The sequence below is a fragment of the Schistocerca cancellata genome, chromosome 10 (genome assembly GCF_023864275.1).
Source record: "Schistocerca cancellata isolate TAMUIC-IGC-003103 chromosome 10, iqSchCanc2.1, whole genome shotgun sequence".
NCBI lineage: Eukaryota > Metazoa > Arthropoda > Insecta > Orthoptera > Acrididae > Schistocerca > Schistocerca cancellata.
The window spans coordinates 42,796,858-42,868,946 of NC_064635.1; positions in this window are offsets into that span (position 1 = coordinate 42,796,858).

A 72,089-nucleotide genomic window follows, 5' to 3' on the forward strand; every position below is an offset into this window, starting at 1 on the left:
TATAGGCATTCGTATTGAAAACAAAGGTATGGCATATAGACAGGCAGAATACGGCGCAATGGTCGAGAACCCAATATAAGATATCAAGCGTCTGGCGCAGTAGTTAGATCGGTTACTACTGCTACAATGGCAGATCATCAAGTGATTTTGTACGTGGTGTAATACTCGGCGCACAAGCAATGGGACGCAGTAGCGATGACTAGGAATATACCAGTACGACTATTTCGCGAGTTCACACTGAATATCAGGAAGCCGGTGAAACATCAAATCTCCGATGTCGCTGCGACAGTAAAAATATACTTCAACGACAGGACCAAGGACGGCTAAAGAGAAAGTATCAGCGTGACAGAAGGGCAATACTTCCGCATATTACTGCAGATTACAATGAAGGGCCATCAACAAGTGACAGCGTGCGAACCATTCAACGAAAAGTCATCGATATGGGTTTTCGGAGCCAAAGGCTCACTCTTGTACTCTTGATGACCGCTTGAGACAGAGCTTTATCCCTCACCTGGGCGCGTCGACACTGTTGATGACGGGAAACATGTTGTCCGGTCGGACGAGTCTCGTTTCCAATTGTATCGAGCGGATGGACGTGAACGGGAATGGAAAGAACCTCGTGAATCCATGGACCCTACATGTCACCAGGCGACTTTTCAAGCTGGTGGATGCTCTGTAATGGTGGGGTGAACGGGCAGTTGGAGTGATATGGGACCCTGATACGTCTATATACGACTCTGATGACCATCTGCTTCCATTAATGTCCATTGTGCGTTCCGACTGACTTGGGCAATTCCAGCAGGACAGTGCGACTCCCCACACGTTCATAATTGGTACAGAGTGGCTCCGAGAACACTCATCTGAATTTAAAAACTTCCATTGGACACCAAACTCCCCAGAAATGAACATTACTGAACATATCTGGGGTGCCTTTCCACGTGTTGTTCAGAGGAGATATCCACAACCATCTACTCTTGCGGATTTATGTTCAGCCCAGCAGGACTCATGGTGTCAGTTCCCTCCAGCACCACTCCAGACATTAGTCGAGTCCATGCCACGTCGTGTTGTGGCACTCTTTGTGCTCGCGGGGGCCTTAAAGAATATTGAACGGGTGTACCAGTTTCTTTTTCTCTTCAGTGTGTATCACTGGTTGTGAGTAACGTCTTCCGCATTATTATGTATCAAGATTTGACTTGGGCTTTGCAAGCCTGTATCTGCCCTTGAAAACTGAATTACAGATAGTTAATAGTCAAATAATATATAAAATTTACGACAACTTCATTAAAAATTAAAGTTGTGTTTTTTTCTTTTTCACTATATTACCTCTCAAATGTCAAATTAATGAAGTAATTACAGTGATGAAAAAAATGTAGACTAGGTTATGGTGGCGTTCCAGCCATCGTCTCGTCCACGAGCCTCTTGCCGTGCACGAAAGCTAACCACATAACCACAACGAATACTTATGGCCCCACCATTCGCACAGGCATATGATTTACATAACAAGCGCGTGAAGCCTCTCGTACGATTTTCTCTGAATTGTCAGAGCAGTGCACCTTACTGCTTGTATATTCTGTTGTTGTAATGGCCTGCTATAGGTGTACAGACTTTGAAGTAAATCCTGATCCCAACCTCGTCGCCTCCCCTTGCAAGTTTCGCCAGATCTTTCTTTAGGAATCTACGTTGATATTTCTAGCAGAGATTTTCGTTCTCCAAAAACTTTTATACTTAGGAGGCTTACGTCCATTTCTGGGATTCCTACCAAAAGAAATTGTTATACAATCACTCATAGAAAACAATATAACAACCATCATAACAATTATAGCTGTCATGTCCATTATCCGGGCTGTTAGGCCGTGGTCGGTTGGTGAATTCTTTGGGATTTGACAAAGAATTCACCAACCGACCATGGCATAACATCCCGGATAATTATAATGTACATGACATTTCCGGCCGTGAAAGTCTACATTTTAGTAATTATAGCTGAATTAACACAAACAAGTTCCGTAATTTTAAAACAGACTGATGTCAACGACATAGTCCTGTAATTACCAGCATCAGTCCTACGACCCTTTTTGAAAACGGGCCAGGCTGCTTGCTAGGTATCCTTCGTGGCTCCGACTATTTATAATACACTGCTGCTACACGGGCAGCAAATTCGCTCGCACAGTATTTTTAGTACCTTATCGTTGTCTAATCTAACCCTGATGCCTTTCCAGTACTTATAAACTAATACGAAATTAACGACGTCAATTTACTATTTCGAGGTGATTATTACAATCTTACGGTAGACCCTCGACAGTGGCAACGAGAACGATGGCCCTGAAGCGTGACAAAGTTTCTCATTGCCTCCAGATAGCCTCAACAATGAGTATACCCACTCTTGCGAAAAGACATCGATTCGAAAATACATATATTTCACGAAAGACAACAAGCCATGCCGTATCCGTGGCACTCAAGTGTTTTCATTCTAAACACGTTCTTCAACGCCCGGCGTCTCTTTCATCCTCCTCATGTATTTATGCTCAAGTCCCGCTACTGAACAGTTCCCTCGGGACCACTTTAGATACTATGAAAACACAGCACTCGTCTCTTTGGTGCCCTCTTGCCGAAGTTCGGCGCACCCAGCCTTGCGGAACTTTGTCTTGTCCCGATGGTTAAGCAATTACGGAACACGAACGAGAGCACGAATGAAGAGAAGAATTGAAATTGTGAGTGTGAGCTCGTAGTTTTCTTGGGGGAGGAGGGGAAAGGAGGGGTGCATTCAAGGATCTTTGGATCGAACGAGAAATACGTTATCCACATGTATTGCGAACTACTGTTCAACGTGGATGGCGAACCAGGGTGGAGCCTCATGTGTGTCACAATAACAACTGAATTTCAAAAGTGAAAGAGCTGTAAGTAGAAAGAAATCTTCGAATTGACTGGGATTTTTACTCTGGACGGTTGCGTTTGCAGTTCGTGGTTTACCAACTGCTCCAGTTTTATTTCGTACACTGAAATCAAACTACGTTCGTACGAAACCAAATTTTAAAATGTTTAGTAAAGTAATAAATAAAGCACTTCACCGAAAAACTTAGGAAACCTTGTTGACAAGTTAAACTCCTCTTGGAAACCTGAGATGATCTTGTAGAAACCACGAACACTAACAGCCGTACTTTCTAAAAAGTATATTAATTACGGGAGCAGTTTTGACACCACATTAAGGTATCTTCCCGCCGCTATACAAATTGTATGTGATATCCGATCCCTGGGGCATGTCTACCCACTGGTGTCACTGAATTCTACGAGGTGCATTCAAGTTCTAAGGCCTCCGCTTTTATTTCTCCGGGCTGGAAAGAGATAGAAACATGCGCATTGTTTTAAAATGAGGCCGCGTTCATTGTCAATACGTCCCAGAGATGGCAGCATCGTACGGCAGATGGAATTTTACCGCCAGCGGCGAGAATGAGAACTGTTTTAAATACTTAAAATGGCGACGTTTTCCTTACTTGAACAGCGTGCAATCATTCGTTTTCTGAATTTGCGTGGTGTGAAACCAATTGAAATTCATCGACAGTTGAAGGAGATTTATGGTGATGGAGTTATGGATGTGTCGAAAGTGCGTTCGTGGGTGCGACAGTTTAATAAAGGCAGAACATTGTGTGATAACAAACGAAAACAACCTCGGGCTCGCACAAGCTGGTCTGACGGCATGATCGAGAAAGTGGACAGAATTGTTTTGGGGGATCGCCAAATGACTGTTGAACAGATCGCCTCCAGAGTTGGCATTTCTGTGGGTTCTGTGTACACAATCCTGCATGACGACCTGAAAATGCGAAAAGTGTCATCCAGGTGGGTGCCTCGAATGCTGACTGACGACCACACGGCTGCCCGTGTGGCATGTTGCCAAGCAATGTTGACGCGCAACGACAGCATGGTTCAAATGGTTCAAATGGCTCTGAGCACTATGGGACTTAACATCTGAGGTCATCATTCCCCTAGAACTTAGAACTACTTAAACCTAACTAACCTAAGGACATCACACACATCCATGCCCGAGGCAGGATTCGAACCTGCGACCATAGCAGTCCCGCGGTTCCGGACTGAGCGCCTAGAACCCCTAGACCCCCGCGGCCGGCAACGACAGCATGAATGGGACTTTCTTTTCGTCGATTGTGACAATGGATGAGACGTGGATGCCATTTTTCAATCCATAAACAAAGCGCCAGTCAGTTCAATGGAAGCACACAGATTCACCGCCACCAAAAAAATTTCGGGTAACCGCCAGTACTGAAATAATGATGGTGTCCATGTTCTGGGACAGCTAGGGCGTAATCCTTACCCATTGCGTTCCAAAGGGCACTACGATAACAGGTGAATCCTACGAAAATGTTTTGAAGAATAAATTCCTTCCTGCACTACAACAAAAACGTCCGGGAAGGGCTGCGCGTGTGCTGTTTCGCCGAGACAACGCACCCGCACATCGAGCTAATGTTACGCAACAGTTTCTTCGTGATAACTTTGAAGTGATTCCTCATGCTCCCTACTGACCTGACCTGGCTGACTTTTGGCTTTTATCAACAATGAAAGACACTCTCCGCGGCCGCACATTCACCAGCCGTGCTGCTATTGCCTCAGCGTTTTTGCAGTGGTCAAAATAGACTCCTAAAGAATTCTTCACCGCTGTCATGGAATCATGGCGTCAGCGTTGTGAAAAATGTGTACGTCTGCAGGGCGATTACGTCGAGAAGTAACGCCAGTTTCATCGATTTCGGGTGAGTAGTTAATTAGAAAAAAAATCGGAGGCGTTAGAACTTGGATGCACCTCGTATTTCCACGATGTGTACTCTCGTAACATCTAACAACTGAATATTATTGTTCATGTCCTAATGCATCAAGTGTAGGATTTTATCATCCAGTTGCCGCAGGGGCCTGAAGTTAACACTAATGTAGTGTCGAAACTGACTGCTTAGTTAACACGTATAAAGAAATGTCTGTAGGTATTGCTTGACTCTACAAGCCTATGACCACGTTCACTTCAACGATGGATGATCTAAATCTTGAAATATTTTGGTTATCAGATTCTGGTAATCTGCACTGACGGGAAACATTCTCAACACCATAAATCAATTAACAGAGAGTGATTAAATTTCGGGCTACGGCCTTGCCGCAGTGGATTCACCGGTTCCCGTAAGATCACCGAAGAGCTGTCGGACGTGGCCGTCATTTGGATGGGTGACCATCCAGGCTGCCATGCACTGTGGCCGTTTTTCGGGGTGCACTCAGCCTCGTGATGCCAATTGAGGAGCTACTGGACCTGAATAGTAGCGGCTCCGGTCAAAGATAAACATCGTAACGATGGGAGAGAGCGGTTTGCTGACCACAAGCCCCCCTCCTACCCGCATCCTCCATGAGGTTGACACGGCGGTCGGATGGTCCCGATGAGCCACTTGTGGCCCCAGACGGAGTGCAATGAAATTTCGAGAGTACATTTGTTTAGGTACCATATTTAGGTGATCGTCAATGCAAGATGTCAGGTTAATTTAAGCCCGAGAGAAGCCATTATCAGTATGAAATGTTGGTTCATTATAACCGATATAACCGCCAGAATGTTCTATGCAATTACGCAAACGCTTATGCATTGTGTCTGCAGGTGCCAGATGTCAGTTTGTGGGATGAAGTTCCATGCCTGAACGGCAGTACAACATGTCGAATCACATCACTGACGTAAAAATTTGCAGGCACGGTGCGTGGGATTACCACGATATTCTGTCATGCAAAATGGCACACGAGGCCATAACCCCAGGTGTAGGTCAAGTTTGTCAGGCTGCAGAGAGGTTCATTGCAGGAGCTTCCCTGGCCTCCACGTAATAAGCACACGGCCATCACTGGCACAGAAGTAGAACCCGCTTTCATCAGAAAACGCAACAGACCTCTATAATCCCCTCCAATGAGCTCTCGATTTATAGCATGTAATTCGCCAATTGGGGGGGGGGGGGGGGCGGGTGTTGGAGTCAGTGAAATGCACTCTACAGGTCGTCTGTCTCGGAGGCGACCTTAAAGAAAACGGTTTTTAACTGTGCGTTCTGTCATTGTGGTGCCACGTGCTGCTTAAACTTGCCGCTGCAGATTCAGTACGATAAACCAGAGCCATTTGCTAAACACGGTGATCTTCCCTCTCGGTAGTGCCACATGGCCGTCTAGGGGCCAAGTCTGTATGCGACTGTACATTCTAGTGACCACCGCTGCCAGCAATCATGTTGTTGTTGGGTTGTTCTTTGGGGAAGGAGACGAGACAGCGAGGTCATCGGTCTCATCGGATTAGGGAAGGACGGGGAAGGAGGTGGGTCGTGCCCTTTGAAAGGAACCATCCCGGCATTTGCCTGGAGCGATTTTGGGGAAAATCACGTAAAACCTAAATCAGGATGGCCGGACACAGGATTGAACCGTCGTCCTCCCAAATGCGACCAGCAATTATGTACAGTGGCTACATTCCAACAATTAAGATTTTTCTTCTGTGGATATCCGTAACCTCTAAGTGTTCTGTAAAAGAAACATCGTCCGTTGTAAGCTATATTGTGCTTCGTTAAAAACGTGCTGTGGGCTAATTTCGGCAGCGAGCCATCATAAAGCACACTTGCTTTGTCATGTGTTGTAGCAGAAAGGAAAACCAGCTTCAGGTACCTCGTATTAACACGACTTCGTTCAAACTCAGTGAGATGTTGTCAATGGTATCTTTGTCATCTTAAAGGCATTCTTACCTGACACCCATTTATCTCGTCCAGTCTCAAACATAACTAGCACTCACGACCATTGCAGCGTGTATTTAAAGCAAACCTGTTTTGCATTCTCATAGTGGTGCTTCTTGCACCACTGACTTTCCACTGGCACAAACTAAGTTTCAGATGTATCAACACACCCATCAACTTACGTTTAAGCCACACAATTCCTTCTTGGAATTGCAACTTTTTTCTTTTAGTGCATTTCTTCTGAGGATCTTTACTGCTTGAACGACGCCAGATAACAGTTGTTAATATATATATCTATTTATTTGTAGTATGTTAAGTGGAGAGTTGTTATTTAAAAAGATGTTGCTTCTTTTCTTTCATGTCGAGCGTGGCAGCAAGATGATCCAGTGGAGACTCCAGACGCGGTGGACGACGAGAGATAACCACTACTGCATCGTAGTAGACGGCCGGCGGCTGGAAGAACCGTTGAAACATCATGCTGACCATCATTAAAATATGTTTTATGCTTTTTAATGAAAAGTAGTTCAATGTTGAGTGTGGAATGATATAGTTTGTAATTGGATGTCAATTGGTTATCAACCGTTAAATAAACGGCCGGCCGGAGTGGCCGTGCGGTTCTAGACACTACAGTCTGGAGCCGAGCGATCGCTACGGTCGCAGGTTCGAATCCTGCCTCGGGCATGGATGTGTGTGCTGTTCTTAGGTTAGTTAGGTTTTAAGTAGTTCTAAGTTCTAGGCGACTGATGACCTCAGAAGTTGAGTCGCATAGTGCTCAGAGCCATTCTGTTACATAAACTTCGAGTTGAAAGTTAAAACAGTCAGTTGACTCTGTTACGACATACATCGTAAATATTACTTACGTGTCAGATTTGCAAGTTTTATTGAAATTCTGACTTCTTGAAGAGATTCTGGCAGAATTTTATCAGGAGTGTGGACTATCTTCAATAATTAAATAGTTTAAAGGTTTTTTTTAAATGTTGAAATGTGTGTGAAATCTTATTGGACTTAGCTGCTAAGGTCATCAGTCCCTAAGCTTTAACACTACTTAACCTAAATCATCCTAAAGACGAACACACACACCCATGCCCCAGGCTGGACTCGATCCTCCGCCGGGACCAGCCGCAGAGTCCATGACTGCAGTGCCCCAGACCGCTCGGCTAATCCCGCGCGGCAAAGTTTTATTAACGAGAAGTGACATTTTGAAAATAATCGACCCTGTGAACTGTATTAAAATTCAGTTTTAAAACTTTATCGGCGCATGTGGTCAAGAAGATCGGTTTTAAAGTGGAATATTTCGTTAAATGAGAACAAGATTGATCCTTTAGTGACATCAATTAATTATTTAAGGTAAAATTAGGATAATTTCAATTTATTATGGCAAAGATATCAACGAGTGTCAGACCGCACAATCAACATATAGAAACTCTGTGACTTTGAGGAACGGTCAAAAATTTTTTTACGATAAAACATTTTACTACAACAGGGGCTGGTGAATTTTGCTGCGTCTCTCCTTATCTTCTAGGTTGAATCTGCTACAGCTTAATGTTTTTCTTTATGGATTTTTCAAGTAGCTGGAAAAGAACTTATAATTTGATCTGCAGCGGACCGTCGATATTGCGTACACGGTTAAGCTGTTGTGTAGCCTGTTGGTTTGCAGATTGCCTTTCTTTCCCCTGCTGCAGACATCGTTGCTGAGTTGCTGAGACAGGATCGGCGGTTCAGCGCGCACGCTCCCACTATCATTAGCTTCTGGCTGGCGTCTCAGCATGTGACGTGTGTTATTCCCTTGCCTGGCTATTGCTGCCCCGGCTAGGCTTCAAAAGTGGCGTCGGGAGACGAGTTCCAACAGCGCAGTACTTAATGATTACGTGTAGTCCCCATGCAGTGTGGAGCTGGGGCCAGCGGCTGTGGTTGAGCAACGGACATGCGGTGCGGTTCGGCACGACGTTTGAGATTTTCGTTCACTCTTCTTTGCCACGACTGCGTGGAATGCCAAAGGTATGATTCGCCCACGCTGTGCGTGTCTTGTTGTTGACCTCTGTCTACAGATTTCCCGCTTCGCAAGCTGTTTAAGCAGACGTTCGTGTTTATATTCATGGAGTCCTTATGCACACCTTTCTCATTTGACTGTATGTGGTCCCTGAACAAATTTCTTGCCGGGTCTGCTCTGTTTTCTGAAGTGACTTGTTTTAATCTGCTGGGCTAAAGATTTGCATGGTTAATGTTGTTATGGCGGTTTGTGTTACTATGAAATACGCCCAGCTTTTACGCATAGCCGGCCGCGGTGGCCGTGCGGTTCTAGGCACGTCAGTCCGGAACCGCGTGACTGCTACGGTCGCAGGTTCGAATCCTGTCTCGGGCATGGATGTGTGTGATGTCCCTAGGTTAGTTAGGTTTAATTAGTTCTAAGTTCTAGGGGACTGATGACCTCAGATGTTGAGTCCCATAGTGCTCAGAGCCATTTAAACCATTTTTTTTACGCATAATTATATCAGGGCCCCATGAATTATCTAGTACGTTTTAAAATTTTTGGTTCGTTTTTAAGTTGTTTTATGTTAGAGAACAAACCGTTTCTGAATGTTAACATAATGAAGCGCCTAAGAAAATGATATAGACATGTGTATACAAAAACATATGTATGTAAAAAGGCAGAATGAAGTGTTGCGATCGGCTTCGACTATATAAGATAGCAAGTGTCTGGCGCAATTGTTAGATCGGTTATTGTTGCTGCAATGGAAAGTTGTCGAGATTTAAACGAGATTCAACGTGATATTATAGTCAGCGCACGACCAATTGGACACCGCATCTCCACGGTAGGGATGAAATGGGGATTTTCCTGTACAACCATTTCACGAGCGTACCCTGAATATCAGGAACCCGGTAAAACATACCTTCGACATCGCTGCGACCGGAAAAAGATCCCGTAAGAACTGTACCAACGACAATTGAAGTGCATCGTTCAGCAAGACAGAAATGCAACCCTTCCACATATTGCTGCACATTTCAATGCTCTGCCGTCAACAAGTGTCGGCGTCCTAACCACTCAACGACACTTCATCTATATGGGCTGTCGGAGCCGAAGGCTCATTCGTCTACCCATGATGACTGCATGACACGAAGCTTTACTCCTCGCCTGGGTCCGTCAACACCGACTTCCGATTGTTAATGACTGGAAGCATATTGTCTGGTCGGACGATTCTCGTTTCAGATTGTATCGAGTGGATGGACATGTATGGGTATGGAGACAACCTCATGAAGCCATGGACCCTGCATGTCATCAAGGGGCTCTTCAAGCTGGTGGAGGCACTGTAATGGTGTGTGACGTGTGCAGAAAGAGTGATATATACCCATGATACATGAAGATACGACACTGACAGATGACACATTCATCAGCATCCTGTCTGATCACGTACATCCATTCATGTCCACTGTGCATTCCGACGGACTTGAGCAATTCCAGCAGGACAATGCCACATCTCACACGTCCAGAATTGGTACACATACGTGGGATACCTTGCAACTTAGTGTTCAGAATAAATCTCCTCCCCATCGTTCTTTTACGGAATTATGGACAGCCCAGCATGATTCATGGTGTCAGTCCCCTCCAGCACTACTTCAGACATTAGTCGAGTCTACGCAATGTCGTGTTGCAGCAGTTCTGCGTGTTCGCGGGGGCCCTACACGATATTAGGCAGGTGTACCAGTTTCTTTGTGTCATCAAAGTATTATCCGGCCCTTTAAGTTGTGTGTGCTATGACTTCCAGCTAGTGGTATGACCTTAACGAGATATTTGTACTCCTTCCTGGAAGACTTTACAGCTTTTATACGTGACGTTTTTAGGGAAGCATATTTTCTTGGGCGTCAGACCTCATTGATAAGGTTCTGTAAGTGCAATTACGGTAAAAGAATGACTTTCAGTTTTGCTGCAACTCAGTAAGTTGTTTTCTGTGTCTGTTAACAGCCCCAACTAAGTTGCGGGGAAAGCATTCTATGTGGTCGGCTTCTTCCCTCATGGGCGTACGTTGCTTGCTGCCGTGTGGACGTACCTCGGGCATCTCCTGGCGGGGCTTGCTTTTTGTTTGCAGTCGTCGTTCTGACTGTAAATTGTAAATTTGTGGTACGATCTTACGGGAACAAACTTCTGAGGTCATCGGTCCCTAAGCTTACACACTACTTTTTTTTCTTAAAAAAATCTTTATTATCAAAACCATTATAATTATACAAATTAACCCACTACCTTACTTCATTAGTGGGTCCTAACTTTTATATATTTGTATCAAAATGTTGCAGCTGGTTTAGTTTTAGTTGGTGAGCTACTGTTAATATTAGTAACAATGGGCCTCTAATATCTACATATACTATTTATACCTAATTCCTATGACTAATTTAATTTGTATATGTATTCTGCAGCGTCACATGTGTGCCAGTAAAGATATAAACCTACTTGAATTTGCCCTGCTCTTCGAGCTAACCCCGAAGAGCATGCCCCTGGCACTGGGCAGGCCTCGATGTTAATTCGCTGCAGTCCCTATCTTAATTTCCTATAACTAAGTCCTACAAAGTAACTTATCCTACGTCACGATCGGTGGTTGTTCCCTACTCCCCCTAGTCCTGCACGTGGCGGATTCCAACTTAGATGTAGTCGGCCAGTCCACGCACAGGCGGCATGGGAATAGGGCTCCTGGACGCAATGGGTGGTAATTGTATCTCTCCTAAATAGTCAATTAGAACTTTTCGAGATACTTCGTTAGCCAAGGTGTTTAAGGTCTGAAATGTTTCCTCTTGTCTGAGTAGTTGGTATGTGTCGCGGTTGGGTAGTCTGTCTCGTAGTGTGTTGGCGACATCATTGAAGAGGGGACATTCGTAAACTACATGCTCGGGTGTATCCTCCGGATCACCACAGTCACATGCTGGTGTTGCCCTCTTCCCAAATCGACATAAATAAGTCGGGTAGGGTCCATGGCCAGTGAGAAAGTGGATCAGCCCTCGCGTAGGCTCGAAGTACTTCAGTCCAAGTCGTTCCCTGACATCAGGTAGGAACTGGAAGGTTCTTCGTCCCGTCTCTTATACCTCCCAAGTCTCCTGCCAGAGCTCCTCCCCTCTTTTCCTTATCTCTCTCTTATCCCCCACTCTAATACCCATAATATCAGCAATCTTTTCATAATTTCCCTTCTTGGCCCAATACCACGCCGCCTGCTCTCTTATCTTTATGTCCAGGGGGCAGAGCCCCATTATGACTAATAGCCCCCCCCCCCGGAGATGTTCTATAGGCACCTACTGCTCTTAATACCATGCTTCTCTGGACCCTTCTTACGGCCATAGCGGGCACAACCCTCGTGAGCCTGTGCGCCCAGACTCCCGAGCCATAGCCCACAACTGAGGTTAAGACACTATTGTGATAGAGTCTGATTAAGTGTGGAGGAAGATGGAATCTTTTGTGGCCTATTGAAATGAGATTATTTAATATCTGAAGGGCTCTCTGGGTGACAGTACCAATGTGTTTTCCGAAGTTCCACCTCTCATCAATGATAACTCCCAGGTAGCGTGTCTCTCGTCGTCGGAGAACTGGTGTGCCGTCTATTCTTACTGTCGGGTTTCTGATGAGATGTCCTTTTAGTAGTAGGTAGGTGGATTTACTGGGTGAAATCGTCATTTTAGTCGTGTGGCACCACTTAATCTAACTTAAATTAACTTACGCTATGGAGAACACACACACACTCATTCCCGAGAGAGGACTCGAACCTCCGACGGGGGAGCCTCGCGGACCGTGACCAGACACCCAAGACCTCGCGGCAACCCCGCGGGGTTGTTCTGACTGTCTGCGCTCGAACTGAGAGCCTTATTTTCCAGTGAACACGTAGTGCGTAGTGAGGCGATCACTGTTTGGTAAATAATTCAAAAGCCAAGATCGCTTAAATACTGTTTACTGGATAACCAGTTTCAACACACTAAAGGTGCCATCATCGGAGCCTTATGTTACCTGACTTGGGCTGCAAATGAAATTTAGCTCACAGTATGAGGCCTTATCTCATTAATTGGCTTCGTACCAGGAATTTTCGCTTGACTTTTATTGTTATTTATAATACAAATTGTAACCTTGTTCTATTTGTTTTAATGATTTGTTGTAAACCTTCTCGGTAATCCAAAACGGCGAACTATTTTGTCCTATCAGCTAGTTTTGAAGTAGGTTACTGAAATTTATCTAGAGCTCAGTATTCATTGTTTGCTAGTTTATTTAGATTTTTTAGTTTTTCATTTCTTTGGAATCCGATATGGTTAGTCTTATCTCCTTGCATCTTGTTTAAGGCCACTAAAAGGTTAAGAGTAATATTCTCATTCTAACGCTTTTCAAGTGTGTAAATTTAACATCGCAAGTTAAATTGGAATTTTCCTGCATTTTTTTCTTAAAGGATAACTGCTGTTAACTTGGAAAGCAAATGTTTGTTGCCAGAAAGGGACCTAGTCCTTCCCACTCATATCCCTTAGCCTGATATTTTTGTGATGATGAAGGTAGCTATAATCAATCATCCTCCTCTAACATTACCTTTTTTATATAGAGATGACCGATACCATGTATACTGTCGATTCTTGCATAGGGCAAACTTTCTCAGATGCCTCATTAAGAGAATTCGTACGAGTTTTTAAGCGATGTATTATATTTCAGACTAAAAAAGAAATTAATATATTACAATCGATATATACTAACAATTAGAATTACTCTTCTTTGAAAAATATTTGGAATTACCAAATTTTTGGTATACTTCAAATTCATATTATTAATTGTACAATCTAACACTAATTATAATATTTATTCCTGGATTTATTTATAAAATAGAGATATATTTTACAGAAGATGCTTCTTTGGTTAAAAAAGTGTGTAAACTCTTTTCCTTTGTAATAATCTGAGTACCGCAGGAACTAAGAGGTGGTGGGCATGGAAGTAGACATTTTCTAAGTTTGTCAAAAACAATGTCATTATTGACTTTTTTTAATTTGGAAAATGTAAGAACGATGTGATGTTGAAAGATGTGACAAAGAATAAAATTCAAGAATAATACAGGAAAATCGTCATTAGTTATTTAGTCATCAAGAACCTACAAAATCGAAATTTTAGCTGCAAAAATGTACCCTAGACAAGACTTTGAGACATAGGCAGCGACAACGAGATAATGAAGACACGTAAAATGTTATTTTTTTGTATATCTTACGCCTCCCGAATCTTGCAAAATTTGTGCGAAGAATGAGAATTTTAACAGTGATGTGTCGGACGGTAAGAATACATAGCTGAGCATCGGTTTATTTTTCTGTAGGTCTTAATTTTCTTGGACATTACTGGATACAATTCCCTTCAGCGGGCCTGTTGAGATCGATTTGACAGTTTCGCCCTTATTTCGACGTTGAAGCTAGTTGTGGGTAATTCTGGAATTTAATGAAGCTCGATATAATCAAGAATGTGGAAAAGCTATCTTAGTTTTCAATCTAAATTTTTAATGCCTAGATCGAGAGTATATAAAATAATATGACCGGGATCTGTTGTTCTAGAAGTCACTTTCAGATCATATAATATCATTACATTGAGCCGAGTCAGTATACGATTGTATAACGCGTAATGAGTTACGTACGCTCTGTAACGATGTTTTATCATCTCAAGACGACTGATAGCACAATCGGTACTGCTCGTGTCGTTTTATAACATCGCGAGATAGACAAATAAACTTAATAATGAATCCTGGAATTTCTGTTCTGTAATTGTGTCCCATTTGTAGGTACAGTATCCTACGCTACAGAAGAAGACGTTAATGAAATGAAAGTACACTGATTCAGAATGTGTGCGAAATAATTTCACTGATCACAATACTCAGTCACAGCATGGCACTATGACCCCACTACCAGTACGATACCGTATCCACGCCGGCCAGAGTGGATACACTGGTTGGCAGGGTGCCGTAAGGATGTTTTACTCTCTCCTGAGGCACGTTGGCCCACAGCTGTCGTAACTGATCCTTTATATCCTAGATAATGGGACTGGGGCTGAGTTGACGTCAGAACTGGTTCCATGTATCGAGAGCAGGTTTGGGGATCTTATTGCCTGTAGGAGAACCTCGCCATAAAGCAGACAGTTTAGTTCACGAGATATGTGTACCTGTCCTATTCAAAAATGGCGCCATAGTACTGCGCAGAAGAGGTAACACATGAGGACGGACCACCTAAGGTAACCGTTCGCGATAATGCGCTGACTTCGGGAGCAAGTAGGTGTAACGGCCCCGGATGGAGTCCGACCGTCGGGTTTACGAAGAGGGTTCGGTGTGGCGTCCTGCCTCGTTGTGATCCTCAGCCGATTTCCCATGTCATAGTAAGTGAATATCGGGCTGGTTCCTAGAGTCTGCTTCAAACACACTATGCATACGAGGGCAGTTCAATAAGTAATGCAACACATTTTTTTTCTCGGTCAATTTTGGTTGGAAAAACCGGAAGTTTCTTGTGGAATATTTTCAAACATTCCCGCTTCGTCTCGTATAGTTTCATTGACTTCCGACAGGTGGCAGCGCTGTACGGAGCTGTTAAAATGGCGTCTGTAACGGAAGTGCGTTGCAAACAACGGGCAGTGATCGAGTTTCTTTTGGCGGAAAACCAGGGCATCTCAGATATTCATAGGCGCTTGCAGAATGTCTACGGTGATCTGGCAGTGGACAAAAGCACGGTAAGTCGTTGGGCAAAGCGTGTGTCATCATCGGCGCAAGGTCAAGCAAGACTGTCTGATCTCCCGCGTGCGGGCCGGCCGTGCACAACTGTGACTCCTGCAATGGCGGAGCGTGCGAACACACTCGTTCGAGATGATCGACGGATCACCATCAAACAACTCAGTGCTCAACTTGACATCTCTGTTGGCAGTGCTGTCACAATTGTTCACCAGTTGGGATATTCAAAGGTTTGTTCCCGCTGGGTCCCTCGTTGTCTAACCGAACACCATAAAGAGCAAAGGAGAACCATCTGTGCGGAATTGCTTGCTCGTCACGTGGCTGAGGGTGACAATTTCTTGTCAAAGATTGTTACAGGCGATGAAACATGGGTTCATCACTTCGAACCAGAAACAAAACGGCAATCAATGGAGTGGCGCCACACCCACTCCCCTACCAAGAAAAAGTTTAAAGCCATAACTTCAGCCGGTAAAGTCATGGTTACAGTCTTCTGGGACGCTGAAGGGGTTATTCTGTTCGATGTCCTTTTCCATGGTCAAACGATCAACTCTGAAGTGTATTGTGCTACTCTTCAGAAATTGAAGAAACGACTTCAGCGTGTTCGTAGGCACAAAAATCTGAACGAACTTCTCCTTCTTCATGACAACGCAAGACCTCACACAAGTCTTCGCATCTGAGAGGAGCTCACAAAACATCAGTGGACTGTTCTTCCTCATGCACCCTACAGCCCCGATCTCGCACCGTCGGATTTCCATATCTTTGGCCCAATGAAGGACGCAATCCGTGGGAGGCACTACGCGGATGATGAACAAGTTATTGATGCAGTACGACGTTGGCTCCGACATCGACCAGTGGAATGGTACCGTGCAGGCATACAGGCCCTCATTTCAAGGTGGCGTAAGGCCGTAGCATTGAATGGAGATTACGTTGAAAAATAGTGTTGTGTAGCTAAAAGATTGGGGAATAACCTGGTGTATTTCAATGCTGAATAAAACAACCTCTGTTTCAGAAAAAAATGTGTTGCATTACTTATTGAACTGCCCTCGTACATTAGAACACATTCTCACACTTGCACACGGAATTCAATCTGTACGGGCCGGCCGGAGTGGCCGAGCGGTTCCAGGCGCTACAGTCTGGAGCCGCGCGACCGCTACGGTCGCAGGTTCGAATCCTGCCTCAGGCATGGATATGTGTGATGTTCTTAGGTTAGGTTTAAGTAGTTGTAAGTGCTAGGGGACTGATGACCTCAGCAGTTAAGTCCCATAGTGCTCAGAGCCATTTGGACCAACCACTCTGTACGCCGACAGATGGGGTACACTGCTTCTGTCCTGGCGGGTGAAAGGGCTGTTCGACCTCCTTTAACACTTACTTCGCATTATCGAGAGGGCGAAGGATGTCCTTGACCTACCTTTCTGCCGTCAGAGTTCCCTCACTCAACTATCAGCCTTAATATGGAGTCATACCCGATAGCTCCCCCACGCCATGACGCCTGAAATAACACCGATGCGCCTCTCCAAAATTTGGAAGAAAGGGATCCACCATGAGGGCGCTGCCATTCTCGCCGAGGATAGTCATCCGGCATAGTGCAAAACACATTGCTGCGCCATTCATTCCCACTCAAGGCAACAACGCAAACTCAAGTGGCATATGACTCTGAACTGTCAGCGTAATGTTCAGTTATTCCCGTTGCAACAGGACACCCTCCTCTAGCATTACTTTTCCTGAACAATACTAATCGGTACCCGTAATATTTTTCGAATTTTGGACAGGTCTATACTATCTCAGCTGAAAAATTTCATACACTTTTATACACAATATGTTATACTTCATGCTATAAGTTATGAATAGGAATTATTATTTTGGATGTTATAATCGATAAATACCAGTTCTGGATGTACAGCTAAAATTGTTTTTTAGAAATATTTGAAATTACGGATTACTTGGTACACTAAAAATTTACATTATTAATTACGCCATCTAGTACTGCTTATTATGTTTATTTCTGAATTCATTTATGAAATAATAGTCGAAACTTATAGAAGTTCATTTGTCAAAAAATGTAAATGTAATTTCGGCTTTGTTGATGTGAAAATTCAAAAGACTCCACAATATGCTAAAATGTGGCATAACAAATTCAGGTAAAAGCAAAAATTCTTCAACGACAATCTTCAAAATTATTTAGATCAATTCAACCACGAGGAGGTAAAATGTGAGAATTTCAGCTTCAAGGATCAGACCCCTAGGCAGGAAGAACTCCAACCAAACTTACAAGGAAAGATAAGTAAACAAAAAAGATTATTGTAAACTTTCTCCTCTCCAATCTTGAGAAAAGACGTTGCTCATCGTGGAAACTAGCTGCAACTAGGAAGGAGGGGGTAGATTACATCGTGACCAGCACGATTTCCAGATCTGCCCCAAGCTGAAGACGTGTGGAACCAACTCCGATGTCAAATGCGTCCCAATGCCAGCAGTGAGGATATTAAGGACAAGTTAGAATGGGTGTGGACCAGCGTTGTCTCAGGATAGGATGCAAAGGACACATGACAACCGTCCCAATCGAATCAGTGTGTGCATTCCGCCAAGTGCGGGTGCACCATACTAAGTGGATTCTCTGTAAATCTGATTGGATTTCGCAGTGACTGAAACAACATCACATACACTTTCGACCGGAGGAGTTTCATTTCGTTTCCCCCCCTCTCCTTCCGTGTGGTTCACTTTTGTTGTCGGACAGTGTTGTATAGTTTGCTGCTGCCGAAGCAGGTGAGCTACACAAGCCACCGACCAAACCACAAGCGGCCACACTGGTAGCGCTCTGGGGATCTTCAGACAATATCGCTGTTATCTGCAAACGAAACCGTATTGTCACTTCACTGTACAAGGACACCCATTGATGGTGTTACAAACTTGGAAGGATGATGGAGAAATGTAAATCTATCAGATCGAGATAAGGAATCGTGGTCCGAAATTAACAGCTTGTAAGCTTTAAGTGAAAATCGTTTTGGAAGATCCTACCGTTGAAATACAAGAAATGGTATTATTGTTGCTAAGATTGTAGTGTAGCCAACTTTCAGAAGTGGTAATATGGACCAAAACAAGAAAATAGTTCCTAGTGCTTAACTCGCGAGATGACTTTTCCGTAAAGTATACCACGAGGCTGGCTCTCTGGAACCCCTATGTTTAAACCAAGATTTAAGACAAAAATCGTATTAAATTCTTAATTTATGCTATATTAACATTTATTTTCACAATTATTTAAGTATTTTAAATATTTTAAACATAGCTGCACAACAGCAACGGTTCCACGTAATAAAATTATAAACAGCCGACCAGTTGCAATGGATAAAGAATTCTTTACCTAGGTTTCAACTAATTTAAATTTGTCTTCTTCAGAAGGTGGCAATTTTACATTAGTAAAGACTAATGTACCATCGCCGTTTTTACATAGATCCATTTGTCAAAATTAAAATATAGCCCTAGAAATAGGGTTTGTCACGTAAATATAAATTAGTACATGGATCTTGCAGAGCTCACAAGCGACGTTTAAGTGTCGTTTCAATGCTGCTAGTTTATTTTATTGCACTACACAAAGTCTGCTACATTTTACTGTTTATCACACAAGAACACACAATTTTGTGTGGTTCTTTTAAATATTACACATAGGCAAACTGTTAGATTACTGAATTTTACATTCCGAAAAATTATACAATCTCTGCAGCAAATAAATTTCCAAATAAAACTTAATTCCAGGGTTCAAATTTTCACATGATAACTTCCACCCGATACATACAAAAAGAAAGTCTGTGAAATTGACATTCATTGCTGGGAACTACCATTCAGAACACGCGCAATTTTACCAGAGACATTCAGTATTTCATTGAAGAAAGAGAGAGATCTCCATCACATCGTTGCTGAAGTTCTTCCTCTGAATGATATAGTCTTGTTCGATAGCAGAACTGTGATCACTGGCTAATGTAAAATCGTCGTCTTCCTCGTTTTTCTTTATCTGTATCACTGACACCTTCCTCCATAGACCGACTAACGATTTCATCAAACTCGCGAAAGTTAAAAATGACACATTCGTGCCAACACATTTTGAGCTATACGGTACCGTACTGAAGAAAACATGTACGTAGTACACCCGACACTCTGTAGGAGACTGCAACACCTATGTATTGTATAACACGTGTCAACAATAAACGCTGAAGGTCATAACGCAACCGACAGCAAAACATCGTAGGCATGGCAATTATAGAAGGGGTAGGGGGGAGGGGGTGGGAGGATAGAAACGTTCCACCACAACAGGCCTTGGAGAGCGAGTTCGAAAGTTCTCGAGCGTTCTGCGAGACCACACTCGTGATATAAGGGCTCGTAAACATAAGCTCAAAAATCATACAATTATGCTATGAGCACTTTCTCATCTTCGTCACTGTGAAACAGTTCTCTTGAACAAACTGCCCACAGCTCTTAAGGTATACATTTCAGAGACCATATTTAATGACCTTTTTTGGTTCGCACTAACTCCCCTAAAAATATGGAGATCAAAGAGTTCACAGTAGGTGTCGTAGCTCTTAAGATATGTTTCTCAGACCCCATGTTTACTTCATTGTTTTCTTCTTTTTTGTTGTACTCCACACTACCAACTCTTGAAGTTGCCTCCCCTACAATCTTAACATCAACAGAACTATTTTCGCTAATAACTTTCGACTCTGTCATTTCCGTACCAGGGTCCTTAACCTCAGATTGATACATTTACCCTTCTCCATAATCGCTGAATATTTGTATCATCGCGGTATCACGTTCTATTACGGCACTGCCACGTCTCCCTGGCTTTCTTAAAAAGGAATCAAAGGCTCACAGGATGACTTGTTGCTGAATACGCTGAGAAAATGAAGGCACTAGAATGTCTAATTTTGTTTACCTGTCGGGTCCATACGGCTTCTTGATTCGACAGACAAAAGTTTGGAGAACATCTGTTTGATTTAAGTCTTCAAAAGATGAGAAGATATCACTAACTTTCAACGAATATCCCAGCAGTGAAACGTGTCATCAGTAAAACACCGGGCGTACTCGATAGAAAGATTTAATCTTAAAGGTTAAGTACGTCGCTCTGCTAATATACTGCAAATATGAATTTGAAGAGAATTTCATGTTATTTAATTTACAAAGATGCTTTATCATACAATGTAAGCTTTCACGGCCGGTATTGTCTTCACTTAAAACTTCCGGGCTGATAGGCCGTGGTCGAAGTATAAAACACTCTCCTGACGTTTCGTCTCCCGCAGTCGGAGACGAAACGTCAGGAGAGTGTTTTATACTTCGACCACGACCTATCACCCCGGAAGTTTTAAGTGAAGAAAGATGCTTTAATTGGATGTTGGATGCAGATACAATATTTTTACATGAAATTTGAAGTAGTTGTGTTCCTGTGTCTTATGAGCGAATTGAAAGTATTGTAATTACTTTCAGAAGAAATCTAGCTTTTTGTACATGGACTCGTCATCCTACGCATATATGTCATATGTTTCACAAGCATATACATTTCACATAAGTTTTATAGTGTTAGCAGAAGCCAACACCGTGTTACAAGTGGAGGCCGAAATGCACGCGTTTCAGCTCACGCAGGCTGGGGTGAGGAGGGAAGAACTTGACTGACGTAAGGTCTGGAACATGACAAGGAATGGGAATTCAGAAAGCGGACGTAATTAGTTTGATACTTAACTGTAATCCATTAACGATGAACGTCGCTCTGGACGATACATGATTCACAATATTATCTGTTCAGAATACATTATTGAAAATAGTACAGTACCTGAATATGGCGCCTTGCTAGGTCGTAGCAAATGACGTAGCTGAAGGCTATGCTAAACTGTCGTCTCTGCAAATGAGAGCGTATGTAGACAGTGAACCATCGCTAGCAAAGTCGGCTGTACACCTGGGCCGAGTGCTAGGGAGTCTCTAGACTAGACCTGCCGTGTGCCGGCGCTCGCTCTGAAATCACTGATAGTGGCGACACGCGGGTCCGACGTATACTAACGGACCGCGGCCGATTTAAAGGCTGCCACCTATCAAACAGTGGTGTCTGGCGGTGACACCATACGTTTAACATATTTTACTATATTTCATCTCTACTTGCAGCGGATTTCGCCTTCTGGTTTCAGCTGAATTTTGATAATTTCTTATTCTGCCTCGGTAAGAAGGAAGCATAAAGTGGTAGGGAACCGTCCAAATTTTCATGAGTGAAAATAGAAAAATTGTGTATACATTTGTAATAAGGCACGTGTGAAGTTTCTTCACATTCATCCACATTCCTTCTTTCTTTTTTAATATTATTTACCTCAAGAAAATGGGATTAAATCAAAAGTCGAGGACACTTGAAAGCCACATTTACTTCAACTTGCTGACAATACTCCAGAAACACATCATCTCGTGGTGTTGGTTAAACACTCTTTGAAGATTCGGTAGTACATCGGGCATAGCGTGTTCTCGGAACGGCCGTACGAATATTTTATACACAATCTCCATTATATCCCGGTTGCATTTCCGTATTGTTCTGCCTATGAACGGTAACTACAGCTTCTTTACCCACGACCGAGCCTATATGTTGTTTCCATTTCATATCTATGCAATTTGTGAGACATGTGTTTTAACGTTAATAGACTGAGCTTAATTTTCACAAAACTCAGTAACTGCAGATCTCTACTTCGCAATAAACTGGGAACATTTAAGAATAACCTACTGGAATAGATAACAAGACGTTGTTTGTGACTAGCCCTAGATGATTAACCGACACCATGTAGTTAATAAGGTTGCTTAATTCAGCTACATTAGCTGACTGCTTGTTTACAGCAATAAGGGATTTGAAAACAAAGAAAATAGTTTATGGGCAGTCCTTTGTCCCCTCTGGTAGCAAACCTTTTTATGGAGGACTTTGAGGAGAAGGCACTCGAGTCGGCTGAATTTAAACCGAAAGTCTTCTGGCGTTACGTGGATGACACATTTGTAGTTTGGCCCCATGGAGAAGAAAAACTGGCAGGATTCTTAAAACATCTGAATTCCATTCACAAGAATATTTGGTTTACCATGGAGGTCGAAAAAGATAGATGTCTGCCGTTTCTGGATGTCCTTGTCAATCGTAGAATCGATGGATCTTTGGGGCACTCCGTCTACCGGAAGCCCACACGCACAGATCTGTATCTGCAGGCGACAAGCTGCCACCACCCTGCACAAACCATGGGTTTGCTGCGTACTCTGGTGCAACGGACACACGTGGTATCTGATAAGGACAGCCTTCCTAAAGAATTAGAACATTTGCAATCCGTCTTCAGGGAGAATGGATATTCTACACGCCAAATCCGCACAGCTGTAACAAAGAAGAAATGTAAAGAGAAACAAGAAGAAGAAGACAAAGAGGTGGTCAGGTCCAGGGCGTTCCTTCCGTATGTGGGTAACCTCTCCTCTAAAATAGGAAGGATTTTAAAGAAGCATTGTGTTAAAGTGATCTTCCGACCACCTACGAAAATATCGGCTTTGTTTGGCACTGTGAAGGACGATCTGGGTCTGAGGAAGGCGGGTATTTATAAGATCCCTCGCCAATATGGCAAATCCTACATTGGCCAAACTACTCGCACAGTACGGGAAAGATGCGTGGAGCATGAGCGCCACGCACGTCTACTACAGCCCTACAAATCAGCCACAGCAGAACACTGTATTTCGACGGGACACTCCATGGATTATTGTGGAACAAAAATTTAAGCGAAAACTAGATCTTTTTGGGAATCCATTATCAAGGAGTCCGTGGAGATACGATAGGCAGAAGATCTTATCAATCGAGACGGTGGCTTTCAGATGGACAAAGCATGGGATCCTGTAATTTCTTTAATCGCTTCACAGAGACATTGGTCTGCATGTAGTACGACGGCTAACGAAAGTTGATTTTATACTTTAGACTACCGCGCCTCAGCTGCGCGAAGGAGCTTTACGACAGATAGCGCAAATGTAGGTACACCACTACGCATCCGCGGCCCGCTTCTGCTGCAGAGCGCGCCAAATTAGATAGGGGGCGCGGTATTGGCCTTCTCCACTGCGCAGGCGCCGCCGCGCCAATTGTCGGAATATATAGAACGACGCGCACCAGTAATCTGTTTAGCTTAATTCCCGTCGCTCCGCAATCTTCCTCTCCCTGGACCTCGAACGTGCTTATGGCCGCGTATGGCATTCCGGTCTCCTCTTCAAGCTCCAAACCTTCGCCCTTCCCATTAACTACGTCCGTCTGATCGCCTCCTTTCTCTCCCGCCGTCCTTCCTATGTCACCATCCATAACACAGATTCCTACACCTTTTTCCCCTCCGCCGGTGTGCCCCAAGGCTCCGTCCTCTCCCCCCTTCTGTACCTTTTGTACACGGCGGACATGCCGCCGCCGTCAGCCCCCGTCCACCTTCTCCAGTTTGCCGATGACACCGCCTTCCTTGCCCTTGCCCCCACCCTACAGCGCTCCCAAAACCTTCTCCAATCCCATCTTGACCGGTTCACCGCTTGGTGCAACCAGTGGCTGCTCAAGGTCAATCCCTGCAAAACCCAGGCGATCATTGTAGGCAAAACCACCACTTCCTTCCGCCTCCTTGATTTCTATATCACCATCTATGGCCGTCCTATCGCCCTCACTCCCACCCTTAAGTACCTTGGCGTCACCCTCGACCGTCGCCTCTCCTGGACTCCCCACCTCTGGACAATCCAAGCCGAGGCACGCTCCCGACTGTCTCCTCAAGCTCCTCTCCGGCCGTACGTGGGGTCTGGACCCCTCCACCATTCTCCACACCTATAAATCCCTCATCCGCCCTTTCCTTTGTTATGCTCATCCGGCTTGGATCTCCGCCCCCCTCCCCTACTTTTTACAAATCAAATCCTTGAACACCATGCTCTCTGCCTCGCCTATCGCATCCGTCTCCCCTCCCCTTCGCGGCTCCTGTACGATCTCATCCCCTTCCCCCACCTCCTCCTTTTCCTTGAAAGGATACGGATCCTGTACACCTCCCGTAAACTCGATCCTCCTCACCCGCTCGTCTCCCCGCTCCTCTCCCACCCCCGCCCGCTGCCGCGCCTGTATTCCCACGTCCCGCCCGGTCTCCATCTCTCCACCCTCCTTACCCTCTCCCAAGGTGGCTTCCGCCAGCTCCCCCTCCCTGATGATGTCCTCCTCCCCTCCATCTACCCCTCCTACCAACTTTGATAGTCCCTCCCTCTTCCTGTATCTGTTCCTTTGGGCACCCTCCATCCCTCCTCCCCTTGCACGAATGGCGAAACGTTATTTTTTCGGATAAATCCAGGTTCTGTTTACAGCATCATGTTGGTCGCATCCGTGTTTGGCGACATCGCGGTGAACGCAAGCTGGAAGCGTGTATTCGTCATCGCCATGCTGGCGTATCATCCGGGGTGATGGTACGGGGTGCCATTCGTTACACGTCTCGGTCATCTCTTGCCCGCATTGACGGTGTTTTGAACAGTGGACGTTACATTTCAGATATGTTACGTCCCGTGGCTATACCCTTCATTCGATCCCTGTGAAACCCCACATTTCAGCAGGATAATGCTCCACCGCATGTTGCAGGCACTGTACGGGCCTTTCTGGATACAGAAAATGTTCGACTGCTGCCCTAGCCAGCACATTCTCCAGATCTCTCACCAATAGAAAACGTCTGCTCAATGGTGGCCGAGCAACTGGTTCGTCACAATACGCCAGTCACTACTCTTGATGAACTGCGGTATCGTGTTGAAGCTGCATAGGCAGCTGTACCTGTACATGGCATACAAGCTCTGTTTGACTAAATGCCCAGGCGTATCAAGGCCGTTATTACGGCCAGAGGTGGTTGTTCTGGGTACTGATTTCTCAGGATCTACGCACCCAAACTGCGTGAAAATGTAATGACACGTCAGTTCTAGTATAATATATTTGTCCAATGGATACCCGTTTCTCATCTGCATTTCTTCTTGGTGTAGTAGTTTTAATGGCCTGTAGCGCAGCTTACTGCCATACAGATGGCCTAGTTTCTATTCCCGGCACAGCCAGAAAATTTTCTCTCGGCGTGTACTTAACCTCGTGATCGCAGTTGAGAAGCTACTCGAACGAGAACTAGCGGCTGCACCATCTACAAACCCGACACGAGCGGCGAGATCCGTGGGCCGGCTGCAAACAAATTACGCTATTGGCAGAGTATGACGTGATGGTCGGTCGGTCCCAACTGGTCCCTCTTTGACCTGCAAGACGCACCCAGTACCCAAGTGCGTTCTCAGAACCTTGAGAACTTCGCGGAATAGATATTACTTAATGCATATTGTCGTTACCAATTTGTTTTACCTCGCAAATTAGCAGGAAATTAAGTCGAAATCGACAGTTTTAAATCAACGTTTCCTTCTGATCACTTTGAGGAGAAGTGTGGAGCTGCTCCTTCGTTAGACAATAATACAGTTCCTTCATAATCTTGCTTGACGTTGACGAGTAGGGGACGTGTTGAAACGCTAGTTCAAGCTCACTTACCCGAAACGGAGTTAAGTCTCGATACCCATAGTATACTCTTACTTAACCTTAGAAAGGGAAATAGTTTTTTGGAAGTGAAACATGATTATAAACTTACGGAAATAATACCGTCTAGATCGCTTGGTACCTTTTATTTATTATAATATATCACGACCAATTTCGGGGATTGCAATCATCAGCTCCAAATTAAAATATTTGTTTCAGAAGTTTAAAACGTGGATTAATACCCTAAACATGTCACAAAACAATCTTACATTTAAAAGAACACTTAACGAAACCAAAACTTATTATACAAATGTACGATTTCGCAGCAATATGTACTGATAAAATTCTCTCGAAATTCCATCCGCATCAAGTCGTTTCAAGTGATACGTCTGCAGGAACGTAATAATATTCTTTTGTTTTATCCATAGTTCGCAACACAGGTCGGCATTGTGGGATGTTGAATTTTCGGTTATTTCAGCACACAGCTCTACGAGCTGACAGTGAGGCGAAGATTACTTTGCCCCAGATACTTAACACAGTGTGTTAGTACAGCAGAGGCGAAATCAGTTTTGTGTTGCATTTAAAGTGCCTTCATGTTCACGTGAATGATACCCTGCGATAACGTTTTGAGCATCTCTCGACGAGAAGAACTGAATTACTGAGCAAAAAATAACTGATGGTGCTTGAAGAAGACGCACTGCTGTTCATAGTTTCGTAAGGAACAAAAGTATAGGAATGTCATTAATATTGGATATCGTAGCTGAACAGCGTTTACTCGATACATTTTTTTTAATGTCCTTGTGCACAAAATGTTAGTTTCGGTTGTGAAGATAATAGGGACATCCCGATAACTCGAGAAAATTACCTACAATGCAGATTCATTTCATCCCGTGTATCTAACAGTGAATTTTTAATGCCATAAGTGAATTTACTGAGTGACTCATGTCGAATACGAGCCCTTTACATGCTTCATTAGACTCAGCAGCATAGAAAGGTCGCTTGCTTTTGAATAAACAGCATCTTTCCGTGAGAGGGGAGAAGCTTCTAAATGCAAACGGCAGCATCTACTTTCCCCCACAGTCCCCCCAGCCACCCACCCAGTATTAAGTTAACGAACTTAGCAAGAAGATATTTGCATTTGCAACGAGCCTTTAGTTTGCGAGTCCAGATATTCGTTGTCCTGAATCAGCCTAACAAGCAGTTTGTTAACTTCTGACATTCTGTTTGGTCAGATAATCCTAATCAGAACTACCTCTGCATCATGAACTTGTTAAAAAAAAAGGACATAAATCAGCATTCTAGAAGTAGAGACTTCGGGCGTGTTCTTCGTTAACAGGCGACGTGTTATTTATTTTTCTCATTGTTTGGGGCAGTAAACTATGTGCTTCTTGTAATCTGACGTGAACAGAATGTGTTGCATCATGAGTACATTGAGAATACGCTAGCAAATAGGCCGCTATCTGTATCCCTCCAAAACGTATGCGGCTGGGGGACACAATGGCAAGCGCCACAGGCGCCTATATTGAGTTAAAGGACAGTTGGCGCTACCTATTAGCTGCAGAATATACACTCCTGGAAATGGAAAAAAGAACACATTGACACCGGTGTGTCAGACCCACCATACTTGCTCTGGACACTACGAGAGGGCTGTACAAGCAATGATCACACGCACGGCACAGCGGACACACCAGGAACCGCGGTGTTGGCCGTCGAATGGCGCTAGCTGCGCAGCATTTGTGCACCGCCACCGTCAGTGTCAGCCAGTTTGCCGTGGCATACGAAGCTCCATCGCAGTCTTTAACACTGGTAGCATGCCGCGACAGCGTGGACGTGAACCGTATGTGCAGTTGACGGACTTTGAGCGAGGGCGTATAGTGGGCATGCGGGAGGCCAGGTGGACGTACCGCCGAATTGCTCAACACGTGGGGCGTGAGGTCTCCACAGTACATCGGCGGAAGGTGCACGTGCCCGTCGACCTGGGACCGGACCGCAGCGACGCACGGATGCACGCCAAGACCGTAGGATCCTACGCAGTGCCGTAGGGGACCGCACCGCCACTTCCCAGCAAATTAGGGACACTGTTGCTCCTGGGGTATCGGCGAGGACCATTCGCAACCGTCTGCATGAAGCTGGGCTACGGTCCCGCACACCGTTAGGCCGTCTTCCGCTCACGCCCCAACATCGTGCTGCCCGCCTCCAGTGGTGTCGCGACAGGCGTGAATGGAGGGACGAATGGAGACGTGTCGTCTTCAGCGATGAGAGTCGCTTCTGCCTCGGTGCCAATGATGGTCGTATGCGTGTTTGGCGCTGTGCAGGTGAGCGCCACAATCAGGACTGCATACGACCGAGGCACACAGGGCCAACACCCGGCATCATGGTGTGGGGAGCGATCTCCGACACTGGCCGTACACCACTGGTGATCGTCGAGGGGACACTGAATAGTGCACGGTACATCCAAACCGTCATCGAACCCATCGTTCTACCACTCCTAGACCGGCAAGGGAACTTGCTGTTCCAACAGGACAATGCACGTCCGCATGTATCCCGTGCCACCCAACGTGCTCTAGAAGGTGTAAGTCAACTACCCTGGCCAGCAAGATCTCCGGATCTGTCCCCCATTGAGCATGTTTGGGACTGGATGAAGCGTCGTCTCACGCGGTCTACACGTCCAGCACGAACGCTGGTCCAACTGAGGCGCCAGGTGGAAATGGCATGGCAAGCCGTTCCACAGGACTACATCCAGCATCTCTACGATCGTCTCCATGGGAGAATAGCAGCCTGCATTGCTGCAAAAGGTGGATATACACTGTACTAGTGCCGACATTGTGCATGCTCTGTTGCCTGTGTCTATGTGCCTGTGGTTCTGTCAGTGTGATCATGTGATGTATCTGACCCCAGGAATGTGTCAATAAAGTTTCCCCTTCCTGGGACAATGAATTCACGGTGTTCTTATTTCAATTTCCAGGAGTGTATTTACAGTGCCTCAGATGACGCGGAGTTTCGAAAGGAAAAGGGTCGTGCACACGATCATGTCAGCTGAACTGAACTGTATAGTGGTGTGCTTACCATTTTTGACGAATATAACAGTAATATCGTCGCAAATTAGGTGTTGTAAAAGTTTTACTGTGCTCTAATTGTATGCCTTAAATGAATCTCCTTCTGATATTGTTGCAAAAAATGGTTCAAATGGCTCTGAGCACTATGGGACTTAACGAGGTCATCAGTCCCCTAGAACTTAGAACTACTTAAACCTAACCTAAGGACATCATCAGACACATCCATGCCCGAGGCAGGATTCGAACCTGCGACCATAGCGGTCGCGTGGTTCCAGACTGAAGCGCCTAGAACCGCTTGGCCACACCGGCCGGCAATATTGTTGTACTGCCTCTCAGAAAATTCTACAGTTCACTCAGTAGTTTTTCAGTTAACTTTCCTGAGTAAAAGCGAAACAATGCAAGATCCATTCTTTACGGTAAAGACATTTTTCACAAATTTTAGACTTATTGCTATGGTAAAACGCCCATTCAATGGAACATTTGATCCAAGAACTGCCACATCCGGAATAATCACGCCTCCGTGAGATTTCAGTGCTCGAGGGTAGTTTTCCTGTTTTTATCGTCTGATGAAATGTTTTGAATAGACTGGATCCTTAAGTGAGACAAGGAAGGGCCATAAGTGCCATTCAGCAATACCAGACTCAGCCTAAACGCTGAAGAACGTTCGGTGTTGAGCCCACTCCAACAAAAATACATACAAACAGCATTTCTGAATGTCATGACTGTCTCTCCTGAGGATAATGAAAGATAAATTTAACCTTTTCCTGACTAAATTCAAATGCGCCAACCTCCGCGGGTCAGTGACGTCGAGAAGTAATACTCTTTTGCAAATGAGATGATTGAGACCCTTGAAACTGGAACAGTCGTTAAGGGTCAGGTTTAACTATTAGGTACGCTTCCATCTCCAAGGGCACGTCAGCAAATTGATGTGGTTCCCCGGGGTATTGTGAATCCAAAGATTCACGATGCTGGACATGAAGTGGAATGGTTACTTACAGAAACGACCGCAGTCTGTATGATTATTTCTTACCTAAAGGACAGTGTCTTGGAAGACTAACTTGGAACCCGTGCACGTCGAAAATGGTGTTCTTCAGCAATTCAGTTGAAGACTTAACACACTCGTGCTGCAGAGGGAATACAGCATAAAAACCTTTTGTCTTAAATTTCGGGTTGTCAGCTACACCATAAAAATCCAAACACGAATCTGTCAATCAGTATTATGTTATAGTAGAAATAACTTTGTAACACCTATTTTTCGTCACACTGTCTACAGCATTATCTTCCTGAAGTGCTTGAAACTTGAGGTTATTATTGAATGGCTAGTATTGAAGGCTTGATGGTGTGTATATGCGTACATCATTTATGTTCGTACAAATACTAATCATACCAACAAGAAAAAAAAACAATAATTGCAACATTCTTTTTTTTTCAGGTTGGTTGGTTGGTTTTGGGGAAGGAGACCAGACAGCGTGGTCATCGGTCTCATCGGATTAGGGAAGGATTGGGAAGGAAGTCGGCCGTGCCCTTTCAGAGGAACGATCCCGGCATTTGCCTGAAGTGATTTAGGGAAATCACGGAAAACCTAAATCAGGATGGCCGGACGCGGGATTGAACCGTCGTCCTCCCGAATGCGAGTCCAGTGTCTAACCACAGCGCTTTTTTTTTCAGGTAATCTGTTAAGGATTTCGAACTGGCCTTAACACCGGGCAGCTGTCATTGAGACTAAGGGGTAGGTGAACAGACGAAGAAGTTTTCTCGGAACAGTTTCATATTTCCCTCACAATGAAAGTTTAAGCAGAAGAGGTGTAATACAAGTAAAGAAAGCATATCTCGTTCTCGAAAAAGGATGTAAAGTCTAACTGTCATCGTCGTCTTAAATATTTTGCAAAAGTAGGTGAAAGCAGTGCCTGGCAGTCGCTCAAAACATTCCTGGAAATTGATGAATTTGATGTTCAACATTCTGGCTGTCAACCTATGGAATGTGTTCAGGTGCAGGATGACTTCTAAGTACCCACCATCTTAATTCGCCAGCGAGACATTGTGTCACGACACCTGGAGCAAACTGGAATTGAGGAAACGTGGGAAGCTAAACCCATTTCATACGCTTCCATTAAAACACGAGTGACACCGACTCATTCAAAAGAAGAAAGCTGTTCACGTTCTGTCCCTCTCAAATTAAATCCCTGCCGTTCATCGTAGATTTTTTAATTTCACTGAAACCAACACGTCTGGACAATGGACAGACCTATGATGACACTGCTTAATAAGTACTTTCAAGCAACGAACTATACAGTTAAGTCTTCTAGTAACTTTTTGTAAATGTTCTTTTATTGTTGCATATCATAATAATCACCGTGACGTCATCCAGCCAATGAGAAGCCGTCCACTGCCTATAAAAGCGGAAGCCTCACCGGTCCACGACAGTCAGTTTTACCCCTGACGAAGATGACGGGGGTAGTCATCGAAAGCTTGGGATTTTATCCAAATTTGACGCGGCAAGTAAACCGAGAACTTTTTATGCAAGGACTCCGTCGCGAAAGACTTCGTAGTCAACTACAGTAATATGTTTGTTTCCGTACTTTATAGTCTCTTCCTTGTTTTTTTCGAGTCTGTATGGAATATTGTAGATGTTAAAAGCCTTACAGAACAAAACGAACGTTAGAGTAAAATTACTGAGATTTGTCGGTCAATTTCAAACTTTAATCCTCTGTATCTCCAAACTCGCATTTTGGCGCTTACCATTTCTTCCGTGCATCTCATATGTTGATTAAAATGTAATCATTATATAAAGGATGAGGAAGGAGTAAGCATATGATGGGTATTAGTTTATCTAACTTCTTGAGCTTTTCAGGCAGAGATCGGAAACTGCATATTTAAATGCATGTCTGTGGTCCGATGCGACTAGCGCCAGAGAGGGCACAGATGTAATTGACAGCTATCTCAATCCTTACAACTACTTTACGTACCTCGATTCGGAAAATGGGCTAGTTTACTGGAAGACTGTGTATCCACACATTCAGTGCTGTAACGTCTGGAAAACCAGGGTCTGGCAGCAAGACGATCTTGGCTGCGAATACACTTGGCAGGGCAGCCGGCGGTGCTGAACCAGCAGTGTTTCAACACTTGAGCACAGGAAAATTTGGAAATTTGTGTTAAGTTCTCTGGGACCAAGCTGCTGAGGTCATCAGTCCCTTGGTTTACACACTATTTTATCTAACTAATTTACGCTAAGGACAACGCACACCCATGCTGAGGGAGGACTCGAACCTTTGAGACCACGCGGTGTAACCGCGGCTCTCTCCGTCGGAAGTTCGAGTCCTCTTTCGGGCATGGATGTGTGTGTTGCCCTTAGCGTAAGTTAGTTTCAGTTAGATTAAGTTGTGTATAAGCTTAGGGACCGATGACCTCAGCAGTTTGGTCCTATAAGATCTTACCACAACTTTCCAAATTTTTCGCACCTCCGACGGGGGCGGGGGGGGGGGGGGGGGGCAAGACTCAGCACAGGAGTAACATGACGCCACAGTTTCTGGTGAGTCCTGGTTCTGCATAAAGCATTGCGATGGAGGCTACAAATGGATCTGATGACGTTGCACATGGAGTGACAGAAGCTGATATACGAGGTGCGGCTAGAAAAAAAACCGGACTGATGCTGGAAAAAAACATTTATTTACAATTATTTACAATTTCATGCTATCTCCTTCAATGTACTCTCCTCGTCGGTCTCTACACCGCTCCATACGAATTTTCCAGTGTTCATAGCAATGCTGCAGATCATTTTCGGGAAGTCCATACATTACTTCCGTCGCTTTTTCTTTTACTGCTTCAACAGTCTCAAATCTAGTTCCTTTCAAAGCTGACTTGACTTTAGGGAAAAGAAAAAAGTCACAGGGGGCCAAATCAGGTGAATAGGGTGGATGATATAAGATGGGAATGTTGTGTTTTGCCAAAAACGTCTTCACTGACAACGCACTGTGAGCTGGGGCATTGTCTTGACGTAGGGTAACCTGGACGCTAATGTAGTAATGCTGATTCACTGTTTGTCCCTCTGGTACCCAATCAATGTGCACAATCCCTTTGATGTCAAAAAAAAACAATCATCATTGCCTTGAATTTCGATTTTGACATTCGTGCTTTTTTTTGTCGTGGAGAACCAGGAGTTTTCCAATGCATCGATTGGCGTTTAGTTTCGGGATCGTAAGTAAAAAACCACGATTCATCGCAAGTAATAACATTTTGTAAGAAGGTGGGATCACTTTCAATGTTTTCCAGGATGTCAGAACAAATCATTCTTCGGCGTTCCTTCTGTTCAATTGTGAGACACTTTGGAACCATTTTTGAACACACTTTGTTCATGTTGAAACTTTCATGAAGAATCTGCCTAACACTTTCCTTGTCAACTCCTGTTAACTCAGACACTGCTCTGATTGTTAAACGGCAATCTTGTCGAACAAGTTTACCGATTTTTTCAATGTTTGCATCAGTTTTTGCTGACAATGGTCTGCCAGTGCGAGTGTCATCACTGGTGTCTTCGCGGCCATCTTTAAATCGTTTAAACCACTCAAACACTTGTGTTCGCGATAAACAATCATCGCCGTACACTTGTTGTAACATTACAAACGTTTCACTTGCAGATTTTCCTAGTTTGAAACAAAATTTGATGTTAACACGCTGTTCTTTCTGTACACTCAACATTTTCCGACGCACAGACAAAACGTCAACTACTGAAAACAGACGCCACGGGCAGACTGAGTGCAGGAGGCAGATGAAACTCGAGCAGTAGGCGGAGCGAGAGTCACGTGACAGGCCACGCGACTTTCAGCATTATTGCATTCGTTTTATTGTTTCACCAGTACTAGTCCGGTTTTTTTCTAGCCACACCTCGTATGTCTGACGTGTTAAGGCAGAAAAGTGCGAGAATTATCGCACAATCAGCTTCGAAGCTCATTCATCCAAGTTTCCGACAAGAATAGTATGCAGAAGAATGGAAAAAAAACTGAGATTCTCATAGATTACAGTTTGACTTTAGGAAGGGAAAGGGTACCAGAGAGGCAATTCTGACGTTGCGGTTGATAATGGAAGCAAGACAAAAAAAAAGGAAATACGATCATAGGATTTTTCGACCTTGTAAACAAGTTCGACCGCGTAAAATCATGTACGATTCTCGATATCCTGAGAAAAATTGGCGTAAGCCTTAGAGAAAGACTGCCAACATACAATACGAGTACGTACAAGGAGCAACAGGGAACAGTAAAGGTGGTAGATCAAGAACGAAGAGCTCTGATTAAAAAGAATGTAAAACACGGGTGTAGCCTTTCGTCCACATTGTTCAGTTTAAACTTCGAAGAAGCAGTGACAGAAATGAAGCTTCAAGAGTGAGATTAAAATATCAATGATAAGACTCGGTGATGACATTGTTATCCACAGTGGAAGTGAAGATTAATTCAGGATCTGTTAAATGGAATGAACATTCCAATGAGTACAGAATTTGGACTGAGAGTATATCGAAGAAATAGGAAAGTCTTGAGAGGCAGTAGAAATGATAACAGTGAGAAACTTATCATAACTGGTGATCACGAAGGAGACGAAGTTTAGGAATTCTCTTACCTACCCAGAAAAATAGCCCACGACAGACGGAATAAGAGGGACATAAAAACAGAGCAATGGCAAAAAGGACATTCCTGGCAAAGAGAAGCTTATTAGCATCGAACACAAGTCTTAATTTGAAGAAGAAATTTCTGAGAATGTACGTTTGGAGCACAGAATCGTGCGGTGTGAGACGTAGACTGAGGCAAAACCATAGCAAAAGAGAGTATAAGTATTTGAGATGCTGCTGTTGCAGAATAATAGGTGAGCTGCAAAGGTAAGTAATGAGAAGTTTCTACGAGAAATGGGCGAAGAATGATATATACAGAAAAACCTGAGAAGGAGAACAGGATGATAAAACATCAGGGAATAACTGTAGAGAAAGACAGAGACTGGAATACATCCGGCAAATAATTGAGTACGTGGGTTGCGAGTGCTGCTCTGGGATGAAGTGGTTCACACAGGAGAGGAATTCGTGGAGGCCGCATCAGGATGACTAAAAAAAAGTCACATTGATGCGATCGGCGTCTGTGTTCGAGATCAACGTGAAATAACCATCCCTAAAGCGAGTGGCAGCACAAGCTGTGGAGGATACCTCATACAGCGTGTGGGGGGAGGGGGGGGGGGTGATCCGGTGAACACCGCAGTCATGGTCGTAGTGGGGAAACGGGGCGATTTATCTTTCGTCCAAGAGGACATGATCATTGGCTTAAGAGCCAAGGGTTGAAGCGTTTCCGAAACGACTAAATTTGAAAATTGTTCATGCGCCACCCTGGATAAAGTCTACATTGCATGGTAAAAAGGCGCTGTTAAAAACCTACTCAGAACCAGCCACAGATGACAGGGGTGAACAACGGCTCCAGAGATGTGTATCAGCAAATAGACGTGCAACTGTGAGAACTTTTCCCAGCGAATTTAATGTTCATATAACTTACGGGTTTGCTGCCATGTGACGTCGGCGAACACCGCCGATATTTCGACAGGAGCACACCCTGCCATTCTCAAGGCACAACTGCAAGGAGGAAGCAATGTGCAAGGGAATTTAATACCTCGGTTAGCAGTGGAGAAACAAGAAAGATAATACACACAGAACAAGTCACCGCAAAGTCAACACACAACCAAAGATAACCAACATCAGAAATATCAGTGGTGACTATTAATCAACAGGTGAGGTAGCACTAATTCTGTCCCTGTTTTTTGATGAGAGGCAGAGCCGGATTCCAAACAGCATTTAGACAAAATTCACCATCTATCTTGATAAGGATGCTTGATAGTTGGATTTCAACAGCTTCCTTAATAACAGTATCCCAATAGCTGGGCGTGCAAGCCTGAATCTCCGTGTTGTATTCCATAGCATCACCAGTGTCAAGGCAATGTCCTGCAATAGCGGATTTGCTCGGCTGTTGTAAGCGTGTATATCCCTTGATACACCGGTCTTCCACAGTCCTGATTGCCTGACCAATATATGTCATGCCACAACTGCAAGGAATACGATAGACACCAGCCTTATGCAAACCAAGATCATCCTTTACGAACGCCAACAGGACGTTGATCTTGGAAGGTGGTCAAAAAACACATTTCACATCATATTTCCGCAAAATACGGTTAATTCTGTTGGAAATGCTTCCTGCGTGAGGCAAAAAGGCCGTAGACTTAGGTGCTACTTCTTTGCTATCGTCACTCACCCGTCGCACAGAAGGCTGATAGCGCAACGCACGTTTGATCTGCCTCTCACTATAACCATTCTGACGAAAGGTGGCTTCAAGATGTGCTAGCTCAGCTGCCAAACTTTCAGGGTCTGCGATAACGTGGGCCCTGTGAACCAAGGTACGAAGTACTCCTTCACGCTGAGCTGGATGGTGACAACTGTCAGCTCGCAGATACAAGTCAGTGTGGGTGGGCTTCCTATAAACAGAATGTCCCAACGTACCATAAGCCTTCCTTCTGACCAATACGTCAAGGAAGGGAAGGCATCCATTCTTTTCCACCTCCATAGTGAACTGAATATTCTGGTGGATTGAATTGTGGTGTTCCAAAAACCGGTTTAACTTCTCACTACCATGAGGCAAAACATTAAAAGTATCGTCTACATATCTGAAAAAACACGCAGGTTTCAAGGTCGCTGACTCCAATGCACGTTCCTCAAAGTCCTCCATAAACAAATTGACCACAACAGGTGACAACGGGCTTCCCATTGCAACTCCATCAGTCTGTTCGTAGTACTGACCATTGAATAAAAGTCAGCACATGTCGAAACAAATTTTTTAACTCGACACCAAACTTAACCTCAATTAGCTGCAACGAATCAGGGGGAGGAACTCGAGTAAAAAGAGAAACCACATCAAAACTAAAATATCAGAGTCATCAAACGCAATCCCTGCAGTCGACGTGAAAAACATGCAGAGATCTTAATTTGGTGTTCACACCTATCTAGTGGGGTCAACGAACTAGCAAGATGTTTAGCTACACGATATGTCGGATCTCTAATATTAGAAAGAATAGGTCTCAACGGGACAGCCTCTTTTTGGACCTTAGGGAGGCCATATAATCTAGGTGGTAGAGCACAGTAAGATTTAAGACTCTTGATAGTCTCCTATGACAAAGAAATTTTCTTAGTCTTTTTCTTAACACTTAGTAGGATCAGCACTGATTTTGCGATACGCCGAATCAGAAAGTAGACACTGCATCTTTTGAATGTAATAGTGCTTGCTCAACAAAACCGTGGCATTTCCCTTGTCCACAGGTAAAATAATATCAGGATCCATTCTGAGTGAACGTAAAGCAGCCGCCTCAGCTGCTGTAATGTTACACTTGGGTGGACGGGACCCAGTCAACACACGACAAGCTTACCTCCTAACCTCTTCCGCAGCCTCGGAAGGTAGTTTATAAACAGCCTGTTCAATAGAGCTAATAAAATCAACGACTGGCAAACTCTTAGGCCTCGGTGCGAAAATTAAACTTTTCCCCAGCACAGACAATGTTGCGTCATCATACGTTTTCTCCGTGAATTTGATCACAGAACGTAGAGAATTAAAATTAGAATTAGACACTGAGCCGAGGAAACGTTCAAACTTCGTCGAATGACGAGCAGTTACAGATTGAAATTCACAGTCAGACTGCGACCAGGAGGCACCATCCACCCAATCCCAAGAAAATTCAGAAACATTAGACGTCATCATTAAATGAAGCTGGAATAATTCCTTAGCACCAAAGCTAATTGACGGCGAGTAAAGTGGATCCTTTCACGAACAAGAGCTAAATCAACACGTTACTTGATGCGATTGGCGGCAGGAGAATTAATATGGTGCCCAACCTAAGCAAACGTTGGAACCAGGCTATGATTTCGACACTTCAATAAAAATGATAATGCACATTCCAACCTTACTCTACTGCTGCGAAGTTTATCCAACCCCCGCAAGCAACGATAAATTTCCTCCCCGTAGAGGTAAACAATGTGAGACCTTAACTTTTCCCGGCGAACTGAATGTTCAAATAACTTACGGGTTTGCTGCCGGGTGACGTCATCAACCACCGTCGATATTTCTACGGGAGCACACCCTGCCATTCTCAAGGCACAACTGCAAGGAGGAAGCAATGTGCAAGGGAATTTAATACCTCAGTTCACAGAGGAGAAACAAGGAAGATACCACACACAGAACATGTAACCGCAGAGTCATCACACAACCAAAGATAACCAATATCTGAAATATCAATGGTGACTATTAATCAACAGGTGAGGTACTACTCATTCTGCCCCCTGTTTCTTGATGAGAGACAGAGCCGGATTCCAAGCAGCATTTAAATCACATCCATCATCTCTGTTTATAAGGTTGCTTGATAATTTGATTTCGACAGCTTCCTTAATAACACTATCCCAATAGCTGGACGTGCAAGCCAGAATCTCCGTGTTGTTGTATTCCATAGGATTACCGATGTCAAGGAAATGTTCTGTAATAGTGGATTTGCTCGGCTGTTGTAAGCGTGTGTGACGCTTATGCTCAATACACCGGTCTTCCACAGTCCTGTATTGAGCATTGTAATGGGGAAGAGCAATGCTCGGCTTTGGTTTATTGGGAGAATCTTAGAAAACTGTAGTGAAGGTAAGAGAAAATAAGACTCGTACACAAAGGGAGACTTATGCCTCTTGTTCCTTTCATGAGCTGAACCGGAAATGGAATGACTGGTGGTGGTACAAAGTACCTGCTCTTCCATTTCATATCCCTATGCAACGTTACGCCTCGATGTTTAATTGGTGTGACTGAGCCAAGCAGCACGCAACAAATACTGTATTCGTTCATTACTGTGTAGTTTTCCTTACACATCCCCACTAATTTAGATTATGCTACATTTAGAGCAAGCTACCACTCATCCCAACAACTAGACCTATAAATTCTAAGTCGTCCTGTATCCATCTGCAGTCGCTCAACGACGATACATTCCCGCACACTACAGTCTCAGCAAACAGTCGTACACTGGTACACAGCCTGTCCTTCAGACAGTTCATGTATATAGAGAAAAATAGCAGCCCTTAATTGCCGAGGTCACTCATATTGATACCCTTGTCTCTGTTGAACACTTACTTTCCTGAACAACGAACTGGGATCTAGTAATTAAGAAGTCTTCGAGCCGCACGCACACCCGGGGAGCAATCCCGAATACTCGGACCTTCGTTAACCATCTACAATGAGCAATGGGTTGAAAGCTGTGCGAGTATCTAGGCATGTGGACTCTACCTGTTGCCTTTCGTCCATGGTTAGCAGTATGTCGTGCGAGGTAAGGGAAAATTATGTTTGACATATTACCATTCATTATTTGGAATATAACGACATAGAGTTTCCTTAGAAATGTTGGAACACATGAGGCAATACTGACCCTTAGACTTATCTTAGAAGAAAGATTAAGGAAAGGAAAACCTACGTCTCTAGCATTTGTAGACTTAGAGAAAGCTTTTGACAATGTTGACTGGAATACTCTCTTTCAAAGGTGGCAGGGTAAAATAGAGGGAGCGAAAGGCTATTTACAATTTGTACAGAAACCAGATTGCAGTTATAAGAGTCGAGGGACATGAACGGGAAGCAGTGGTTGGGCAGGGAGTGAGACAGGGTTGTAGTCTCTCCCCGGTGTTATTCAATCTGTATTTTGAGCAAGCAGTGAAGGAAACAAGAGAAAATTTCGGAATAGGTATTAAAATCCATGGAGAATAAATAAAAACTTTGAGGTTCGCCGATGACATTGTAATTCTGTCAGAGACAGCAAAAGACTTGGAAGAGCAGTTGAACGGAATGTATGGTGTCTTGAAGGGAGGATATAAGATGAAAATCATCAAAACCAAAACGACGATAATGGAATGTAGTCGATTTAAGTCGAGTGATGTTGAGGGTATTAGATTAGGAAATGAGACACTTAAAATAGTAAAGGAGTTTTGCTATTTGGGGAGCAAAATAACTGATGATGGTCGAAGTAGAGAGGACATAAAATGTAGACTGGCAATGGCAAGGAAAGCGTTTCTGAAGAAGAGAAATTTGTTAACATCGAGTATAGATTTAAGTGTCAGGAAGTCGTTTCTGAAAGTGTTGGTATGGAGCGAAGCCATGTACGGAAGTGAAACACGGACAATAAATAGTTTGGACAAGAAGAGAATAGAAGCTTTCGAAATGTGGTGCTACAGAAGAATGCTGAAGATTAGACGGGTAGATCACAAAACTAATGAGGAAGTATTGAATAGGATTAAGGACAAGAGAAGTTTGTGGCACAACTTGACCAGAAGAAGGGATCGGTTGGTAGGACATGTTCTGAGGCATCAAGTGATCACCAATTTAGTATTGGAGGGCAGCGTGGAGGGTAAAAATCGCAGAGGGAGACCAAGAGAAGAATACACTAAGCAGATTCAGAAGGATGTAGGCTGCAGTAAGTACTGGGAGATGAAGAAGCTTGCACAGGATAGAGTAGCATGGAGAGCTGCATCAAAGCAGTCTCAGGACTGAAGACCGCATCAACAACATATGTCCTTCAGCCGAACTTCATAAGAACTTTAAGCCTAGAGCCGTGTTTCATTTAAAATTCTTGTTGCTCTCTATTTAGGCCTTCAGCCGCGTTTGTTTAGGAATCTGTAGCTTTAATATGTAAATCCATGTCGGTAAGGTTTCTCCTTAATTATCCTGAATTCTTGAAATTGCCTACAGCCGTGTTCTGTAAATGTCTATCTTAAGACTGTATTTAATTATTCTTGAGTAATTGTTTGGGCCTTCAACCGACAAGATACTTCAAGTTTTCTTAAGATGTTTTCCTGTTGTACTGTCTAAAAGCTTATCTTTAAAGCCTCATCTTTATTATGTAAAGAAAAAAAATGTTTAGGGCTTTCAGCCGAAGAATACCTCGACTTTTCCTTAATATGGCCTTTAGCCATAAATTGTAAGTGCTTGGCTTTTAAAGAATTTCCTTAGCTGATCTGAAATATGATTTCGGCCTTTAGTCGAGAAGATATTGTAATTTTGCTTAAGTAAAGCCTTCAGCCGTTTCTCGGAATCAGGGGTGTTTTACAAGCACTAATTCAAACTTATTCTCGAGAATTGATCTTTGTTGTTTTAAAGATAAATCTGTGCATTGGTCTGAGCAATAAAGTTGTGTGTCTTCTCGTGTAACTAACAGTAACTGACCTTGGTCCCTTTCCTCAACCTGATCCACTGTGTCCTGCGAAACAATACATCCAGTCATAAAACATCATCTGCGAGGTTCTGGTTATGGGACACTAGCGTTACTTAAACTGGAGGGGCCTGTCCAGAGACGTGACCTGAACTCAATGGAACACATCTCTCCTCTGGTTTCCGTTCTTGAGGAAGAATGAGCTGCCACTCCTCCACACCCTATCAGCCAACTCATTATGAGTGTCCCCAAGCTTAAGCTGTCATAATCGTGGACGCACCACATATTAGTCCACTAATAGTTGTCCGGATATTTTTGGTCACATATTCGAAGGCAGCGCCGTAAACTGTTACCGCTCATAAATTTTGTATCGGTTATGCAGTCTGTTCCAGCTAAAATTTTGGGTCATAGACTTACTGACAAGTATATAACTGTTGTCATGGCACAGCATAGTTTATTTAAACTTACTCACCTCGCTACAAGCAAAGTGCGATCACTCCAGAGGCAGAAAATAGGAAACAAGCGGTATGTCACAAGTGGGTCAGGTCTGAGTTCGTTACAGTACCGTGCCGAGACAGAGAGAACGAGCTCAGCAGAAGATGGGACAGAAAACCAACAGAAACGTGACACACATATTCGTTAGCTCGTAACAGAGGTCGAAAGAAGAGCCTGTATCCATTTCATAAGGACCAGTATCAGAGACACTACATAGCACTTAAGAGACTTTAAAGCGAGTGTAGCAGAGTAAGAAGGGCACACGCAGTCATTAAGAGGTGAGCATCACGTCATAGCCTCACGTCAACTCCCGTATTATACTTAACCTCCCAAGCTTTCAAGGAGTTTGTCATTGGAACCAACGATAGCTCTCACAGTAATAACACTCTGTTCCAGGATTACGATACAGCAGCGAATCTACACTGACGAGCAAAAGAAACTTCTACACCTGCCTAATGCCGTGTATGCCTCCGCAATTACGGCGAAGTGCCGCAACACGATGTGGCATGGACTCGACAAATGTCTGAAGTAGTGCTGGAGGAAACTGACACCATGAACCCTGAAGGGCTGTCCGTAAATGCGTAAGAGTACGAAGGGGTGCTGATCTCTTCTGAATAGCACATTGCAAGGCATCAGAGATATGCACAATAATACTCATTTCTGGGGACTTTGGTAGCCAGCGGAAGTGTCCCAACTCCGACGAATGGTCCTGGAGACACTCTGTAGCCATACTTGAATCGTGGGGTGCCACATTATCCCGCTGGAATTCCCCAAGTCGTCGGAATGCACAATGAGCGTGAATGGATGCAGGTGATCAGACAGGATGTTTACGTACGTGTCACCTGTCAAAGTCGTATCTAGACGTCTCAGGGGTCCAACATCATTCCAATCGCACACAGCCGACACCGTTATAGAGCCTCCACCAGCTTCAACAGTGAACTACTAACATAAAAGGTCCACGGATTTCTGAGGTTGTCTCCATACCCGTACAAGTCCATCCGCTCGATACATTTTGAAACGAGACTCCTCCGACTAGGTAACATGTTTTCAGTCTTCAACAGTCCAATGTCGTTGCTGACGAGCGCAGGCTGCTGTAAAGCTTTGTATCGTACAGTCATTAAGGGTAGACGAGTGGGTCTTAAGCTCGGAAAACCCTTATAGATGATGTTTCGTTGAGTGGTTCGCACAATGACACTTGTTGATGGCCCAGCACAGAAATCTGCAGAAATTAGAGGAACGATTGCCCCTCTATCACGTTGAACTATTTTCTTCAGTCATCATTGGTCCCAAATTGTTGGAGGACATTTCTCATGCCGCAGCGATGTAGGAGATTTGATGTTTCACCATATTACTCATATTCACGGTACACTCGTTAAATGGCAGTACGGGAAAATCGCCACTTGATCGCTACCTTGGAGATGCTGTGTCCCATCGCTCGAGCGCCGACTATAACACTCACATAAATTTTGAGAACCTGCCATTGTGGCAGCAGTAACCGATCTAACAACTGCGCCAGATACTCGTTGTCTTATACAGGCGTTGCCGGCCGCAGCGCTGTATTCTGTCTCTTAACATTTCTCTCTATTTGAATAAGCATGCTTATGGGGCTCCGGAACGCCCTATACTTGCAATGTTAAAATAACGCTTATAAATTACATCTTTCCTCACAAAGTATTTGAGGTAGGAAGTTGAACTTTTTACAGATTATTTACTGGAATATGGGCTACAACTTAACACAGGGATTTTACAAAATTTTAGTTCAGTTATTAAAGATGATTTTTTTTCAATTGTAATGAAAATTCACAACATTTTTTTGAAATTTTTTATTTATATATTCAAAAATATACAGCTTTTTGGAAAAAGGCTGTGTTAAATTATGCAGAAGGTACTGTGTAACATTTACTGAAAGTTTGAAACAAATATGTTTGGAAGATCCTTAGAAAACATGTAATTAGTATGAGAAAATGAAAGTTTAGGGAATCGAGCGACAAAGATTGGATTAACTTTTGGGTGCATTCCAGGTCCATACGATGGATTATCTTCATCCTCTGCAAACTCCTCCTCCAGCTTCCTCTTGTTCCTCCTCCTGTTTACTCTTGCTTGTATTTATAGACTCTTCACAGCCCTGTCTGCAGCCCGAAGGCGTTCCTTGTCTAAAGCAAGCATCGCTCGTACCATGTTAGAACCTATCTTCATTCCCATATTTCTAAATACCTTGCACCTTACAATGTTGCCATCATTGAAAGTCGCAACAGCATCATACACACCAAAGTGAAGTGTTTCTATTCCAACAAATACAGTCTTGGGGATTCTCGACCATATAACACTATTTACACTTTCATTGGGGTTTTGAGTTTTTCCGTGAATACAATTTTTCAACAGTTCAGGTGCTGCTAAGTCTCTGAAAATAGGTTTTATCACCTCCATTATTGCATGAGGCAGACTATGCTTATGAGTGTACACTTCACCAGTTAGCAATCCTTTGTTATATTTACACCAACTGTCTTCTTCTTTGGGACACAAGCTATGTTGGGGATTTTCATCGGTTGAAAAAGTATGAAAAAAAAGCCCAAACAGCCTTCTTCATTTCGTCGACATTTTGTGTATTTTTCCTAATAGCCATTCCATAATAGTTCTGTATTTTGTCAATTACACTGTCAGTTAACCTTCCCTTCCCATCCAACCCTTTACCATCACTGAGTTTTTGTTTTTTGTACGAAGCTTTCAGTCGCCAAAGTCTTGTTCCCATTCGCTTCTGTACGTGTCCAATACACTCAAATTTCTGCACTACAACATCATCACCATAGGGCTTCAGTCCTTGAACATGTTTGAAACTTTTACAATCACCGTCACCAAGGTAATTAACATATCGCACAGCGCCACAGTGGGTCACGCCCATGTAGAACACATTTCAAAAAAAAATTAAAAAATAGTTGTAGTCTTCGGAATTGAATAAATTATATATCTATTAAAAGGTAATAGTCTGCAGATTCAGAAAACGCAAAAAAGTAAAAATTGAACTTTTCATGATTTTGAGCCTTTCCGGAGGCCCTTATACCAGTTTCTTTGGCACTTCAATGTATTTGCTATATGTAGTCCTGAACAATTAATGTACCAGCTGAAGATTTACCTGAGATGACAGTCTTCGTCTGAAGAACTTCATACTGTGCCTACGATTGCTGATGGAGAAGCTTGCTGTCTTCCGACAACACCTCATCTCGGAGTGTTGTCAGCAGCAAACTTCGGCGCGGAAACCGGCAGCAGGGCCTTGTGAGATCCACTTACTTGTTCAACAGTTACGAGCCTCCAGGTTCTGTAACCTACCTGGCCGATAGGAAGGAAATCGACTGACCACACGACTTCCGACAACCTAAGGATGGGTCATCAGGGACAACATAGAATTCGCAGCGGCATCGAGCACACGAGACCATGCATGACAATAAACGCACCGGCAAGGCGTCATGGCGCGAGGTCACTCACTCTTCGCCTGGGCCTATAGACGAGAAGTCGACTCGACATCTGTCTCGGCGCTGATGACCTCGATGTTGAGCGCCCATAAGCCCCAACACACACACACACACACACATTGTAACGCCGGAAATGCATATCCTCCTATTTCCGTCTATTGTACTATAATTTTTTTCCTTGTTTTGTTACCTCGAGATATGACATTTCTGCGTCTTTACATGTTGTAATTGTTTTACTATTTGTATACACTCCTGGAAATGGAAAAAAGAACACATTGACACCGGTGTGTCAGACCCACCATACTTGCTCCGGACACTGCGAGAGGGCTGTACAAGCAATGATTACACGCACGGCACAGCGGACACACCAGGAACCGCGGTGTTGGCCGTCGAATGGCGCTAGCTGCGCAGCATTTGTGCACCGCCGCCGTCAGTGTCAGCCAGTTTGCCGTGGCATACGGAGCTCCATCGCAGTCTTTAACACTGGTAGCATGCCGCGACAGCGTGGACGTGAACCGTATGTGCAGTTGACGGACTTTGAGCGAGGGCGTATAGTGGGCATGCGGGAGGCCGGGTGGACGTACCGCCGAATTGCTCAACACGTGGGGCGTGAGGTCTCCACAGTACATCGATGTTGTCGCCAGTGGTCGGCGGAAGGTGCACGTGGCGTCGACCTGGGACCGGACCGCAGCGACGCACGGATGCACGCCAAGACCGTAGGATCCTACGCAGTGCCGTAGGGGACCACACCGCCACTTCCGAGCAAATTAGGGACACTGTTGCTCCTGGGGTATCGGCGAGGACCATTCGCAACCGTCTCCATGAAGCTGGGCTACGGTCCCGCACACCGTTAGGCCGTCTTCCGCTCACGCCCCAACATCGTGCAGCCCGCCTCCAGTGGTGTCGCGACAGGCGTGAATGGAGGAACGAATGGAGACGTGTCGTCTTCAGCGATGAGAGTCGCTTCTGCCTTGGTGCCAATGATGGTCGTATGCGTGTTTGGCGCCGTGCAGGTGAGCGCCACAATCAGGACTGCATACGACCGAGGCACACAGGGCCAACACCCGGCATCATGGTGTGGGGAGCGATCTCCTACACTGGCCGTACACCACTGGTGATCGTCGAGGGGACACTGAATAGTGCACGGTACATCCAAACCGTCATCGAACCCATCGTTCTACCATTCCTAGACCGGCAAGGGAACTTGCTGTTCCAACAGGACAATGCACGTCCGCATGTATCCCGTGCCACCCAACGTGCTCTAGAAGGTGTAAGTCAACTACCCTGGCCATCAAGATCTCCGGATCTGTCCCCCATTGAGCATGTTTGGGACTGGATGAAGCGTCGTCTCACGCGGTCTGCACGTCCAGCACGAACGCTGGTCCAACTGATGCGCCAGGTGGAAATGGCATGGCAAGCCGTTCCACAGGACTACATCCAGCATCTCTACGATCGTCTCCATGGGAGAATAGCAGCCTGCATTGCTGCGAAAGGTGGATATACACTGTACTAGTGCCGACATTGTGCATGCTCTGTTGCCTGTGTCTATGTGCCTGTGGTTCTGTCAGTGTGATCATGTGATGTATCTGACCCCAGGAATGTGTCAATAAAGTTTCCCCTTCCTGGGACAATGAATTCACGGTGTTCTTATTTCAATTTCCAGGAGTGTATATATATTTATGCATTTATGTCGATGTATAATTGGTTTTTTTCGTAAATATTATTTGTATTTTTACGCTGGGTCTTACCTAGGGAAAACTGCTATCGAACGATTACATCGATAGGTCGTGTGAAGAATCAAAGTGTGTAGGATCTTTGGTAGTGTTAACTCTGCCGCGTGGAGCGCGGGCAGGGGGAGTCTGGCTGGCGTAGCGAGTGGAGCAGGTGTGTTGTGTGAAGCTCCCGCGTGTTGCCGTGCTTTCGGGGTTTGGCAGCATGTAATTGCACTCGACTTGCGATGATAGTTTCTGACATGGTGTCGCGGACGGGAAGCATTAGCTGGCGCACATCAAGAGCCCGTTTCGTCAGGTGACCGTGTCGAGAAGAAGGCGCGCCAACATCCAGCTTCTGCAACAGCGACGGCCGACAATGAGTGACTGTCGCCACCTCCTCGATCGACGGCTTCAAACTTTCAATCAACCAACAAGGAAGACTGGAAGCACGTAAAGTTTTAGAACTGTATGGCAGACCTCAGCTTTTCAAACTTTTAAAAGTTGCATCACAAAATTACAGCAACTTGGCATGAACGTTTGTTGCTCATTGTCCCAATTGCATTACCAAGCAGGGTCCCTTCCTTTTCCGGAATGAACCCGAGTGTCGTTGAAATTCAAACGCCAGCATCTTTCGATTTCAATGCTTTAATTTCAAAGTTCATTTAAGGTATTCATAGCTGGCTACAACATTTAGATTACACAAGCACAAATTAAGAGTGCGAGTTTTGTTACCGTATTTTAGCTTACTTGTGACTGCAGCTCAGCTTGGTACGTACTAAATTTTACTATTGTTAATTGTTCACAATCATTTAATTCAAGTTCAAAGTTAAATCTCTTATTCCTAAATGGCGTAGATTCAAGTAGCTTTTGAAATGATTGTTGAGGTAGTCCAAGACTAACCGCATTTTACTGAATTTCGATGTGCTTCAGAAAGAAAGCTCACTATTAACTTTAGTCACTAAATTAACTTTCGATATTCCGGTTTTATTAATTCTTTTGCTAAATTAAGTCAGAGTGTAGCGAAATTTATTACTTCTGACAAACTTTCAGTTTTCACACTACACGTGTCAACCTTCAGTTGCCACGCTTCTAGTGCTAGTTATATGTGTAATAACCTTTCTTTTTCAGTTACTATAGTAATTGTCCTTAGGACTGGCGACCGTAATTTCCCCCAAATCCCAAATATCTAATTACCGCTAGTTAATTGTTAACGTAACGGCCGCACATTTACTTCCTTTATTAACTTTACCCCTTTTCAAAATTAATTTCCACCAGTTTCATTTGCATTTTTCCTTTCATTTAGATGTAACCCTTTCCTCCCTCTTTACCGACAGATTAACTTCCGTGACGATTGCTTTTCCCAAATTTCCATTAGGTACATGCGGTTTAATTTTTCACTGTCATTAAGTGAGGGGGAGGTTACAACATCCGTCTGCGGGAAACCAAGATGGAGCTGAACGAGGCGTCGGCCGCAAGTCCGGTGGGGAACATGACTACCGTGATCATATTTAATAAATAATTGAACTTTGACCATGTTTTACCGATAACGGAAACGCTTCACAGATACCCAATTTACTATCCTGACTTCATGAGGAGGTTGTCTCCGTGAGGCTCATCTGTACTGTAAGTTTAATAACTTATAAGTAAGTGGAAAATGAGAAAAATAATAACTTCGTCTTGATAGAGAGACCAAACTCGGATTATGGGATGATTGGAGAAGGAAAGCGATTGCATTATTTCTAAATAAACCATCACGACCTCTACCATAAGCAGGGAAACAATGGAAAGATGGTTATGGCAAGACAGATTCTTCAACTTACGCCCTCCGGAAAATAATTGCAGTTCCTCAACAAGTTTAGCGCGTCACCGAATAAACTGCGAAAATGAGGTGTTCGTGTAACGTTGCACAAAGCTTTATGCGTACCGTTTGTAGACGCGCAAGTTAATTACCTCTGTTTGGCGAACACACCACAAAGAAAGATGCGGTACGGAGGAGTAACCAACATTGCAACTCTTCATTTGGAAGAATACAGAAGTTACTTGTTTTGGCGGAACCAACCGTACGTAAATAATTTAGATTAGGGCACAAAGAGAAGCAGCGGCGTGCCCCCGGGAATCACGTCAGACTTGCGTCTTTAGAAACACAGCAGATTTTTAAAGTTTGGCTTGCAGTAGCAAGATGTGACGCAGCGGAGAGTACCATAACAGTACTTGAGAGCACTTTGAAGACGCAGTCTTCAGGAAAGAAAACATAAATACGTTTCAAAGCATCGACAGTGGTATGATTTTGTGATAATGCCAAGTTGTAGTTAAAGCTAAAAGACGTACGTTTTAGAGTCCTTGTTCCTCAGCTCAAATATTTTAATATGCTTTCGGAGAACACTTATTAACATAAGCTCGTAATTCAAAAAGACTAGAAGAAACTGAAATTTAGCATATAGACGAGTAAAGTGGTAGGACGTATTGGGGGAATTAGAGATTTTTAGGCACTCGGTAAGCAAAGATGACCTCCTTTCAAATGAACAGTTCGAATCGAGAAATAGAGGTTTCTTTAGCGGTCTGAAGCGGTTGCTCGCGGCTGTGTAACATCTTGCTGCTATTCCTTGTTTATCAATATCGCTTGCTTTCCATAAGAGTTGTTTTCGTCACATACATCTCAGGACTTCCTGAGTACGATTCATAGTTCAATTCATATCCATACTAATATCATAAATGTGAAAGTTCGTTTGTGTGTTACCTCTTCACGACAAAACCTCTGAACCGATTTTGATGAAATTTTTTCTAAGAAGATAGCTTGAACGCTAAGAAAGACTACCGGCTCCTTAAGAAAGGCCACCAGCGGTGGCCGAGCGGTTCTAGGCACTTCAGTCCGGAACAGTGCGACTGCTACGGTCGCAGGTTCGAATCCTGCTTCGGGTATGGATGTGTGTGATGTCCTTAGGTTAGTTAGGTTTAAGTAGTTCTAAGTTGTAGGGGACTGATGACCACAGATGTTAAGTCCCATAGTGCTCAGAGCTATTTTGAACCTTACGTAAGTGTATAGAACAAGATATTGATCTTAAGAATATTACGTGAATTAGTGAGAAATGTTTACTCTTTGGAAATGTTACTTACTCTTCGAGTTTTGAACTGTATCGTATGTTTAAAATTACTTCACGGGTTGACGTGTTCTACGTAATACGATTCAACGTAATGTGTTCAATGATTATATGGAGTGTTCAAAAAGTCTCTCCGCAGTGCCGTATGATTGTTAGCCGCGCGTGCCGTATGACTGTTCGCTTGCCTGAGTTACTTCTCCTCAAGTGGAGTGTCCCAACATTCCACTGTTTCGTTTATCTCAGCCAGCGTCAGTAGTATCGTTGGTGTGTGTCGTTACGTGTTGACGTGAACGTTTAAGGTTAGTTCCTTTGTTCGTATGTTTCGTTTTTGTCACTGTTAAAATGCAAACCATTGAAGAACGCGTGTTTTTAGTCGAACAAGTGTTCGAAGCTGGCGGTAAATACACAGTTTCAGTTCGTCAAACATTTAATTCAGTTTTCCCGGAGACAACACTCCCACATCGCGATACTGTGTGAGATATGATTAACAAATTTCGAAGAATGGGTTCAGTGACATATGCACCGAGAAGTGGTCGTCCTAGCGTTTTTCCTGAGGATAAACTACTCTATATTTCCGATAAAAGTCCATGAGTCCGAACGACTCAGTAAGAAAACTCACCCAGGAAATCGATGTTAGTGTCGGAACGGCCCACATAGCTATAAGGAAAGAATTAGTTTTCACGTAAAAAGTGACAGTCCTGCAAGAACCGAAAAATACTGATCATGGCAAGAGACTGCATTATTGTCAATGGTTCAAAAATTTCGTTCAACAGAATGGAAGAGATATTCCTAATGAAACATTTTTCACTGATGAGGCATGGTTTCATTTATCCGGGTACATGAACTCGCAAAATTTTCGTATGTGGAGTACTGCAAATCCATTGTGTGTTCATGAGAAACCACTACATTCTGTGAAAATAGGAGGCTGGATTGCAATTTCTAGACGTCGGATTGCGGGTCCCATATTTTTCAACGAAACAATAAACGCACAACGATACTGCAGTGATATTCTGTACCCATTCATAGGAGAACTTGTGTTAAGTGAAATACTGAACGGTTAATTTCAACAAGATGGTGCAACCGCGCAACAGCTCGCGTTTCAATGTCACTGCTTGCTGATGCTTTTGGTGATCGCATAATTTCACAGGGACTTTGGCCTCCACGATCGCCTGACCTAACTCCACCTGACTTTTTCTTCTGGGGTGCAGCGAAAGCAATTGTCAGTAAAAACCGTCCAAAATCCATCGATGAATTGAAAACTGCAATATCCACTTTCACTGCTTCTGTTACAGAACAAATGTTACAGCTTGTGTTTGGAAACATGATTAGACTAATTTAATTGTATATTCAACAACAGGGGGGACACATTTAATGTGAAAATTTATAAGCCACAATGAATAGTAAATAAACTAATATCTTATATTTCACTGAGTTCCATTTCGGTATATTCATTGCGGCATACGGCACGTGCGGCTAACAATAATACGGCACTGCGGAGAGACTTTTTGTACACCCCATATAGTCCTCAACATGTTTAATTCACACTTCCATACTAACATCACACGTGCGGAAGTAGCTCTGCCTATTGTACTTTCATAACTAAATACCTAAATGACCATACAATGTAAGCTTTCACGGTCGGTATTGTCTTCACATAAAACTTCCGGGCTGATAGTCCGTGGTCGAAGTATAAAACTCTCTCCTGACGTTTCGTCTCCGACTGCGGGAGACATCCTCGGAGGTAAAGTGGCAGTTCGCGAACTGCCGCTTTACCTCCGAGGATGTCTCCCGCAGTCGGAGACGAAACGTCAGGAGAGAGTTTTATACTTCGACCACGGACTATCAGCCCGGAAGTTTTATGTGAAGTAAATACCTGAATATTGTTTTTGGAAACATTGATAAGTCGAGAAGGGCGAAGTCTACACTATAAAGACGATGAGAGCTGACAGTGGACCCAAGTCGTCGAATTGTTGCAGATGCCACACACCTCGTGTGTGATCTTGCATTGCCATGCCGAATGAGAGGATGCTCCACGTGCGAACGAACTCTTCGAATTCGAGACTCGATTTCAGCACTCTGTTTCGCACGTACCAACGTCGTTACGTTTCACACCGCCATGTTCCACGCTGCAATTCGGAGCCCCTTAGCGGCATATGGCTGCAAATACGTAGACACGAAGAACAGAGATGTACAACGTTAATAACGTTGTTTCATTTAATAAGTCTTAAGAGTTTTCACATAAAAAATATTGGCACAAGGGGCTCCGGAACGCCCTATACTTGCAATGTTAAAATAACGCTTATAAATTACATCTTTCCTCACAAAGTATTTGAGGTAGGAAGTTGAACTTTTTACAGATTATTTATTGGAATATGGGCTACTACTTAACACAGGGATTTTACAAAATTTTAGTTTCTGTTATTAAAGATTGTAATATTGTAGCTTTAATTTGGTATGCTGGAGTCGGTGCTAATTGACAATGAAAGTGGGTTAAAAGCCGTGATCTGTCTGGGGACGTTAACCGTGGATTACTGGGCAACTGTTTCATCAGATATTTAGCAGACTAACATTAATGATAATCTTTTAATAGTCATACAAAACCGGTAAAATATATATATAAAAAAGGAGAATTTAAATAAAAAGAAAGAAATCAGTTTATATTTGGAAATTTATTTTAAGATTGTTCATTGAAATTTCAGCATATTATACGTGAGTTATAACTGAGCTGGTGCCTTATTTACGATTGAAAAGAATGTGAGATTGTAATCTTACGGAACACATAAAATATGGAGCCAAGATTTGGAAAACTGCATACAACACTCCATTCATAAAATAACACACGAAGAACATTGAAACATAAGCAAGAAGAAATTAACCACAACCAACAGATTCAGTTTTTACCCAAAGAAATTACGTTCATACCACAATCCTGTCCGTCATGTAATTACCACACACTGGTATACTAAATTCATATTAAACCTTTGTGAAGTCTTCGCAAAAAGAATAGCTGAGGGCTACTTTGATGATTACACCACATGCTCCACGTGGTCAACTTGGTTTACACAAAGCGTACAACTCCACAATAATTTTGATAATTAAAATACATTAGATCGAAAAGCAATTGACAAAAGAAAAACCTTGAACTGGTTACTAACGTCTTACTATTAACCTGATGGGTCAAACAGTTATATAAGCACGTGGTACTGGTCTCGCAAAGTACACCCCACGTGGGTTGAACATAAAGAAAAGCATAAAGAAAAGTTGCTATATTAAAAAAATATTCTCAAGACGGGACGTTATAATCTCACGCACATTCGGATTTAAGATTGATGAACTTTGTTAGAGTTACTGATCAACACGTGGTTCCACTTTACTCACAAAGTAGTAACAAAGCAACTACCGCAAAATAATCTGAATTTAACACGAGAATTACACTCCGCTGCACTTTAAGATAGCATTAGATATTTTAGAGCTAAACCTGAAATCAAGGTGATTAAATTTTCAGTTAGGCTGAACTTAAGAAATCCATTGTCCTACGGACTTAACAGACACGCGCTTAGCCGGAGATCTTACCACTTCAGACGCTCGCCACGGCCACCCAGCAACTGCCTTACTTCCGAGCGTGCTTCCTGAGGGGTGGCTCACAAAGACCAACGGAAGTGGCCAGAGGGGCAGCTTCCTATACCAACATGACAACGGACGGACAGGACCATACTAAGGATAGAAACCTCTTTGCTTTTAGGAAGCGTAGCTACCTGTTCCGACGTTGGTCCTACTGTTCTCTAGCAGACAGCCTTGTCTGCTACCCTCAAGCATGCAACTAGAAATACATATGCTCATTCATCCTCTCACACAAAAGGGAAGGGGGATGACAGTATCTTATCATATACAGTATATAAAAGAAAGCGGATGTAAGTTCCGTATGAGACTGTGTGACATGAATTACATATAAGAATTACATATAAACTGTGCTTTAAAGTGTAGTAGTGTGACAGATCGTTCTTGTTTATGTGTAAAAGTAACACGTTCCACTGCTCAGTCTCCTCCCAGATAGTCAGAAACGCCACAGTACATTTAGAAGAGGAATTTATTCCATAACTGGCAACAGATTTAAGAAATTAAACATGAAAGGAATCCAACAGAGACCTTTCAAGATGATTTTTTTTCAATTGTAATGAAAATTCACAACATTTTTTTGCAATTTTTTATTTATATATTCAAAAATATACAGTTTTTTGGAAAAAGGCTGTGTTAAATTATGCAGAAGGTACTGTGTAACATTTACTGAAAGTTTGAAACAAATATGTTTTGGAAGATCCTTAGAAAACATGTAATTAGTATGAGAAAATAAAAGTCTTCGGAATCGAGCGACAAAGATTGGATTAACTTTTTAGTGCATTCCAGGTCCATAGGATGGATTATCTTCATCCTCTGCAAACTCCTCCTCCAGCTTCCTCTTGTTCCTCCTCCTGTTTACTCTTCCTTGTATTTCTAGACTCTTTACAGCCCTGTCTGCAGCCCGAAGGCGTTCCTTCTATAAAGCAAGCATCGCTCGTACCATGTTAGAACCTATCTTCATTCCCATATTTCTAAATACCTTGCACCTTACAATGTTGCCATCATTGAAAGTCGCAACAGCATCATACACACCAAAGTGAAGTGTTTCTATTCCAACAAATACAGTCTTGGGGATTCTCGACCATATAACACTATTTACACTTTCATTGGGGTTTGGAGTTTTTCCGTGAATACACTTTTCCTACAGTTCAGGTGCTGCTAAGTCTCTGAAAATAGGATTTATCACCTCCATTATTGCATGAGGCAGACTATGCTTATGAGTGTACACTTCACCAGTTAGCAATCCTTTGTTATATTTACACCAACTGTCTTCTTCTTTGGGACACAAGCTATGTTGGGGATTTTCATCGGTTGAAGAAGTATGAAAAAAAAAGAGCCCAAATAGCTTTCTTCATTTCGTCGACACTTTGTGTATTTTGCCTAATAGCCATTCCATAATAGTTCTGTATTTTGTCAAGAAACAGAATTAATTACGAATATTTTCGAGATAACGAAGGAGTAAATAAACATGAAACAATCACACCAGCGATATATATTGAACCATCACAGGTTAGCCACAACACATACTTTATCTCACATCGATGAACACGGACGTTAATAATAACACCATTTGACAGCAGTTTAACAGCGCCACAGTGGGTCACGCCCATGTAGAACACATTTCAAAAAAAATTTAAAAATAGTTGTAGTCTTCGGAATTGAATAAATTATATATCTATTAAAAGGTAATAGTCTGCAGATTCAGAAAACGCAAAAAAGTAAAAATTGAACTTTTCATGATTTTGAGCCTTTCTGGAGCCCCTTAAACACGTATTTTCTAAGACTGAGTCAGTAAATGTTTCCTATCGCCTCGTGCTAAATGAAAACAGTGATGGTTTTTGGCATCGTTACTGCTCTCTTGCAAGTTAACATTCTTGGAGAGAGGTGCCCGTGTTCCTCTTTCGTCAATAAGGACCTAAACGTGATCATAATATGCGGCAGTCCTCGCTGGACGTATAATAATACGATACGCTATCAGCGTTCATTAGTTCAAAATCCAATTTCAGACGCTTCACTTCGTGGGCACCCTCTGAGTGATGGCACATTCTCTTTGGTGGATTCGCTGTAGATTAATATTTACTAGTTAAGGTTAAGAATCGTGTTCTAGCATTTCTCGTCAATATGAACCGATGCCTGAATGATTGTCGCTGTTCCCTCATTTCGCACATCCTCGCGTCTCCGCTACGCCACGTGATGCTTTCCTAAACCATGAGCGCATAAATACATTTTCCTTTATGTTTCCATCTTCTAATTTATTTCCTGCTTTTGCCTTTAGTAGCTTTCTCAGCCTGAAGTCAAGTCTTTTCTGAAGGTGCCCTACGCATTCTAGATTTGTAATCTGAATGTCATTGCCACATGGCTTTTCTTCGCAGATTTTTGCGATGGCTTTACTGTCTCCTTCAGCGAGATTGTTGTGTACATGACACCTCTTGCACTGACAGAGCGCTGAAATATTTTTCGTACTCCAGCCACCTCCATACCCCCACTTGGTCCATCATAATTTTTTCCACATATGTGTTTTGCTCCTGGGTCATTTTGACAAATAAAGCAAAATTTACTCTTCACTTCTCCATCACAAACTTTTCCAGTGTCCAAATATGTGACAGAAATGATGATATTGAGAGACCTGTGCCCCCGTTTCTCTCACGAACCATCAAAACAAGCTCTTAAATATGTGGAATTATCTACGGTGTTTTGATTTATCGCTTGCTGAGCTGCTTCTTTCATTGACAAGTTATACACCTCACTGACGGCCGAACCAATGACTTTATTATAAACCGAAAATCGCGTGGGAGGCTGAGGAACAACTAGAAGTGCACAGAAAATCTTTCCTCCCTGCATACCTTTACCTATTGATCAGAGTCCATATACCAGGAGTATATTAGTGTCATATAACTGCGTTGGACCTAAGCTAGACGTCATTGTTGCCGGAGTATATTTGAATTTAGCACATTGTAAAACTAGCTAACTCACAAGACCCTTGCGAATATCTCATTTCTCACCCAAAGTTATAATACAACCCCATTTCTTACATCGTGTATGTGAACTCAAAAATTCACTCAGTATTTTCAAGTAAATTATAATATTGCCACAATTTTCTCTGTTTTGAAGGTTTATGTGACAGTCAAAGACAGAATCAAGTTTTACTTTCAGCTTCATTCTAGATGCACTGACGGGTTGCTTGTTTGAAGTATGTGAAGGCAGGCATTCTTCTTGTTTGCTGCTTTTATTACCGGTACTTGTAGGCATCCTCCCTTCTTTTATTCTTGGCTCTTCTTCCTTATCAGTCTTCTCTTGTGCAATTATGAGCAGCTATGTCCGCTTTACGAATTCTTGGACAAACGATATAACGGAGCGCCTGTCTAGTGTATGTCTTGCTATGGTGAAAATTTCTTTATTCTCGGCATTTCGTTTGCACAAATGAATCACAACAGCGAATCACGTACGCAAATAAACAAAACAAAGTGATCACCGTCTGTTGTCAAATGACGTTCAGCTATCACCCTGATTACAGTCTTGAAAACCATTGAAATGTAAACCAAAGATACTAACATCACAAGGACATACCACGAGGCCATACGCACGAAATATTTCGGTAACTCGAAAATGCGTGTGGCACTTAGCAGACAACTTTATTGTGAAATTGGCGATATCTCGGAGAATCATTGTCAGATTTGCATGAAACAAAGCTCATTTTATAAAGATATCTACAAAGCCTTTGAAATGACCATAAAAGAAATTTCGATTTTTCTAGCCGATTTCGTGCATGTCTCCCCTTCATTGTAGCCTGAAATATGGTACATCGTTCACAAAATCATGAGAAATCCTTCAGGAAAACAGCTGAGATAATACTGTCACGTAGAAGAAGATGTACACTACTGGCCATTAAAACTGCTACACCAAGAAGAAATGAAGATGATAAATAATAATTCATTGGAAAAGTATATCTTACTAGAACTGACATGTGATTACATTTTCACGGAATTTGGATGCATAGATCCTGAGAAATCAGTACCTAGAACATCCACCTCTGGCCGTAATAACGGCCTTGATACGCCTAGGCATTGACTCAAACAGAGCTTGGATGGCGTGCACAGGTACAGCTGCCCATGCCGCTTCAACACGATACCACAGTTCATCAAGAGTAGTGACTGGCGTATTGTGACGAGCCAGTTGCTCGCCTGCCATTGTCCATAGGTTTTCAGTTGGTGAGCGATGTGGAGAATGTGCTGGCCTGAGCCACACTCGAACATTTTCTGCGTCGAGAATGGCCCGTGCAGGACCTGCAACATGCGGTCGTGCATCATCCTGCTGAAATGTGGGGTTTCACAGGGATCGAATGAGGGGTAGAGCCGCCTATCATAACACATCTGAATTGTAACGTCCACTGCTCAAAGTGCCGTCAATGCGAACAAGAGGTGACCGAGACGTGTAACCAATTGCACCCCATACCATCACGCAGGGTGATACGCCTGTATGGCGATGACGAATACACGCTTCCAATGTGCGTTCACCGCGATGTCGCCAAACATGGAGGCGACCAACATGATGCTGTAAACAGAACCTGGATTCATCTCAAAAATGACGTTTTGCCATTCGTGCACCCAGGTTCGTCGTTCATCGCAAGTGCTCCAGTCTGTGATGCAGCGTCAATGGTCACCGCAGCCACGGTCTCCGAGCTGATAGTCCATGCTGCTGCAAATTTCGTCGAACTTTTCGTGCAGATGGTTGTCCTCTTGCAAACTTTCCCATCTGTTGACTCAGGGATCGAGACGTGGCTGCACGATCCGTTACAGCCATGCGGATAAGATGCCTGTCATTTGGACTGCTAGTGATATGAGGTCTTTGGGGTCCAGCACGGCGTTCCGAATTTCCCTCCTGATCCCACCGATTCCATATTCTGCTAACCGTCATTGGATCTCGACCAACGCGAGCAGCAATGTCGCGATACGATAAACCGCAATCGCGATAGGCTACAATCCGACCTTGATCAAAGTCGGACACGTGATGGTACACATTTCTCACCCTTACACGAGGCATCACAACAACGTTTCACCAGGCAACGCATGTCAACTGCTGTTTGTGTATGAGAAATCGGTTGGAAACTTGTAGGTGTCGCCACCGGCGCCAACCTTGTGTGACTCCTCTGAAAAGCTAATCATTTGCATATCAAAGCATCTTCTTCCTGTCGGTTAAATTTCGCGTCTGTAGCAAGTCATCTTCGTGGTGTAGCAATTTTAATGGCCAGTTGATTAATTAGATGAATGACGCACACTAACTTCAGTTAACGATGGTTTATTCAGCACCTGCACATACAAGAGCGCGGAGCAAACTTTCTCCGGCCAGAACATATACATAATACACACAGCTGCAGAACATTCTACTAAAATTATTCTTGACATTTGTTGATACTTCTAGAATGTACTCGAACCGAATATAGAAGTTAAAACTGTACAATCCAGGTGAGTCTTGAACTCACAACCCTCCATGCAACAGTTTAGTATCATAGGTGCTACACCACAGAGCCATTCAGCTTCTGCTGCTGCAATATTAACCTATACAATATGCGAAAATATTTTAGGTATCAATTACTTCTGTTAAAAATGTGATGTTAGAGGAGGGTGTCCCTTTACAAACAGCTACAGTATAGTACAGATATATTCACTGAGACGAACAGAAATGTCTCTTTCACTCAGATGCAAAAATTACATTAAAGTCATGGTGGTCCTCTGGCAATTACATAAGGCGGTACATCGTTCTTAGATGGTCGTGTGGTCCCCACGTGCTGCATTGTATGTTCATCAACGTGCTCGCGTGTTACCCACAAGATTAGTACGGAGTTCTTGTCATAGGGCGCACAGTCTCTCAACCAGCGGTTTTCACAACTGCTGGATGGTCACTGGTGTGTGCGGACGTGACGCCATATGTCTCACCAAGGTTCTTTATCTCTGACTACTGCAACCCACATTCTTCTGAATCTGCTTTGTCTATTCATCTCTACGATGTTTACCCTCCACACAGCCGGCCGAAGTGGCCGTGCGGTTAAAGGCGCTGCAGTCTGGAATCGCAAGACCGCTATGGTCGCAGGTTCGAATCCTGCCTCGGGCATGGATGTTTGTGATGTCCTTAGGTTAGTTAGGTTTAACTAGTTCTAAGCTCTAGGGGAGTCATGGCCTCAGCAGTTGAGTCCCATAGTGCTCAGAGCCATTTGATTTGAACCTCCACACATCCCTCCAGTACTATACTGGTGATCCCTTGATGGCTCAGAACGTGTCTTCCCAAGCGATCGCTTCTTCTAGTCAAGTTGAGCCACAAATCCCTCCTCTCCCCAATTCTATTTGGTACCTCTTCGTTAGTCACATAATCTACCCATCTAATCTTCAGCATTCTTCTTTATTACCACATTGCTAAAAATTCTATTCTCTTGTTGTGTAAACCATTTATCGTCGGTGTCTCATTTCCATTCATGGCTATACTCCATACAAATACTTTCAGAAAAGGCTTCCTGACATTTGAGTGTATACTCGATGCTAACAGATTTCTCTTCTTCAGAAACGCTTTCCTTGCCATTGCCAGTCCACATTTCATATTTTATATCCTTTCCACTTCGATCATCATCAGTTACTTCGCTTTCCAAATAGCAAAATTCATGTACTACTTTAAATGTGTCATTTCCTGATCCAATTCCCTCTGCATCACCTGCTTTCCTTGATACTGCTAGTCTGCATTTAATATCCTCTCTACTTCGACCATCATCAGTTATTTTGCTCCCCTACTTTTAGCATCTCATTTCCTAAACTAATTCACTCAGCATCACCCGATTTCATTCTACTACATTCCATTATCTTCGTTTTGCTTCTGTTAATGTTCATTTTATATCCTCCTTTCAAGACATTGTCCATTCCGTTCAACTGCTCTTCCAGGTCCTTTGCTGTCTCTGACAGAATTACAATGTCCTTGGTGAATCTCAAAATTTTTATTTCTTCTTCATGGATTCTAATTCCTACTTCAAATTTTTCTTTTATTTCATTTACTTTCTACTCAGTGTACAGACTGAATAACTTTGGAAATGGGCTACGGCCCTGTCTTACTTAGTGGTGCCGAAACCTGGGTCAATATATTAAACAATAATTTGTAACCGGTTGGCCGTGTTATGAATAACAGCAACGTTTAAAATTGTAACCTAGCCAATTATTTGCTTTCAACTCTTCCGGTTGTTTCTCTGTACCAGCCAGACGGGCAGGGTGGGAAAAGCTGGGAAATTAAGGCACATAAAGAGGCCTATTGAGAGCCTCCATAAGGAAGGTTCATGTTTATGGACAGCAGGAAGAAGCTTGGTAATAATTGTATAGTAGAGAAACAGCTAGGTATTGATGAACCGCAAATGAGACATCGGGTTCACTTGCCCAGCCGCGCTAGGAAATAAATTGGGCCAGGAAACGACCCGTGCGGAGCTCGTGTGCAGCCGCCGGCCCCATCTGCACACAAAGACGTCGCCGCTACAATGGAGCGCTGCTAATTGGTGGGCTGTATCGGCCCGTGTAGAGGGTCGCACCGGCGGTCCTCCATCACGACAGCTGCCACCAACTGGTGTTCCACTGGCCAGCGGTACTGCAAGTTATGGTGCGGTTGGTCAACGGGCACCAATGCACCGGATACTGGATTTCAGAGCGAAACAAAGGCTGTAACGGTTCACCTATGACAGTGGTTAGTACGTTTATTTCACTCGTGGAATTTAGAGACTGAAGAAGGTATGCAAAATACCGCTGAGCAGTCGGGCAAAGTCGAAAGCGTGGGAATTTATCCAGTGCTAGTACACTACCCAAATGTTTTACTACAGAATTGTTTAATAACGCCATGCACTACACGGAGGCGGCCACTGTGGCCGAGCAGTTCTAGGCGCTTCAGTCCGGAACCAAGCGGCTGCTACGGTCGCAGGTTCGAATCCTGTCTATGGCATGGATGTGTGTGATGTCCTTAGCTTAGTTAGGTTTAAGTAGTTTAAGTCTAGGGGACTGAAGACCTCAGATGTTAAGTCCCACAGTGCTTAGAGCCATTTGAACCACTACACGCAAGCGCTGGATGAGATATAATATCCGGCCTTGAGTGCGTGTGCAGCCACAGCAGGGTGAAATACACCGGCGGCACCGCACCTGAACAAGAAAAAAATATTTAAATGTAAATAATATGGAAGGAGACCGGAACGGGTCATAGGCCCAATCGTTGAACGAAAGAAGAAGAGCAAGTCCCTGCATAATATACTCGATCGTTAGCTTTTGTGTGAGCTTCGAGGCTGGTTCTTGACGCCTTAGCAACAGATAAGAGGTGTTGGTAACAAATCTGAGCCAGCACGGCGTTCTTTGTCGTTTGGGCCAGTAGCGCTCTTCGTCCTGATGAGTGATGGGGATGTGAATGCTAGTCGTTGCGAGTCCCAATATTAGGCTGGTAATAGGGATTAGCTTTTCACCCTTACTATTCAATCTGTGCGCCGAAGAAGCAGTGATAGAAATGCAAGAAACGTTCAGGAGTAGAATTAAAATTCAAGGTGGAAAAGTATCAAATGATGCGATTCACAGATGGCATTGCTATACTGAGTGAAAGTGAAGAAGAATTACAGGATCTGGTGAATGGTGTGAACAGTCCAATGAATACACACTACAGATTGAGAGTAAATCGAAGAAAGAAGAAGTAATCTGATGTAGCAAAAATCATAACATGAGAAACTTAACATCAGGATTGATGGTCACCGAGTAGATGAAGTTACGAAATTGTGGTAGCTTGGCAGCTAAATAACCAATAACGGGCGGAACATTGACATCAGAAGCAGACCAGCACTGGCCAAAACTGCATTCCTGGTCAAGAGAAGTCTAGGCCTTGACTTGAGGAAGAAATTTCTGAGAATGTACGTTTGGAGCAGAGCAAAGTATGGTAGTGAAACATGGACTATGTGAAAACTGGAACACAAGAGAATAGAAGTATTTGAGATATGATGCTACAGACGATTGATTGAAATTAAGTAAACTCATAACATAACGAATGAGGAAGTTCTGTGCAGAATCGGAGAAGAGAGGAATACGTGGAAAACACAGACAATGGGAAGGGGCTGGATGACACGACCTGTTAAGTCATCAGGGTGAGACTTCCATGATAGTAGAGAGAGCTGTACAGGACAAAACCTTAGAGGAAGACAGAGATTGTAATAGATCGTGAAAATAATAGAGGCCGCATCAAACCTGTCGGAAAAATGATGACAAAAAAGGGGTGGAGAACTGCAAGATGAGGCTAACTGTACTTAGCGAAAAACTGCACTGCACAGTGGTAATAATTGTACCAGCGGGCCGACATAGCCACGCCAGGACAATTCTTTTGTTATGGGCAGCGTGACCAGGTGTCAAGACTCAGTGAAACAAAGGCACCTCAGAGCAATGTAAGTAGTGTGAATTTTTCAGTGAGAGGCACTTTACTTCACTCGAATCTGGCAGCACATCCATGACGTCAGGATACTGCGACAGAACGAATTGAAGCCATGGGTTCTAGACCGGACTATGAGGCTATCAAACACAGTATTGAAAAGACTTTATCGATTCCAAAACTTTTAAATTTCAAAAGAATATTACTCTTTTTTCAAATTCTGAAGGTGGCAGGGGTAAAATGCTGGGAGCGAAAGGCTATTTACAATTTGTACAGAAACCACATGGCAGTTATAAGAGTCGATGACATGAAAGGGAAGCAGTGGTTTGGAAGGGAGTGAGACAGGGTTGTAGCCTCTCCCCGATGCTATTGAGTAAGCAGTAAAAGAAACAAAAGAAAAGTTTGGAGTAGGCATTAAAATCCATGGAGAAGAAATAAAAAGGTTCGCCGATGACATTGTAATTGTGTCAGAGACAGCAAAGGACTTGGAAGAGCAGTTGAATGGAATGGACAGTGTCTTGAAAGGAGGGTATAAGATGAACATCAACAAAAGCAAAACGAGGATAATGGAATGTAGTCGAATTAAGTCGGGTGATGCTGAGGGAATTAGATTAGGAAATGAGACACTTAAAGAAGTAAACGAGTTTTGCTATTTGGGGAGCAAAATAACTGATGATGATCGAAGTAGAGAAGATATAAAGTGTAGACTGGCAATGGCAAGGAAAGCGTTTCTGAAGAAGAGAAATTTGTTAACATCGAGTATATATTTAAGTGTAAGGCAGTGGTTTCTGAAAGTATTTGTATGGAGTGTAGCCATGTATGGAAGTGAAACATGGACGATACATAGTTTGGACAAGAAGAGAATAGAAGCTTTCGAAATGTGGTGCTACAGAAGAATGCTGAAGATTAGATGGGTAGATCACATAACTAATGAGGAGGTACAGAATAGAGTTGGAGAGAAGAGAAACGTGACTAGAAGAAGGAATCGGTTGGTAGGGGATATTCTGAGGCATCAAGGGATCACAAAGTTAGTACTGGAGGGCAGCGTGGATGGTAAAAATCGTATAGGGAGACCAATATATGAATACACTAAGCAGATTCCGAAGGGTGTAGACTGCAGTAGGTACTGGGAGATCAAGAACCTTGCACAGGATGGAGTAGCATGGAGAGCTGCATCAAACCAGTCCCAGGACTGAAGACCATAGCAACAACAAGTACATGACAACGTCGTTCGTTTCACCAGTTTTTAACTGTTGAAAAAAGGCTTATTTTTCCAGAGTAATTTTTGAAATTGTAGAAAAAGGCTGCAGCACACAGAAATTGAATGCCGTCATTTAAAAGTAGAATAAGCAAACACTGAGTTAGCTAGAAGCTAAAGGCTGTTCCATAGGACAACACAGTTATAATTTGGTCAATGTTCTCTTCTGTAACTCAGCAACCTACGACAAACAGCTGCAGGCAGAAGAGGCTGTTCTTTTGCTTAATCGCTCTAGAATCTTACAGGTATCTCATGTGGTCCGTTCCTTTTTCAATTACTAAGCAATAGTAGTGAGTTTTCAGTTCTTCTGTACCTTATCTTAATATCTGTGATACCGATAGGAGAAAAGGTATTACGATATTCCGCAGTAAAACTGCTTTGGAAGACCGAATTCAGTATTTCAGGATTCTCCCTGTCTTCTTCCGTTTTGGCGCTAGTGTAGTCACTGAGCAAATGAATAAACATTTTCGATCAGATTACTGGTTTCACTCAAGAACAAAACTTCTTACGGTATTTTGAGGTCGGTTGGCCAAAATTTCACAAACAGATTCATTGAACGTCTTCCTCATTGTCACCCTTACGCCCATTGTAGGCTAATTTCGCTTTTTTTTTTTTGTCAGGTAGGTTTCGTTTTTCGTATATCTGTGATGAACTTCTCTTTGCTACCTCAGCAGTTTTCTAACATGGCTCTTAAAGCGTGGTGAGTTTTCTTGTCTTTTAAAACCTTCAATGGAACATACCTAAGCTGTATTGAATGATACTTTCGTATTTTACTAAGTATTTCGCCACGATTCCCTCCTCAGAACCTGATATTTTATATTGACTGAACAGATATTTTACAGTTTTTATCACGTCTCTATGGTAAACGGAAGCTTTTCCAACCTTTGTTAACGTTGCTTCTGACACCTGTAAGTATTGATGCTATAACAGTCTTATAATCACTTATTTCCACACGTCACCCAACCCCTCCTTCTAAAATAAATGGTTCGTGATGTTCAGTTCTGTTGCTAGGATTTCTAAGATTTTACTCTAACGAGTTAGTTGCCTAAATAACTGTCCGAAGTAGTTTCAGGACAAGACAATCAGAATGATGTCCCTGTCTCTGGCCGGCCGCGGTGGCCTAGCGGTTCTAGGAGCTTAAGTCCGGAACCGCGCGACTGCTGCGGTCGCAGGTTTGAATCCTGCCTCGGGCATGGATGTGTGTGATGTCCTTAGTTTAGTTAGATTTAAGTAGGTCTAATTTCTAGGGGACTGATGTTAAGTCCCATAGTTCTCAGAGCCATTTGAACCATTTGAACCCTGTCTCCGGTGTCAGTTTCCAACGGATGAGCCTCCAATTCTATAGGTGGTAACGTCAAGAGTATCCTCGTTACAATGGTATGATCAGGAAACATATTCACGATATTTTTAAGTACCCTCTATAGCCCCTGATGCAAGGGCTCTATAAAAGCATCTGATTAGAATGTTTGATCCATCTTGGATGCTTAACTTTACCCAGACTATTTCACATTCGTTATACGTATCACTCACACCAGGTATTATCGCCCATACCTGCGATACAAATTCCCAACTGTAATAGATATTCATTGCTATTCACTTTCGGTTTCAACCAACGTTCTGCTTCTAGTCCTAATTGATACCAGTTCTGGCGGCGTACCAAGGATGTTCCTACTGTTTACGAATATCATACTAACTGTTTTCGATCTGCCAGGACGAACGTTCGTTGAGAATATATCTGATCTGTCTTACGCAATTCTGTAGGTTCATGGAGGGTCCTCGAACTAAAGAAAGCTCTTACGCACGCCACATGTACCGTACGTAATCTGCCATCCTAGAAGGTACTTCCTGCTCGTATGCACGACTGACCTATTGTGCCCTACATTTCTCCATCCTGTAGCGGAGGTCGAGATATGTGCATCCAATCTCGTCATAAAATCGTCCGATCTTTGGTTTACACCTTCGATTCCGCTTTGAACTGGAGAACGACTGTCGACTGTGGGTAGATGTTATTAATTGAGGAGTTCAGCTGCATTCGGTAGATTGTGTGGCGCAGGTGACGAGCCAGACGACTGACACTGTTGACAGTAACCAATGCTTCGTTCAACTTCGGCACATGCTTTGTCATGTCTCAGCTAGACACACCTCAGGGTTTTGACCCTGGCCAACGCCATCTTATGGCCGGTGGCTTCTACCTTCGTGACAGGACGAATCCTGCGTTGCTGATTAAAGACCACAGACGGATGGCGGCCTCTGCAGGCCGCGACCGCGAACAATAGCGTGCTACTTCAGCTGTTGGTGATGGCGCTTGTAGCAGCCTCTCATCTCTGCACATGTTCACTATGCTTGTGAGGTGCCGGGCCAAGCAGTGTATTTAACACTAAATTCTGCTAGAATCTACATATGTAAATGATGCTCTAAGTCCCCCCCTATTCTAACCCCGACTTTTGCTGTTGCACAAGGATTAAAAAAAAAATACGCGAACTGACTCTAATCAACCCTGCCAGTGGAGTAGAAGAGAGTTTGGCACCTGCAATAATTTAATTTGATAAATAAGTTAAATAAACGAAGGTTTCATTAACATAGTGAAGAATGATAGGGTTGCTCTACCGATTAACAGAATGAAAGTTCTGTCCAAAATAACAATATGATTTATTAAGACTAAACACAAAATAATAAACAAAAACATATGAAACATTTACAATACATCAAATTGGCTCAAATTGGATACTCAAACAAATGCAGTGAATGTGAAGTTGTCCCTAAACTAGATTGTGAGGATTATGACGAAGTGGTATGTGCAGCCAATTCCTTGCAACTCAAATGTTAGAGAAAACACATAGCCAACCCAACATTAATTGCTGCTACCCAAGACAGAACAAAGTTAGAAAAAGACGAACAGGCGCACTCTTCTGAGCTCTGATTATCACCTAGGAAAAGCCCTGTCTGCCGGTGCTGCGGACATACCTTACCAAACTGTCTTCTTAACTGCCAGAATACGATCTGGCGTACCAGAGGCGATGGCTGGTTGCTTCGACGTCCTCGACCGAAAGGCCAGAGCCGACTACTCCTAAGAGCACCCGTACCAAAACCGAACACAGAACATTCTCGCCCCCATGACAGTGGCCGTGGTTAACCGTTCCAATCAGCAACTCGAAAACCGGCGGAAAATTCCACTCCATTGCCAGAACACTACCATTCCACCAATGGAGATTCTGGGCGCCAATTTCTGCGCCGATTTTGCTACGTCACAGAGCTATGCCCTGAGTAAGCCAATCACAGTTACGATTTTGCAGAAAGCGCGGGAATTTGCCCGCCACAACTGCCTGGGTACACAAGTCATTCCCACGCCTCGCTGGTAGCCCGCCAGAAAGTGTTTTCGCTAAGTTTCTGCGAAGTAATGGAACCTCTAGCCCAGCCGCTACTTCAGGGCCCTGTGGGCGTGCCTCTTGACAATGTCGGCATCTGGAAAGCATCTCTCACACCCGTCGGCTTACCCTTTCAAAGTCAGCAGAGCCCGCCTGTCACCGGACCACCCGGGTGACGAGAGACACTGCGTGGGAAGTCTGCGTGTGAAGGAAAAGCAACTTTCAACCGCATGCAATTAGAGAGGAGAATCGTAAGATAGAAATATGAGAGGGGGCTCATGCCACCTCTCATGCTGGTGCAAAGAGACTGCTGTGCACAGGGTTTGACCCGCTGCCCTCTAGCAGATGTCGGCTGCGTCTTGTGCTGAGGCGCTACGTCCCTGGGGAATTTAGTGCCTGCAGCTGTGGGCGCAGATGGACGGTTGGCAGTACAGAGACACCAATTCGTGTTAGGAATACTGAGAATGTACGTTTGGAGCATAGCATTGTATGGTAGTGAGGCCAGCACTATGGGAAAAGCAGATCAGATGAGAATATAGGTATTTGAGATTGCTGTACACCGACAATCAGAGACAGCACACTGGAAGTCACAAAGGGCTTTCATTATAAATCAGTCAGTAAGAGACAGGAAAATGAAAGCCGCTAGAATGGCAACCTTCAACTGGGTGCCGGTTACGTACGCGGGATGGTCGCTGACTAATGTAGAGGGTGTTCCAGGACATAAAAAAAAACCGACTAGCTCTGGAAAAGAGGCCAAAAGTAGCGTACTAATGTTCAGACATAGTTGTTAATTTGTGGAAGAAATTTCGGAGAATGTATGTTTGGAGCACAGCATTGTACGGTAGTGAGACACGCAATAGGAAAAACCTGAAGAAATGACGATCGAAGTATTTGAGATGTGGTCGTATGACTAGGACATCCCATCGGGTAGACCGTTCACCAGGTGCTCAGAAATGTTTCAGATGGCTCCAAGCACTATGGGACTTAACATCTCAGGTCATCTGTCTCCTAGACTTTGAGCTACTTAAACGTAACTAACCTAAGGACATCATACACAACCATGCCCGAGGCAGGATTCGAACCGGAAACCATAGCAGCAGCGCGGTTTCAGACTGAAGCGCCAAGATCAGCTCGACCACAGCGGCGGGTTCGCCGGGTGCAAGTCTTTCGATTTGACGCCACTTTGGCGACTTGCGCGTCGATGGGGATTAAATGATGTTGATTAGGACAACGCAACACCCAGTTCCTCAGCGGAGAAAGTCTCCGACCCAGCCGGGACTCGAAGCCGGACCCTTGAGATGTGGTGCCACAGATAATGAAGAAAAGTAGGAGACCGTGTAAGGTAAGGAATGAGCAGGCGCGGAAAGTAATGTATGCAAAACGTTGGCAACGAAACGGGATAGGATGATAGGACAACTGGTAACACATCACGGAAAAACTTTCTTGGTACTAGAGCGAGCTGTAGATGGCATAAACTTTAGAGGAAGATGGACGTTAGAATACATCTAGCAAATAATTGAAGACATAGGTTGCCACAGATTAAATAAAAACTGGAGAGGAAGTATCCTTCACGGTTCATCCCAAACTAATCAGGTACAAAATAAAGCTAATAAATGAAAATAGATATTAAACTGTAATATGATACAGAATGTAAAGATCTTATGCAACTGTATTACCATATTAAGTGAATATAATGAGACGGTAGTATTTAGCGAAGAGAATAGGAAACTAAAAGGAGAAGAAAACAAAAGAGAGGGAAAAACTGTTTCTGAATGAAGATGAATAATTGAATTAGAAGTGTAGGATGCTACCTCGTACGGAGCAAGCGGAAACATGTTCATATAGTGTGTTTACTTACATGAAAATGTTTCTCATTTACGTAGTGACAACTATCTCATTGGAATAGCTATAATAGAATTTAAATCACTTTTTATGCACGCATCATGTCACTCTTTGGAACATTCAAAAACATGTTTTTCAGGATAAATGATAAAATATTTAAAAAAATTAAAAAGCCGTTAAATCTTCCTGGTAACCGCATTAACTGTCAGCAGTTCTTTATTACAGGATCAAAATGGTGCAAATGGCTCTGAGCACTATGGGACTTAACTGCTGTGGTCATCAGTCCCGTAGAATTTAGAACTACTTAAACCTAGCTAACCTAAGGACAACACACACATCTATGCCCGAGGCAGAATTCGAACCTGCGATCGTAGCGGTCGCGCGGTTCCAGACTGTAGCGCCTAGAACCGCTCGTTCACCCCGGCCGGCTCAGCATCATACACAATCGATTTCCCGATGATTCAGTCTCATCTTCAGGTGTATACATATAACCAATTTAACAGTAGTTCTTTAAAATATGTAGTCTTCCAGTGACCGGGTGGCATTCTAATTGCCAGAACCACGTAAACTGGATGGTTACAAGATGAAACATCAAAATTCCAGTGGGTACCAGGCTCACACAGTAGAACCGCAGTTTCAGCAACACTACGTCAGCTGGGCTGTCAGATGGCTTCGCCTTCCCACTACAAGCATAATTGTGTCCACACCACGCGGCCTTTGAGGGCGTCCGTTGATTAATTAGATAATAATCGACTCACGGCGCAAAAACGGCTAAAAACGGTTTCTGCTCTTTTATGTATTAGTACGATAAGAGATAAAGATACCGAAAAAGTTTCGATGTACCCAGAGAACATTTTCTTACGAGCACATGGCAAAAAATTTTGACGATATGAAGTCAACAGAAATCATAGAAGTTTCCATCCGTACAGTTAGTACTTGTGGTACCCAAAAATAATAGTTTCTCAGGGTTTTCTTTGGAACTGCTGTTGAACAATTGGTGGTTTCTTATGCCCCTAATTCCCACCCTGTATCACATCTCATGAAGAAAACCAACCGATTCGCTTAACTTGCAATGCTGGGGAATGTTGTGTCTAGACAAGACAGCCTAGACACAATGAGAGGAAGCCGAAAGGCACGCGCTTAAACTCACGCAGGCTGGCGTGAGGTCTGAAACAGGATACGTAATGAATGCTATAAAGAAAAGTACGTTGCTTCTGGAATACTTAACTTTAATCCACATTTGTAGAACATCGCTCTTGATGATACATTAATAGAATCTCAATATCACTTGAATATGGCGCCTTGCTAGGTCGTAGCAAATGTAGCTGAAGGCTATGCTAACTATCGTCTCGGCAAATGAGAGCGTAGTTCTCAGTGAACCATGGCTAGCAACGTCGGCTGTATAACTGGGGCGAGTGCTAGTATGTCTCTCTAGACCTGCCGTGTGGTGGCGCTCGGTCTGCAATTACTGACAGGGGCGACACGCGGGTCCGTCGTATACTAGCGGACCGCGGCCGATTTAAAAGCTACCACCTAGCAAGTGTGGTGTCTGGCTGTGACACCACAGGGAATGTTTCAAATTTGGCCCTATACTATAGGATAGCTACAGTATGCCTCTTCTTTCAACAGGTACAAAAATAGACGTTAAGCCAACGACCTGATCAATGGAACCATAGATCTGACCCCTAAAAATTGCATTTCCGCGCGGGGCTGTTGGAACATATGGGTACCGTGCTGTATGTTTCACAGCCCGATAACGGATTTGACATGCACGTTTAAAATGCCCACTTCACATTACACAGCGTTGTTCTAATCAAAATATCCACGGGTATGCTGCCGGTCTATAGTGTCCAACGGGCACAATATTTCGGCGATCAAACATGTCGCCATCATCAGGTGAACTGACGGACTGAGCTCCTGTGAACGTGCCGGCACGGAGATCCGTACGCTATGGCTGCTCAGAGGGAACTGGGTTCGGTCGCGGCGGCGGCCGATTTAAATACCCTCCGCCCGCGGCGCGCTCCCTCCGCCGTCCGCGCCCAGCGCCACGGTCGCGCGGTGGAACAGATTGCGACGGCGTCTGAGATGACGTCGGTGTGATGGCTCTGTCCGCCGTGGTCGTCACAACTATACGTCTGCTCGATTTACTCTTGATTAACCCGATCGTTGTTCTGTTTAAAAGTCATTAACTTTAGTAATAAACTCAAAATCATCAGGTCACTGTTCATAATACACTATGCGATTGTATAAACGAGTTTGAAGTTTATGCTGTTTTAACCCTTTCAGAAACTCTAGTTATAATTGTGTACATTAACGTTTACTGTGTCTTAGCTGCAACAGAAGTATTTTCACCTAGTGTAAACCTGAGGTACACATTTGTAAGTGTTTAACCTTTTCGTCAGGCGCAAGTGCTGCCAATTGTTGGGCACCACTATGAAAATATCAGTAAGTCAGTGTAGCAGTGCGCAACAGCTCATGACTGACAGAATACACAGATGTGGTTGGTTCGGTATATTCCAATGTATAATACTGTTATTGTTATTTCGCATGGTAATTGCTGAATTACCATTTTGCTATTTATTACAATAGAGAATATTTC